This window comes from Aplidium turbinatum, chromosome 11, assembly GCF_918807975.1.
Source record: "Aplidium turbinatum chromosome 11, kaAplTurb1.1, whole genome shotgun sequence".
Lineage (NCBI taxonomy): Eukaryota > Metazoa > Chordata > Ascidiacea > Aplousobranchia > Polyclinidae > Aplidium > Aplidium turbinatum.
This window is the reverse complement of record NC_137482.1, coordinates 19,321,386-19,393,474: the sequence shown is the minus strand read 5'-3', so window position 1 is coordinate 19,393,474 and position 72,089 is coordinate 19,321,386. Positions and strand designations below refer to the sequence as shown.

The 72,089-nt window shown below is 38.5% G+C and overlaps 3 protein-coding genes and 1 non-coding gene across 6 annotated transcripts; all 4 read right to left on the bottom strand.

The window, feature by feature from the left end:
* Window positions 1-2,197: 2,197 nt before the first annotated feature.
* Window positions 2,198-6,991, bottom strand: LOC145780299 (uncharacterized). Its single transcript, XM_082592002.1, has 9 exons — window positions 6,816-6,991; window positions 6,056-6,156; window positions 5,800-5,976; window positions 4,716-4,880; window positions 4,079-4,295; window positions 3,889-3,906; window positions 3,551-3,570; window positions 2,937-3,141; window positions 2,198-2,522 (listed from the first exon to the last, which is right to left on the bottom strand). The coding sequence occupies exons 1-9, from the start codon at window positions 6,989-6,991 to the stop codon at window positions 2,198-2,200; spliced, it is 1,404 nt and encodes a 467-aa protein (XP_082448128.1).
* A 21,180-nt stretch (window positions 6,992-28,171) lies between these two features.
* Window positions 28,172-38,931, bottom strand: LOC145779826 (MFS-type transporter SLC18B1-like). Its single transcript, XM_082591477.1, has 11 exons — window positions 38,823-38,931; window positions 38,326-38,415; window positions 37,329-37,835; window positions 36,453-36,625; window positions 35,735-35,951; window positions 34,482-34,609; window positions 31,988-32,183; window positions 31,273-31,472; window positions 29,869-29,943; window positions 29,272-29,368; window positions 28,172-28,655 (listed from the first exon to the last, which is right to left on the bottom strand). The coding sequence occupies exons 1-11, from the start codon at window positions 38,868-38,870 to the stop codon at window positions 28,503-28,505; spliced, it is 1,884 nt and encodes a 627-aa protein (XP_082447603.1). The 5' UTR covers window positions 38,871-38,931; the 3' UTR covers window positions 28,172-28,502.
* A 7,566-nt stretch (window positions 38,932-46,497) lies between these two features.
* Window positions 46,498-46,599, bottom strand: LOC145780423 (U6 spliceosomal RNA). The gene has a single exon (XR_014290652.1). It is a non-coding gene; the product is annotated as a U6 spliceosomal RNA (small nuclear RNA).
* Window positions 46,600-52,269: 5,670 nt separating this feature from the next.
* Window positions 52,270-59,624, bottom strand: LOC145779897 (CCR4-NOT transcription complex subunit 3-like). 3 transcript variants are annotated; one of them, XM_082591570.1, is made up of 4 exons: window positions 59,503-59,624; window positions 57,950-57,998; window positions 57,089-57,217; window positions 52,270-55,406 (listed from the first exon to the last, which is right to left on the bottom strand). In XM_082591570.1, the coding sequence occupies exons 3-4, from the start codon at window positions 57,108-57,110 to the stop codon at window positions 53,293-53,295; spliced, it is 2,136 nt and encodes a 711-aa protein (XP_082447696.1). In that variant the 5' UTR covers window positions 57,111-57,217; window positions 57,950-57,998; window positions 59,503-59,624; the 3' UTR covers window positions 52,270-53,292. The 3 variants fall into 3 exon arrangements, with proteins under 3 accessions (XP_082447696.1, XP_082447697.1, XP_082447698.1); XM_082591571.1 differs by having other exon boundaries at window positions 57,089-57,176; XM_082591572.1 differs by lacking the exon at window positions 57,089-57,217.
* Window positions 59,625-72,089: the final 12,465 nt, after the last annotated feature.

Sequence of the window (72,089 nt, the reverse complement as noted above, 5' to 3'; positions counted from 1 at the left end):
ACCTTCAGACAAAGAATGGGAGAATCTTTGCTTTACAATGGTTCAGGATATGCTTGCCTTTGCATAATAATTAGTTAATAGGTCTTTTTACTCTCATTCAACGTCCACATACATTGAATCAATGTAAATATGTCCTGGTTTGCTGTCTGGAAGAGGGATTGCAGTAGCTACGATAATGGCCGCTGAGAAAACAGGCCAGGCCGGTACCAAACGTAACTCCGGTCCTTCTATGAAAAAATTAAGGCCTTTAAAAGTTTTTTTTACGAGGAAGGAAAAGTTAAGTGTTTGTTTTATAAGGAAGGACAACTTAACAATTAGAGAGCAAAAACGAAAATATTTACAAAAATATCTCGGGCTTTTCAACGTGTTTCTGAATACCTATTGTGTTGACCACGTTAATACTAGAGGCTACGATATTGCCTACAATCCCTACACCGAGCCTGGCTAAGTGGCTATGCTTTCACGCTCAACACAGCGAAATTGGTAATGAAACTTGCAAATGGAAACGTAAGCATGAAAAGTTATATTTTGACGTAGCCTACGCTGTATTAGTGTACCAGCAATCCAGCATTTTGTAAATTTTGACTATCAGTTAATTTTGAACTGCTACATACTACTTTAAAGTAATTTAACCAACAACAATTTGAGCTACAGAAACCAAAAAAACTCATAACTGTTATTGTTCACGTCATGCAGTGAAATGTTGAGCCAATGGGAAGGCAAAAATTAAATCTTGTCTAGGGTGACTTGCGCTGGCCGTAGCTATACTGGCTATACTGTTTGCGTGCATCAGTTCTGATGTCATAACTTTTTGAGCTCAACCTATTTTTACACGTTTGTGTGCCTTGTTGTCAACTTAACTGGACTTTTTTTACAAAAAAATTAGTAGAAATATTTTTGTTTTTAGTTTTTACGAAACATCTTGTTTTATATGAAGCAATATTATTTGCCTTGATTTCTTTTCGAAGTAATTTTGTTTGTGAAAAATTTTTGTGACTGCTCGAAAAACGCCTAGACATTTGACCCGATGAAATGTAGTCTAAAAGCAACTTCTCCTACGAAAGAAAAAGATTGGGTAAAACTTTTGACAAATTTAAAATGATTATTTTTGTACATTTTTGCAAACTCAAAAGTTTCTGTCTTTGAAACTACATAAACCACTTTCGAATTTTGAACTACTGTAGTATAATTTTCTGGAGCATCGCTTTGTTGAATAAGTTGGATTTCCTGCTTTTCACTTGTAAAGAAATTTCAGCAACAATTTAATCAAGTAATTCAAGCAATTTATTTGGTTTCAATTTTAAAACATGATAGCATAATATGTTAAGGTGCTATAAAATGACATCAAATAAACATTGTGTTGAACTGTGCTTGAACTTTTCCCGTTGTTACTTTCTGCAAAATAAAACATTTCATTATTGGTAATTGTTCATTGCAATGAAGTTAGATCTTTAATATGCTCATACGCTTGTTAGGCTCACTGCTTGATCACCTATCTTATAGTAAACTGAAGTTTGAATTCACGATCTCAAAGTAGCAGTTTAAAGCGGGTTGGCTAAAAAAATATGATAAACTAAATCAAGTATCATGTGGTTAAAATACGCTTGTGTTGTTTCTTGAGCATTCTAATTTTTGGCAAGCATAAAAACGAAACTGTTCCAAAAAGTAGACTTAAACGTTTTTTTTTTATTATTATTAATAAACTAAACACCAATTAGAGTAGCCTATACTTACTCATTAGTAGCAGTAAGTGAATTTGTAGCTGGAGACACAAGGAGCTTTGTAGACCCAACTGTAGAAGTTGCCACAATGATAAACTGGAGCGCATGTGGCTCTCACTTTGCAAGTGTAACCGCATGCGAAGTTTTGGACAAGCTTGGAAATAAGAACATTCCAGTGGTTGTCGAATTCACTCATGTAGCCGCTACACCGGCCGACGAGAAGATCGCTGTAGCAGTCAGACATCCATCCAGCCCAGCTATAGTCATACCAAGTTGTGCCGTATGGTAGCACTCAAGCATTTTCTTGAATTGGTCAAAATGACAATTCCTGGCCTAAAATAAATATATCATCATTGTTTTAATCTACAGCTTATTAACGTTCCAAATTATCTTATGAGCTTAATTGCATTCTAAGTTATGCCAGATTACTATCATTATTAGCCAACCGTAATTTATAATTAATTTAACCGAGCAAATCATAAACAAATACGTACAGCAATAATTTTCTCAAGAATGTAAGCTCGCTTTTTGGCAACAGAATCTTTGAGTTTTGTTTCGTAATTGGCAATGGCAGCCTTTCTCTTGGCGATGCAAGCATCAAACATGGCTTGGATCTTGGCGATGTAATCTTCGAATGCCTTCCTGTAAGCAGCTTGTGACTTTTCGTGCTTTGTAAAGCAGTCAACAAATCTTTGTGCGAGTTGTAGCCCATACTTGTTGCAAACGTCCACTCGAATTTGTTCAAGTTTTTTCTTTACTCTAGCGAGTTCAGCAATTTGACAATAAGTAAGAGTGGTGGAGCTGAAATAGATAAATATACAAATTAGACAAAGTAGAAACTTTTTAAAAACGTTATTATTACTTTAATGGCAACTATTTTTCGTATGATTTCTAAACGGTAGCATAAATTCCCTTTAGCATCAGTCATTCAATTATTTAAGTTTATTTTTTCATCTACTAGATGACCTACAGCGAAAGTACAAGCCATGAAATTAACAACTAACAGTTCTCACTGGTTAAAAAAGAGACTATTCACTTGGTGCCGCTAAATGGAGAGAAGTCATAAAATGCGTTGCTCATGCCCACACCCCGAGAGGCGAGCCAGCGCCGCGTGATCTTGAACCGAGCGCGTAACCACTGAGCTAACGGGGCGGACTTTGTTTTTGTTTCAATCTGTAGATTTAGAAGAAATATTTGATGCAATATTTCGCTTACCAATATAGGAATCTTTGCCTCAAGCATTCGAGGTAATGAGCATGTCTTTGTTGAACGCATTTGTCAAAAGCAGCCTTGTACATGATATGATAACCAGTCCATTTGGCCTTCCAGGTGTTAAATTGATTCTCTCGTTCCTTGAGAGCATCTTCCATCTTCTTTTTCAATTCAGCGATGAGCGAAACAATATTTCCAGAAACGGCATCTAACAAACAAATTATCTTTTATTTTACTTAATCGTTGTGTCGCACGAGCAGATACATCACAGCATGTGTCATGAAGTGTGTTGTCAAGATCTTTCTCATTAGCAAAAGTACTACCCATTACTCGAAATCGATCATTGCCTCTACCCAGTGATCGATTTCGAGTAATGGGTAGTACCAAATTTAAGTCATAAGTAAAGTAGACAACCGGAAACAGACATTGCCGTCGGCTGCAGCGTGGGTCAGGTGTACGTCGGAAAGCGTACACCGATGCATAGCGCTCAAGTCCGCTTTCTCGCAATGCAGGATAAAGATAAACAAACAAACAAACAAACAAACAAAGCATCATGTCGGATATTTCACACTACAAGCTGCGGTTTGTGACAAATCAATCTTATGCTTAGCATATACTGTAGGTGTGAACTACATGACTATTAAAACTAGTAAGTCTTAAGTTACTAATTTATGTTTCATAAAAATGTTTGTCATCTGCTCAGAATTGTGATAATATTGTTGGAATCATAAGAATGTTGCATCAATGTTTCAGGAGATTTTATTTTTTGCTTCCTTCCAAAGTTGGTAAATTCATGGTAACTTCCTTTTTGTTGTAGCCTGTTTGTATTAAAATTTCTTACTCTGACTTACCGACGTCGCAAGTTTTCAAGTTCTTGTATGCAACAAACTTCAATTTGTAAAGGAAGGGAGCAAGATAATATTGCTTTCAAGAGTAAGTTTTCTTGTAAGTGTACCAGCATCCGAGAGATTTGCTGGAAAACAAGGAAATGGAGTCATATAAAATTAAGTTCGCCGGTCATGTACTAACGCAAGCTTGGTGATTTGTATTTTAAACGTGTTTGAAGTTTGGCTTTCCAAATAGCTTTTCATGATAATATTTAGAAACGATGCCATCATCGGTTGACGTATAACAGGCCTGCTCACCAGCTACTGTAGTAAGACTTTTTGTAGAATGCAAGACAAGCGTTGGACATGTAACATCGGTACGCGCAGGTGTAGTAGTTGATGAGCTTGTTCTTGTATTCGTTAAGCTTGGTTCTGTATGCGCTAACAAGATCGTTGACTTTGTACTTTTCTTGTTGGTCGTAATCGGCAATAGCCGTTTCAGCCTTGTATCCAAGCCACCAATTTTCTTCAGAATCTATGCAATAATTACAAAACTTATAATAGGACAACCACATAACTGCAGAGGTAGATTGTAGAAATGAACTGTTCAGTTATTTTTCTTGTTCAACTGTCATTTCAAAGTCAGTAGATCGTACATCAAAAATAAGAGTAGATGGTTATTAAAACATATTTAAACTAAATCATGATTACCTGCTTGAAAGTAAACAAAGTTTGGATAAGTAATAAACATCATTGTGGTGTTCTATTTTTTAAGAAAGTATCTTTACTAATTTTAAAGCATACTTGGTTTTCATTTTATTGTTTATAGTATCTGCTTTTAAGCATTTTTCTGACCTCGACTAAAAAGTCATAGACCCATATAAATTTTCTATAGCAAAAGATTAATTCATTGTGACCAATTGATAATTTTCAAGAACATTGCAGTAAATCTTACTCATAAGGGAGCTGAGAAGACTTTTATATGCCATCTTGTTTTTGAGAACGATGGAATAAAGATAACTGTAGTATTTAGAGACGTAATCTTCTATCTTTTTCTCAAGTGTCTTGTATTCAGTAGTCTTGGCCAGCCGGGTGTTCAAACAAGCTTCAGCGCTGCAACCTGCAATATATTATCGTCATCACTATGCATTACTCATTAGTCGATGCTTTGACTTGTTTTACAGATTCTTGTAGTATTATATATATATTTTTTATTATTTTTTTAAAATGCGAGCTCTAAATATCACAATAGACTACTCAAGGATTGCAAAATTTTGTATCTTTTTTTCAAATTGAGGTTTTATTTCTGCACTATTCGATTCAAAATCACCTTTATTGTAAAATTAACGTCTCTTAATTTGTCGACTGCAAAAACTATGCAATTTGAAAATAGTGAAAACATTTTATTGTTGCAAATCAATCATGTAGCCTACTAATGTACTTGTTAATTATCATTTTTAAAACTGAACATGAAGAACAAAATTCAATCAGAACATATTTTGCACAATTCATGATGATTTGCTTCAATCCAAATCCACTTGTGGTATAACCTAATTGTCTTAAACACTCTTGAGAAATTATATCAGCTTGGAGAGATAATTTTTGTTTAAAATTAAGTTGTTTATTTGTGTCTATCCAATCAAATCTGTGAGTGAACTTAAGTTTAATGTGGCCCACATGAACTTATTCAAGAGCCAACTTGGCATGGGATTACATTGTGGATCGATTTATAATTAAAAGATAGATCGATTGTTAAGAGAGTCAAGTCTGCTGAAAATGAGCTTATTTTATTGCAAGAAAAACTGTGGATACTAACCCCTTAACTATCTTAGCGTGGTACTCTGAAAGAGTCTGGATCTTGGAAGCAATGAGACAGTTGTAACTGCCGAGAACTGCGTCTCGTTTTTCATCAACGATCTTGGCATCTCTGTCGTTGATGTAGATTAAACTACCACACCTGCAAAAACAATACAACCTATATAGTCTTATTTCATCTTGTTAACAATACGATAAATGATGTTATAGATTCATTAACTTACGTTCTGTAAGCATAGTAATGGTCAAGTACTTCTGGTAGTAAGCTTTGTATTGAGCATGGATAGCATCAATCTTGTGCATGAATTCGTCTCTCTTGGTGTACATAGCTCCACTCATCTTGATGAGGGAGGTTGCCAAATAGTTCCTGACTTCATTAGTGACGTCAGCAACGCTCTTTTCTGAAACGTCAGATGCAAAGGTTACAAACGTTTGTGACAAACAATATCATAATTTCAGAGAATACAACAATTCACTCACCGGACCATCCAGCCTTTCCGCAATCTTCACCGTGGTAAACCTTCAAGATGGGAGAGTAATAGCTTGCAGAGCACCAAGTGCTTGGGAAGTAAAAGGTGTATCTGTAGCATGATGTTGTAGGGAAACGTAGAAGTTGCGGCTACAGTAGAAACTGTAGCTGTAAAATGCGTTTGAGGCCTGAAAATATATCAAAAAATAAATTAGGTAGCTATTCAATTGAATTCATGAATCATTACATGAACAGTATAGCTTTGGTAGAGAGGTACTTTTTAAAAACCATAGACAGACAATCGATAACAACTTAATAACATTGAATTGCATAATTCAAAATTAATACACTAATACAGAAATGAAATAGATACATTATTTCAAACGTTTTCGGCAAAACTTTCTGCCCTCTTCAGGAAAATATCTTAAATCATCTAAACAAAACAATTATTCGTGAAATGTTAATAATAAATGACTGAAATTCAATAAAACTGCATTGACATTACATGAATAGTTTTGAAAACCACAGTTGGTTATTTGTTCTAATTAGCCTAAATGTTTGGCATTCCCCAAGATTGTACAGTATAGTCTACAATACTTGTACGTTTATTGCAAAGTTGCACTTAGCCTACCGCAATGCACGCCAAGAGAACCAACAAAACGTTCATGCTGAAGTTTGTAGGCTACTTGATTTCTTTGCTGTCGACTGAAAATCGATAATGCATTGGTAGGCGTGCACCTTTTTATAAGAAATCAGTTGATGCAGCTTCACTCACAAAGCTGTTCATCCAGGATGTGCATTCCACTCAAAACTCCATTAGCTCCAGGATGTATGTTTTGCTGAGTGCAAAAGCAACGTGAAGCATTATCGGCAGTTGAACGAGCTTGGCGTACCAGCGTTGATTTGCACAGGGATGTGACACAAGCATTCAAATGAATCACTTTCATTTCGCCACATATGCATCACTACTTTATGTCAAACTCTTAACGAAGACCTTTTTAATGTGTTCTGACAACCATACAAATACGATCAGTTTTTACGCGAGTTTACATGATATTTGCAAGGTCGAGTTTTTGACGAAGTTGTTCATTTTCAATGTTTTGCAAGTTTGATTTCGATGCTTTTCCATTAACTAACTAAAAGTTAAAGTTTGTTGCATCACCCTTAGCGATTCCATTCCGACTACTGAGTTGCACAAGAACCGGTGAATCTTCTACAAGTCAGCAATTGTGAACTGAGCAAGCGACAACTGAGCAAGTGACAACTGAGCTAGAAGCATTTTAGCCAGTGGCTGAAGTTGGTAAATGATGAAACTGAGCAAGTAACAACTAAGCAAGCCGAAACTTGGAATGTTACAAGTCAGCAAAATAAGTTTGACAAGCGATGACCAAGTAAGTCCGACGTGAGCACGTAAATCTCATTTGTTGACTTGGCAGTATAATTGAAATGTACTTGCTGAGTTGAAGCACATGCCGAATTTTTGCATGCCGAGTGGTCCGATGACCAGAACCGACAGTTGTAGTCTTGTAAACATCAGTATTTCGCTCATGGCTTGAGTTGCTGGGAAAAAAGTCCAAGCTCTTTGTGAATTTGATTTTTTGTCAATTAGAAAAGTAGTAGGCCTATTGATGCGAGCAAGACTATCTTTAAAGACCTATTGTATTTCCATATGCCATCAATCCGAGTAAACCTAATTTGGTGAAAAAAGACATTTTTTTCTTCCGGTATTGTCATTGATTTAAACTTTTTTTAATTTATTTTCACCTTTGTTTTGTATAAGCAATATGTTCATTTATTCAATTTTTTAACATGAAAATATAGTTTTGGAGTGAGTTGTTACACAACATAGCATTGTGACAATTGTGTATTTTGTTATTGAAGTTGCAATCTTTTTTAGATGATTCCATGATAAAGCAGCACGTTGTAACAAGCTGTATCTAGTATTTATATAATACTGGATTTTTAACGAAATAACAAACATTTAATTTGCATTATTTTCGATTATATTTTGATACTTTGAACAACGCATTGCAATTCAAATCAATACAACTCATGCACTTTGGAAAATGGAAAGAAACTGCAGAAAGTTTTCCATTGTTTTATGAATGGTGCCGGGAAGTCGCTTGTCAGGCATAATTAAGCACTTGAACAACTTCACAATTTCATCGCATTGACTTTTACTGCAATTAAAAATTCGTTGATGAACTTAACTTATTGCAATATGTTTTTAAGCAGCAATTCATATGTACTTGATGTTTCTGTTACTTGGTGCATTGCAATGAAATGTGATTTTCAATGATACTCTCTCTTGTATGATGCGTAATCAACAAAGTAGTTCCGGGATCCATTCAGATCACTTTCTTATGTAAATATTCTAACTACGGCATATGACATAGCTGCATACATGGTGCATGGTGCACGAATGGAAAATGGGCTCTTCCTCCTCCTGTGAATGTGGTGCCGAGGAACAGACCGCAGATCACATTATCAATGACTGTTCCATCTTCAAGCCGCCTAACGGAGTGGAAGCTCTGCGCATCATGGATGATGAAACCAAAACTAACTGCCCTCTAGTAGCCTTCCAGTGTAGTACGGGAATATGGTGAATCTGGGGTGGTAAAAGGATAGACCCTCGGCCCCAGAGGCTCACACGACGGCTACGACACAGCTTCTCAATGAGATGCACTTCGATAGCTACAAAACTACACAAGTGAAAAGAGCTTGGAAACTATGGGAAGGTTGAACAACTTTTTGGAGAAATTTTATGATCAAGTTTGATTTGACAGTTTTGTGAAAACTTTATTGGCAAATAATTTGTTGTTCAATTTGCTTGAGGTATTTAGTTACGCTTGGTATGATGACAGAGTAGTAAAATCAGAATAAAGTTTCACATTAAAAGAATTTTTAAATATCTTTGACAATATTACATGTGTTTATGAATTAGTTTGTAGGTTTACCTTCCGTTCAATCGATTTAATTCTTGTTTGCGTGCGCTTTAGCAACGCGTTTGAGGACTGCTTTTTATTCAGTGACACTTAGTGGATGGAATAATTACCCCACAACAACAATTTAACAACAATCGGAAACTTTACTCTGTCGATCTCTGTGACCGGGCTTGTATCAATGGTTCAAAGCCTCTACAAGCTCGGTATGCGAACTGCCAGGATGAAGCTCTTAAAAAAGCTTTTTCAATCCGAAGATAAAGGTCAATCAATCAATCATTATACTTCTATATAAAAATGAACCAGCAAATGCGTTGTAACAAGCAACAGAAATGAACTTAACCCTATCTTAATACGACACGGGGTCAAATGAGGACGCCCCACTCTAGTAGTGAAATATTTCACAGAAGGAAATGTGCTAGAAATGTGAAATTTCTTGACTTTTAGTTTTTTTTCTTTGCGAATTTTTTAAACCTAAACTGGTCTTTTTTCTACCTTCCTGCCCTTCACAATAAGCATTTTGTCCCAGGTGGCTAGACATTTTCATGAAACTGCCTACATTACAGCAGTTAATTGTCGTGGGAAGTTTTTCTCCCGCTGTGTGATCCAATTATCCAATATATCGTTTCAGGACATTCGTTCTAATCCTACCCCGAGGCATTGCTTTGCCGCAAAAGCGTAAAATAGGATTGTGGGGTTTTAATTACAATCTTGCGTGTGTTCGAACAATGCCCTTAGAATTGCGACTGCTTTCCACATTTCGCTGCTTTCCAGATAGAATAAACAAGTTTTATTCCGTTCAAGAATGTCTGTCCCTGATATTTCGTCAACGCATTTCTACGTTGAATCAACGTGAAATGCTTGATCATTATTGTAACAATATGTTGCTTACTTGGTTGTAGCCTATCGCACAAACTCCAAATCAAACATTACGATTTTTCTTTTTGTGTGCTCTACCCTTGTTCGACGACATTGCCGAAGTCATAAATACGCTTGTTTCTTAGAAGATGCTGAAGCCCAAATTTAATTATTTTTGATTTGATTCTTTTTGATGCATGTTGTATTCCCATAATCATAACAAAATTGCCCGATTATTGATTTCACAACGCCTTATCGTACCTTAGATTCTTGTAAGTATATTCACTTATACTTATCTCGTAGAGCGTCGATACAATATAATATAACACCTGTCATGCTACATACATAACGTGTTTTGTCAGCACCACGGTGTAATGAATTCTAGGTCATTGATTTTCGTTATGAGTTCATAGCGTCCCTACAATGAAAAATGAGAGGTACTTCAAGCGGTCCCATCATTGCTAAAAATCATTATACGTTTCACATATTTGTGTAATCGGTTGTAACCGTTAAATTATGCCAATTTACTGTCATTCAACCTATTTAGACAAATATAGATGAGTTTATATCGGACAGAAAACAAAGTATCCTGGCTCATTTTAATTTCTTTGCGCAAAACTTATAAACTTTACAGCTATTCTACGTCATTTTGATGTCTCATGGCACTTTGTTCTTTATGAAATGAAGAATACTTTGAATAAGACACAAAGCATTCCTCATTATTGCGGCAAACTCTTGAATTATGTAAAATCGTAATGATGAATTCCTCTAAAGGTGCGATATAGATTATCTGGCAGTATATTTAGCTCTGAGAGTGCTATGAGCAACTGTCCAAATAAAACGACATCTACGATATGTTAGTATGCTAAAGACCAACGTTGCGTACATGAGTAATGTAGAAATGCACATAATACCATGGCGATATAACAAGTCAGGTTACATCATTAGACTACATGAAAAAAAAATGTTTTATGGCCCAATTAATTTGATAGTGAAAAGGCCAGAAGTAAAGTAATAAACTTCGGAGCATAACCGTAGGATTTAGAGGAAATTCGGACTATGAATATCAAAGCTAACACATTAGCGAACATTTTATTCAAACGTTTCGAAAACTTCTGTTTTCATCGTCTGTCAAAAGTAAAAATGAAGCTATGTTTTTACAATGGCAAAATCGAGCGAAAAATGCGATACAGTAGTTGAGTCACCTCGGCTATCAAAATCAGTCACTCAACAACGATTCAACATCTGCCAACGTTGAATCAATGCAAATGGCTGACTCTGCCAGCAAGGGATAGTATAGCGTCTGAATAATAATTGTAACGAATGTGTGCTCTTTCCTCCAATTATTGTATTATTAAATTTAACTTCTTAATTGCTCAAAACACGAACAGTTGAAGAAAACAATCTTCTCACACCCTATGTTGGATTTATTTTTCTTGTAAAATGAAGCCATTTTGTTTCAGCAAGTGGCCCGTGTGTACCTTATACCACAGTTCAAAATTATGGTTGCGAATGTGTATTATGATGCAAGGCAAACGGCAGATTTATTAGCAACCGAAGATGAAAGAGATGCAAATTTTTCGGATAGTGATGTTGATTTGCCTTTATCTGATGGTAAAGGTGGTCCGCTAACATCTGACAAGAGTAACGAAGATGAGGTCGTGACCGTCAGACATAGGCAGTCCCAACGTCGAAGGAGCCATGCCGTCAATTCATTAGATAGCGCCTTGGATGAGGAAAATTACCATACATTGTCTGACCGGGAAGAGGAGCGAATGTCGGTGGTTGCTGATCAAAGAAGTAGAGTGAAAGTTGTTTGGAGTACCAAGCAACCATCAATAAGAGGAAGACAAAACTCTGCTAATGTGGTGCACAGTTTACCAGGAGTAAAGCGCGATTATCAATATGCAACGACGTCGTATGATGCATGGCGTTTCTTATTTACAGCAGAGATGATCTACATCATTGTTTCAAGCACCAGCACATGTATACGAGAGAGGCTATCGCGAATATCGGAGGCTCAACGAACTTCTTGGCATGCTTCACATTTTCAGCAAACTGATGCCACGGAACTAGAAACATTCATTGGATTGTGGTATATTAGAGGACTGCTCAAGCGAACGTTTCACCGAATTAACATTGCTTTTCCCATTTATATGGACATCCTTTAGTGCGACAATGTCGTTGAACCGATTCAAATTTCTGTCTGCAAATATTCGTTTTGATGATAAAAGCACAAGGGCCAATCGCTGGCAAAGTGACCGATTTACAGCGATCAGAGAACTTTTCCAATATTTTACTGGAAATTGTGAAAAGATTTTAATAGTACCAGAAGACTTCCTTTCACTGGATGAGACTTTGTTTCCATCCCGCGTTGGTGTGTCCTTCAGGCAATAAGCTTCAGGCAAAAAATAAGCCTGCTAAATATGATTTGCTACTAAGAAGCATAAATAGTGCGCGTATGTCATTCACCTATACCGCCATAGCTTATGCGGGTAAGCCAGTAGGTGTACCAGGACCACACTATCTGACTTCCACTATGGAATATGTGGAAACGTTGGTACACAATTTGGACAGAGTTTCTTCGCTTCAAGGACGAAACATATCCCTTGATCGATTTTACACTTCACTTGATTAGGCAGAATGGCTTTGGAACAAAAACATAACTTTAGTTGGAAAATGGCAAAGCAAGAGAAAAGGGGTTAGCGAGTTAAAATCTCTCACTGATTGGGAAGCCTTCAGTACCAAAATTTAATGGGAGCAGTCGAGAAACCACATTACCGTTACGTCGTACGCAGTCAAACCAAAATCTACCGGTAAACGCAATGTTCTGGTCTTATCAACTATACAGCCAATCCTTGGAGTAACCAAAGATGACGGAAAGAAAAAACCTGCAATAATCAAGCTCTACGATTTTACCAAGGGACTGATGTCGTCGACCAGAATATGCCATATTATAGCGTCAAGCCGAAGTCAGCAAAATGGACTGTGTCTGCATTTTCTTACATTTTAGACGTTGCGCGGGTCAATGCGATGACCATTAGTTACTTGAACCGCGAGTTGTCCTTTTCACAAGCCAATGGAGACGAAAGTTTTGTGGAGGGGTGGCAGCTAGCCATGTCATTAGTCAAACCACACATGTCTAGACGATTGGATGATGTACCTATTCTACGTGGGTCACTCCGCCATACAATGTCAATATTTTTGGGACGAAACCATAGATTAACAGCAAACTCAAATTTGCTATTACCAGTGGTTTTCATAATGAAATAGCGGGCTATCAGAAAATTTGTTCTTATCATGTTATCGTTGATTATGGGATTATATATTTTAATCACAGTATTTGGTCATCACCGTTTTATTCAAAAGCGGGGTATTTTTCTATCTATAAATTGATCGAAATATTACTTATAAAGCTGTGCGGTTCAATTTCATTACCATTATACTTGACGGTGCTAATTTACTACACTTGCAATACGGTCTGTTTTGTACAACATTTCGCACAAGTCATATTTTTTTTGTGACTGAAATTTCTTGTCTTCGAAGAATTTTGATACGCCAGTTTTTCTCAATGCAATGACGAGCTGCATGTCTTCATTTTCAATAAACAGTGCCTGGATGACATTATGTGTTTCCATTTTCGCTGATAGACATTGCTTTCACAGATCAAATGTTTGTACTGTTTCAACGTCTAACGACGGTGAACCGTTGTAAAGCGGCCGATATTTCCTGCGAAAGTTTTGCGTAACAAAAAAGCATTCATTCAAGAGGAATGCAATTTGAAACACACGCATGACTTTCTTAGGTTGTATCGCAACACCGCTGAACGTTGTATCGACATAAGCAAAGTATCTATAAGCTGTTAGCACTCACAATGCCACGATAGGACATATCAAGCTGTGCTCATTTCTCTACGATGAGAATTGGGTCAGGACAAGAGCGGTAAACCAGAGTTGACCTTTCGCTGCTTGATATTTGAGCAAACAAATTATATGGTAGATTATAAATATTAGTGCAATTGCTTTGTAATGTAAAAACGCCCAAAAATGCTTTATATTTATGAAAAAAAGTAAATTTTTGTTTAGTTTGGCATTACTCGATGTTGTAATTCAAAAATATGCGTTCGAACGGTCAATTTTGAAGCTATTTTCGGGAAATTAGAATAAAAACCGACTTTCTATCGTTTTTTCATCTCAAACACTTTATTTCAATAATTTTGTGGGGTAAAATTTTAATTTCTATACTCACAATACACATGGCTATTATCTTGCAAAATGTTGTGGCTCTGTGATTTTCATAGCTCCCGTTATTAGCGATTAATTAGCACGGGGCTAAAATAGCCCGTGTCGAACTTTCCGCGTACGAAAACAGCTCGTATTAAGATAGGGTTAAGTATCTGATATAAAATGAGAAAGTAGTTTGCATTCAAATTAAAATGATCTATTTACAACAAGGAATCAAACCTTTACCTTAAAGATCTTATAGACCTTGAAACAAAGAGCGAAGCGCATACTTTTCCTTTGTTTTAAGAAAGGTGCCACGCAGTCTCTAGTCAGTCGTGATTAAGCACTTGAACAACTTCACAGTTCTAACGCTTCAACTTTTACTGCAATTGCAAACCCGTTAATGAACTTGGCTGACTGCAACATGATTTTAGGCAGTGATTCAACCATCTTTGGTGTTCCTCTTCAATGGTGCTTCACTGTCAGACGAAATTTTCAATGCCAGAAAAGTGTATTCAAGTCGTTTGTTTGGGATCGATTACCTGCGTGAGAGTGCGTGAGTGTCCTTATGACAACACAAAGTAACGAAATGGCAGTGCTCTTTATTGTGCTGCAATATGAAAGGTATAGGGATATTCAAGTTTGCAAATGTTTGATATCCCAGCCTAGACAATCCTTAATTTGATTGGGGTGTTTGCATTTCGTGCAGTGTTTTTCCGCTAGATGTCACACCAGGTCTGTTAACTGAGCACATTATACATCATGGGATGCTAAACTTCTTGTTTGTCTAACAGTAAGTTTCACCAAATAAAATGAAATTGCACTTTTATCAAACTTATGAAGAAAAATGCAACAAAACGATCAAGATCAAAGTGTCATGCTGTCATTCCATCGCTTAAGCAGAGAAGTCATAAAAAACTCGATTAATTCATTAATTAAAAGATATGTGACAGTTGAGTTCAACTAATTCTAATCTATTTTATTTATAATTAAATTTATGAAAATTTGGATAGCTGTAATTCTAATCAAATTGTTAAAACTTGAATAGCTCTAACTGCAATTCTAATCTAATTAAAAAAAAAAGCTGAAAAGTTCTAGTTGTCCATGACTGCTTTTACAAATCAGAAAAAAAAGTTACCCTTCTGAGTGTGGTGGATAAAAAACCTCTGAAATAGTTTTGCTTTCATTACTCCAAAACCTCTAACGTTTACAAGAGTAAACGTCACTCTCGGTTGAATACGTAGGCTCTGTTTAGTCATGATGCAAGGCAATGCAACCGTTGAAACTGAGGCATTATCTGATATCAAGATCCTTTAAAAGTCCACAGATCAAGCAAGTAGAACGAAGATTCTACTAGAAATTTGATAAGGTTTAACAAATAGCATATCGTATCAAGACCAAGTTATTGAGAAGTGTAGCAGTGATCCATGAAAAAAAATGAGCCGAAAATGGTCTCATCTCGTTTTGAAAATTTTTGTATTTGCAACATTTCACAAAATATTCGGAGATGCATCAATATTTTCCAACCGCAGTTTCCTTCCAACACAGAGAAGGAAATAGAAGGTGCTCTTTTGCAATCGTACATATGGCGACGCAGCAGCAGTGTCTCGCACAATTTTTATATTTTAGATTGAACTTGTTCAAACCGACAGAAACTATGGAAGCAAAATTATTGGACGTTGCTTTGATTTAAGAAAGTGGCTCAAATTTGTAAAGATTAAAACACATATCTTTTTATCCTAGTCAAGATATTTGTATAAGTTGCAAATCTTACCAATTCAATAAATACAATTGAACTGGGTAAAACTTATTTTTAATCGATGTTAGGCATCTGTTATAAAACTTTCTTTTACAAACCTTGGAGATTTACTTGAATCTTGTTCTTGCTCGTTGCTACGTATCTAAATAGCTTGAATGAATTGTTGCATAGCTCTGACGGCATTACAAGTGCCACAACAGATCTGTTGCTTCGATGCGCCAAAATGAATGAACACTAAAATGACGTCACAAAGTGGGCGGAGTGTCTACGTGACAAAATAAGAATGCTTTTTTCCTTCTCGTCTATCGCCGGGCGTTGTGGCGTGCGCTTGTAATCCAGCTACTTTGGAGGCTTGAGTTGGTGGACGGCTTGAGACTAGGAGCTCTGCGGCGCCTCGACCTATGTCGATCGGGCGTCCGCGCTAAGCTCGGCGTCAATATGGGCATCTCTTGGAAGCATAAGATGTCCAGGTTGTCTAAGGAGGAACGTACTGGGCCAGGCCCGCAAGGGAGCAGCCAAAAGTTCCCACGTTGATCAGTAGCGGGATAGCGCCTGTGAATAGGCGGTGTATCGTAGCCTAGTCGATACAGCCGGACCCAATTCTTTTATCATATTTTTCGTTTAAGCAGAAGCCAAGGACATTTTTTAAACCGATACAGAGGCGTTGGCGACAATTAATTTAGAAACGCAAAATCGATTTATTGTGACGTCATAGATGCTTCCAGGTGAAATTCTGACCCCAAAATTCCAAATCCTCCTAAGGTATGCCAGGGGTGGGTAAACTTGTTCAATAAATGAGTCACTTGCCGAAAACTACAAACACGAAATAGGACTTGACGAAATAGGTAGACAATGCAAACTTTACGTAAAATGATTTTACAGAAATGATCCACAACAAACACAATATTGGGTTTTTTTTATTGGAGGCGTGTGTCTCCTGTCTGGAGACGTAACTGTAGAGCGCGTGATGTGGTTCCAGAGACCGGCAAGCCAGGGAGAGTGTAACAGTTCTGAAGCAACCTTTAAAGAAAAAATTGAAAATATGTGACAGAAGATTTGGGTACGACTGTGTCGACTATGTTACCGCACGCCGCCTATTCACAAGCGCTATCCCGCCATTGATCAACGTGGCAAGTTTTAGGAACTTGGGAACAATGTGAGAACTACAATGTTGGAAATTATCAACGTAGGAGCTTTTAGCTGCTACTTTGTGCCTAGGTTCATCCTTAAACAACATGAAAACCAGAGATGTCCATATTGACTCCCAGCTTAGCGCGGACGGCCGATCGACATAGGCCGAGAGGCCGCAAAGCTCTTAGTCTCAAGCCGTACACCAAATCAAGCATCCAAAGTAGCTAGATAACAAGCGCGCGCCACAACGCCCGGCGATTGAGGAAAAAACAAAAAGCATTCTTCTTATTGTATCTTTACTCCCCGCCCACTTTATGACGTCATATTATCGGATTTTATTATTTTGCGTATGTTTACAACTGTGGGCCTGCACCAAAGCCAGAAATCGTGGACGTTGCAAAAATGCCATCTGGACTTGAAGCCAAACGCCAGGCATATTGGCGGTTTTTACGCCAAATTTTAAAATAGACAAATAAAACCTAACAACCACACGGCATTTAACATAATAACATCAAAATAAACCAAAAATAAGAACGACTGGAAAAACGACAGTTTTCTACCTAAAATCAACAAATATTAAAAAAAAAATTACAAACTTGATTTCAAAGATCACATTATTTTGGTGTTCTGATCACTCTGAGCACATCATATGGGATCTTCTCTGGAATATGGACTTGAAAACTGCAACCTCGTTGAATTGCTCATTTGCCATTATCATCAGTGAATCAATTTGTTTTTACCAACTCCTTAACTCCATGGTACTTAAGCTTTGATCTTGTATTTCAGCTACTTTGGAGGCTTGAATTGGTGGTCGGCCTGAGAAAAGTAGTTCTGTGCGCCTCGATAGAGCGTCCGCGTTAAGCTCGGCGTGATGACGTGCAATATTGGGCCAGGCCCGCAAGTTTCCATGTTCCAATTTTTTTCCTAAGTTGTTGTTCCATCGTTGCTAATAGTTCTACGGGTAAGGCCCGCCAGGGAGCAAAACGTTCCCACGTTTAAAACCTTGATCTATTCCAGCAATGTCCCGATGTCTCATTGTTGTTCCAAAGTTTCTAAAGGTTCCCGCGTTGATCAGTGGCGAGATAGCGCCTGTGAATAGGCGCCGTTCACCTAGTCGACACAGCCGGACCCAATTCTTTTATCACATTTTTCAATCTATAAAGATAAAACGAGAGCTGTTCGAAACAAATTTTACTTTTTTTAATCAACGAAATCTTTTACAAACAAATTTAATTCGAAATGAAATCAAAAAGACGCAAAATTTTGTCTTGAAACGAAATATTTCGAAATTACGAAGCAAACTTTTCTTAAAAATAATTACGTGAACGCATAAAAAAAAATTGAATCGGTAAAAGCAATTGCTGACTGAAAAAATTGGAAAAATATTCAAAATTTGATATAATAAAAAGTTTTAAAAATAAAGCTACTGGATGCATCAACACATACATTAACTGTCATGCAACATGCAATACAATATCATTTAAACGTTGTAATATCGTAGTAATAAAACTCCGTTTTCTAAAGAGATATATCAAACTTTTGGAGGGAGCGATTGCTCCGCCATGCCATCTAGGTATCTGAGTTGAGCTAACAACAGAACAGATGTACGCAAGTGGTAAAGTTTAGCCAACGGTTTTCAAACTTTTGAAATCACAAATCCTTATTTAGACACAATATACTTGCGGATCCACAAACATGTCGTTTTATTCAGCCTTATTCAGTGCTTAACTATATCAAAGCTTCTAGTAGAGTAAAGGTAGCGTTTAGTTTATGTAACTTAAGTCCAGTGCCGAATTAACCATTAGGCAAAGTAGGCACGTGCCTACAGGCCAGTCAAAAATCCAGGCCACTTTAAAATCAGTAGAAATTTAGTCATGTTTTCAAAATAATTGTTTTCTAAACTAATAAGTATTTATAGGACCTGTCTCCCGACTTCCCATCAGAATTAATCAGTTTATGTGCTGGTGTAAAGACTATAAAGAGCAAAGACGCGATGAAACAACAGCAACAAGAAGTGCCCAGAAGATGTTTAAAATGCTGCACACTAGGCCTAGGCTACTGGTGTTTATAATGCATTTCCGAACACTGAAATAGCACTTAGAATGTACTTGTCTCTAATGGCTACGAATTGCTCCGGGGAACGCTCGTTTTCACAACTGAAACAAATTAAAGACGTTAAACGATCAACATTGTGTCAACAACGTGTTGGTACATTGGTACTTTTGTGCATTGAAAGCGATCTTCTCCGTAAAATTGACCCCCAAAAACTAAACGCGTTTGCAATCTCAAAAACGCGCAAAGGTGTTATTTAGTTAGGCATATGACCAAGGTTTTACACGGTACAATGTGTTATAGTTGCAACAACAATCTTTGTCACAATGATTTGGCAAATCTGATAATTTTAATTTTTTAGTTGGCAACCCTGATTTTCGGGCCACTTATAAAATGTGCCTACAGGCCAGCAGACCCTTAATCCGGCACTGTGTAAGTCCCACTACGGCGTACAACAATTTGGTCAGTGAGTGATTGAACTCATAAGGATTCCGAGGTACTGATAGATTGCTTAATGCTGAAAGCAATGTTTTTCCCTCAAATCGTCTTTTCCACTTTATTTTCTACTTGCTTGAAATGCAGTGCCGTGTCAAAGAAGCTCGGCTCCCGGACTCACCTTCTCAGGGAACCCAGACATAATACATGTTTACGAGACGTTTGCAAGTGTTTTTAGATAAAAAAAATTGTTTCGAACAGCTCTAGTTTTATCTTTGCATAGATTGAAATATATGATAAAAGAATTGGGTCCGGCTATATCAACTAGGCCAGCTACTGATCAACGTGGGAACTTTTAGCAACTTTGGAACAACGTGAGAACTACAAGGTTGAAACATATCAAGATAGGAACATTGCGCAACTTCGAACTGAACAAGGTTTGGAACGTGGGAACTTTCAGCTCCCTTGCGGGCCTTACCCGTTGAACCATTTAGCAACGATGGAACAATAACGTACGAACTGATCGTGGTCGGAACATGGAAACTTGTGGGCCTATTGCACATAATCACGCTGAGATCAGCGCGGACGCCCGATCGAGACGGCGCAGAACTCCTAGTCTCAAGCCGTCCACCAACTCAAGCCTCCAAAGTAGCTGGATTACAAGCGCACGCCACAACGCCCGGCGACAGACCATAGGAAAAAAGGATTCTTCTCATTTTATCTAAACGCTCCGCCCACTTTGTGACATCATTTTATCCAATTATGTTTTTCTGCATAAGTTTACAAATGTCAGTCTTCATACATCTCCTAACATTTAAGATAACCAAGTTTAAACTTGTATGGAAAGAAATGTGATTTACAAAAGCGAGAAAATTAAATGCTATCCTATGTTCGAACCAGTCAATGTGCAGTGACAATTCTTTGTTTTTAGAAACTCGTCAATTTCGTTTGTTTATCCAATCACTATATAGAAATAGTAGAATCTTCTTTTTTCGTGTAAGACAGGAATGTTCAGATTTCAAGGCAGTTGATGAAAAGCCATGTGAGTGTAGCTTTGTCCAGTGCTGCTATACCATGCATTTCATTTGGCACCTTGTAGATGGGGCATTCAAGAACGACATGCTCAGCAGTTTGTTTCTCTGCGCCGCACTCACAGGCCGATGAGAGAGCCAGACCCAACTTGTACATATTGGAACAGAAGCGGCCGACTCCTGCTCAAATTCTATTGCACTTGACCCAAGTCGGCCGGGGCAGGTACAATGGTACATACCAGGGGAGCACGCCACTGGGTAAGGTATAAAACCATGGAGTTTGGTATCGGGGCACACCGTGCTGTGTTCCAAGTGTCTTCCACATAATGTGCTGCACTGGTGGTATGATCACTAAATGGTTGTAATAATTCAAGGGCAGCTGGTTAAAAGGGGTGTCTTGACTTTAATTGCCAGGATGACTCTTGAGGCGGACGCTGAGTTTTCCGTGGAGCATTTGGCCAGGATGTTTTGCACGATGAGCCAGGTGTATAATGGCCCCTTTCGGCGAAGCTCAGCAGATCGGATGCCTGCAATGATTGGTATGTAGGTACTCTGTTAGAGTAGGGAGAAGGCATCGAGTTACAATAGATAATGCCTCATTGATTGGCCGGTCGATGAGGCGGTGTAGGCACTGCGGCACCAGGCATGGGATGCAGTATTCAGGGATGCAGTATTCTGCGGTGGAGTGGACCACGCCAGGTTTGCGTGGCCGAGTTTTCAAATAAAAAAAAACACCAAAAATATACCAAAATGAAAAATTCATAATAGCTTGCCAAACGCATTAAAAAGCGCTCAAAGTTTGGCGTTAAAACCGCCAATATGGCAATCTTGTTTGCCGAGCAAGATGAGACCTAGCGTTTGGCTTCCAGTCCAGATACTATTACATCGCAAATGAGCTATAAATAGTGCCGTAATTTGCGTATTAATATTGTTGAAGTTGAAATTATTAGATATGAGCAAATAAAAATTGGTGTTATTAAAAGTTGTGACTGAGAAGAGAGTTTAATGAGAATTGGTGTTATTAGAGATGTAAGGTAGATGATTGTATCGCAGAGTTGTAGCCGATACTATTGTAGTCAGAGCTGATGGAATAAGTGGAAAGGCTATTACTGTTCACAGTTATTTTGATTATATCTGTTGGAAACAAACAAATAAAACCTAACAACTACACGACATTTAACATAATAACATAAAAATAAACCAAAAATAAGAACGACAGGAAAAACGAAAGTTTTCTACCAAAAATGAACAAACATGTTTAAAAAAACACAAACTTGATTTTAAAGATCACATTATTTTGGTGTTCTGATCATTCTGAGCACATCATATGGGATATTCTCAGTAATATAGACTTGAAAACTGCAACCTCATTGAATTGCTCATTTGCCATGACCATCAGTAAATCAATTTGTTTTTACCAACTCCTTAACTCTCTCGTACTTAAGTTTTGATCTTGTAGTTCAGCTACTTTGGAGTCTTGAGTTGGTGGTTGGATTGAGAAAAGATCTGCGGCACCTCGATAGAGCGTCCGCGTTAAAGCTGTTCGGCGTGATCACGTGCAATATTGAGCCAGGCTCGCAAGTTTCCATGTTCCAACCTTTTTCATAAGTTGTTGTTCCATCGTTGCTAATAGTTCTACGGGTAATGCCCGCCAGAGAGCAAAACGTTCCCACGTTCAAAATCTTGATCTATTCCAGCAATGTTCCTATGTTTCATTGTTGTTCCAAAGTTTTTGCTGGCTGGAATGCGGTTGACAAGCATATCATCGCAAGTCTAGCAGTAAAATATAGTATCACTCATTTAGTAAACAATAAATGCTGTTCATACCAATATTATTTGTCTTGATTTCGTTTCGAATTAAATTTGTTGGTGAAAGATTTTGTTTCGACAAAAAACCTTGTTTTGAACAGGTTTTGTTGCACCTTCACAGATATTGTCCTCAACAGATTATTTTTCTTTCGTATGAGAAATTGTTGTTTTCAGACTATGTTCCATCGGGATTAGACGTCTGAGCATTCCTCGAGTAGCCACTTGGTGGTGCAAATGTTGAGTGATGCATTAACAGACCAACTGACCTAGGTGGAGTAAAAGTTGGGCAGTGGTAGAGTATATTGTCTGCGGTTTGCTCTTCTGCACCACATGCGCACCTGGCGGCCTTCAAGGCACACCGGTTAAAGAAGAGCTCCCTTAACATAATGCATTCGAACTCATTATTACAAAACTGTAGCAATTAACTATTATGATTTGACAATCACATTGTACGGTTTTGATTCACTTGTCCCTGCTACCCCTACGGGTTGTTTAGTTAAAAGTTTTTATAAACCGGTTCGTCTACTAATATCTACAACCATCTCTTATTACATCCAACATTGGCAGTCCTGAAGTGGGCACAAATACATAAACCGAATTCTACTGTTGGTGTTTTGTACCTGTAGATCTCCCTGGCCAGAAATGGTCGCTGCTCACATAGTCCAGTCGTTGAAGCGAAAAAAAGGGCCGAACCTTGACTTAATTGGTGTAAAGCTGAAACTTTGCACATAGTTTCTGTTGATTAAAACAATGAAAACTATTAATACTACAAAAAGTGCTCAATGCCAAGCAAAAAGGCAAAGCAGAGCGAATTAAATCAAATATAGTTATTACTATCTGAAGCCTTTACAAATTGTATCACCTAACGGATCATCAGAAGGTCTTATTCAAATAGAATTCAAAATTCAAATAGATTCTATTTGAATAAGACCTTCTGATGATCCGTTAGGTGAAACAATTTGTAAAGGCTTCAGATAGTAATAACTATATTTGATTTAGTTTCTATTGATTATGTACATTGACCAAAAAAAAATCCCGGTGAAAATCTTTTGGTGAAGAAAAGTTATCCGCTTTTTTTCGAAATCCGCCATTTTTTTTCAAATTGTTGGATAAATAAAATTTGAATATTTTTCCGAAGTATCGTCATACTACGGCTTCTTTAAAATATGATATCATTGTCACAATTAATAAGCAAGTAGGTACTCAATAACAACTATATTTGACTTTAAACGAAGTGACATTAACAAAATAATAATAATAGCCTAGGTATAGTTCCAAAACGATAATTTTGTTCACTTATAGTCAGGTCAATATATGATTTGACCCCAAAAAATTCCTACAAAAGGTTTTCCAACGGTTTTTTTTGGTATTGATCATCAAGAATAATATATTAAAAATCTAGGAGAATCAGAGCACCGAAAAGTTGTCATTTTCAAGATGGCCGCCAAAACAATATAATGACAATAATTCACTTAATATTCTATAGAGCTATAGAGCTGCTATAGAGCTCTATTTCTGGCGTCTATCCCTAGGTTTAAGGTGGTAAGGAATTCATTCAATTCAAAATGAAATTAACTAATTAGTTTAATGGAAAGACTTATTAAGTTATATGAAACAAAACCAATAGTGAAACACTGGCAGTACAAGAATCGCAGACCACTTATTAAGTTATTTACTTTCAGTTGCTTAATAAGTCCTGGTCATCATCTTCATCCAGTAACGACTGATTGTAGCCTACGTATTGTCACAGGCATCAAGTTGCACTGTCCACTTGCTGAGGTACAGAATAGATTATTCTGCCTGCAGCTACACCTGGCAGTGCTACAGGCAGTTGTGCAGTTGCAGTGGATAATCTATAAGAGGGAATCTGGGTCCGCATTCATGTCCGACTCTGTTGTCACAAACTGACTGCCTTCCAGTTTCCAACCTCACCCGCAAGTTTCCATATCACTCTCCTGTCCTAGCCAGACCATTATTTGGTAGTAAACCCTTAGACAGTGAAATTTTGTTGATGACTCAGTAGGTTGTAGGTGTTCAGGTGTCACAAATGATTAGGAAGAGACGACTTTTTTTCTTAGTACTCTGTAGTGCAATGACGAGAGGGAATCCGTCCGCGTGCCCCCAAAAATCACAGCCATCGCTTGACAATCTTTGTTCACAATGGATGCTTCTGTCTGCTTTGGAAGAAGTAAGTAATTGGCACAGTCTTTCAGAGTAGCATCACCCTTTACCAGCTTGTGAAAGACAGATTTTCTTACCCACACCAAACATTCTTGATGTTGTGTCACATCCAGTGTAGGCATGTAGAAAAATAAAAGGGAACATAATAACTGGGAACATAATAAAGTAACTGGGAACATAATTCTTCACCCATCACCATTTTCAGTTTGATTGATTGATTGAATTTTTATCCTCGGACTGGGAAAGCTTCTTGCAGAGCTTAATCCTGGCAGTTTCGCATACTTGTAGAGGCTTTGAATCACTGACGCAGGCCCGGTCAACAAGATTGACAGAGTAAAGTTTCCGATTGTTGAAGCCTTGTTGCCGGGGAACGATTCCATCCATTAGATGCCGCTGAATGGAGAGCAGTCCTTAACGTGCGTTGCTCAAGCGCAAACCCCGAGAGTCGAACCAGCGCCGCTTGATCTTGAAGCTTCTTCGTTCCAGAAGTGACGCGCTAATCAATTGAGCTAGCAGTTCGTTTATATGATGCACTTTGTCAGCATTTTCCTTGTCGGAACGAAAATATAGATCTTTGTTTGCTTGTTGCGCATAATGAAGAAGCAGGACCAACAGATCTGTGTCTTCTCCAATCAACGTTGTCGAGTGTTGCACTGCACTAACAACAGTAGCCTTCGCAATCGGAACATCAGCATCCCCTGGGGCATTGATCACTTCGCAGCCTTTAGGCTACCCCGAAGTGTTTTACTGATCGATTAGGTCGATCATTTTTTTTTTTGTTTATGTACATTAACGTTATCTTCGGCCACAACACCATTCACAATATTCCTCAGGGTTTGATCCTGAGAAAAAGGTACATAACCAGCCAGTGATGTCCTCTGCGCTTCATTGGCAAAGCGGAGTTGCATGATTTCAATCCTAGTCTTCTCTGTGATGTTGAGTTATGATATCTTGTGCCTTAGAATCATACGGTTTGCTTTCTGATCCGGTGTCAATGCAGCAATCATTCCCATCCCGTGGAAAGTCCCCTTCCCATCCAGGGTGATAATATTATGATCAACATTGTCAGCTGCAAATAACATTGTACTTTCGAGTAGGTCTATGTTCTCTAGAACAATGGATTCTAACGCTACACAATCAGCTGCATTCTTTTCAAACCTCAGGACTTCTGCGTAAGAAGAACAATATCCCGTATAGTGTAAACTGTAAAGTATCAACAAGAAATCTCGACCTGTACAAATGATGTGCTTGAACAGCAAAACCAATTTGCAATGGTGCAATCACCGCTCGTGGTCTGACGATCTGGTCGGTCGAGTGGTGAGAACGACAGCTTGGCCAATAAGTTACTTGCAACCTTTTGCTTTGTGTCTTTTCCTACAAATAAGGAGCGCAACAGTGTTAGCAAAGTTTCAGGCAAGTGGGCTACATTAGAGCAGGAACGAGATTGAGTGCCGGTTGCGTAGCCGAGTGGTGAGAACGTCTGCGCAACTTTTGAAAGGACGTGCGTTCAACACCGCTCCAAAGCACGCGGCTGTGTCTCGGCAAAGACACTTAATGGCAGGCCAAAATAAGGGGAGCAGTTGACTCGAAGACTATATGTCACTTCGCTGCTTCCTATCGTCTGTTGTATCGCATCTGTGATAGCAGTGTTACTGTATGTTATGTATCGCAATGGGCGCACATAAAACGCGATTAACTTACTATTAATTATTATTATTGAGTGCGTCTATGCTTGAATAGCAGATGGAACATCATTTTTGATGAGCCTTGCCGCAGTTTTAATTATTTCTCTCTTTTGTGACTCTTCATTCTCCTCATGCCTTGTTTTTAGGTAGCCTAATGAGATCGGAGGATTTCGGATGTCTTCTCTCCCATAGTGACAATGTCATGAAGGCCCTGACCTTCAGCCATATGAATAGATTCACCGTATACTGCTTCTATAATTGGGTCGTCAGATATTTTGATCCATAAGGAAGGCAATCATCATTTTCTAAAAACTCCTTCATTTTAAATCTGAGGTCTGATATCGTTAATTTTTCTTCGTCATTCTGTTCAAGATGGAAACACATCTTTAGAAATGCCTGGTCCTGTTCCTTATCCAATCACAGTGGACCAAAACTTTGCCAAATGAAATAATTGCAGTATGAAATTTACTTTTAAATGAGCACCAACACTAACACTAATTTCATAAAAATTGAATAATTCAGTATTTGTACATCCGCCATTTTGAAAAAAATGGCGGAATTTCGAAAATAGCGGATAACTTTTTTTCACCAAAAAATTTTCACGGGGATTTTTTTTGGTCATTGTACACAATGAACAGAACCAATGTGCAAAATTTCAGCTTTACACCAATTAAGTCAAGGTAAAACCCTTCAACGACTGGACTAACACGGCTGTGCTTGCAAACCGGTTGGATTTTATGGTGATCGAATTCCCTGGCTTGTCTTTACTATTTGGTAGTAACGATAAACGTGTCTACTGTAAGGGAACGTTCAAATATTACGTAACGCCTTCGAGGGGGAGGGGGGGGTTTATGCAAAGCGTTACGTTAGCGTCACATCGGGGGGGAGGGGGTTCAAGCAAAACGTTACGTAACGCTTTCGAGTACGAAATGGTAGTTTTTTGTGCTGAATTCGTAGTGAAAAAGCGTTACATGGGGGAGGGGAGGATTGAAAAAAGCGATACGTTGGCGTTACATGGGGGAGGGGGGGGTCAAAAATTCGGAAAAAAAGCGTTACGTAATATTTGAACGTTCCCTAAGCGGACTTTTAAAGCCTGAATTGGACTCAGTAGTCATTTAAAATCTGATCGTTAGCGTTTTATGAGAAGACAATCTTCCTCGAAGACGAGCGATAGCCATGAGCCATCATTAGTAAATAATGAAACTTTCGCTCTTGACGCTTCTCCGGTTACCACAACCGGGGCGTGCAAAAAAACTACCACGAAAGAAAACTCTCCAAATATAAAAACATTCTGTCTGTACGATAGTCTACTTGTTTATAGTGTATTTGTTTTCTTGCTTTCGAGATGCGGTACCTGAACTCGCTTTGCCAACTAATTACGTCATCATAATTATGACAAATCAGAATCATTTTTTTAAGCTGACAAAAACGTTTTTTTCCAGTTATGCCGATCGACTGTTGTCCAGCCATGCGTCCGAGTACAGAGATTACAAATCCGCTACCCACCAGCAAAAACTGCTACCCACGTGCTAACCATCTTCTCAGACGTCTCCATGGAGGAAATGTTTTAAGCAATTGAGCAAATCTTCCAATCATTGATTGATTGAATCTTTATGCATGAACTGAGAAAGCTTCTTTGAGAGCTCAATCTTGGCAGTTTCGCATACTTGTAGAATCTTTGAACCAATGACGCAGACACAGTCACCGAGTCGGACAGCGTGAAGTTTTCGATTGTTGAAGTGATGCTTTGAAAGTTTTTCTATCGACTAAAAGAGGTAAAGGTCAGTCCCACACTTGATCCAAGCATTGGGGGGTAAAATAAGGTTCTCATTATACTCAGCCGTCGGCACAAACGAGAGTAGGGTGGCCAGTTCCTTTCTCTCGGCCGTCTTTCCTTCAGCAACTACCCCCTCCCAATTTATTACACCCTAGGTAGAGGCGAACGGTGTTTTTTTAACAACCAGCTTGAGCTGAGAGTCGCACCGGGGGCGATTTAAAAGATACAAGTGACTGCATTGCAATTGAAAAAGTTTATTCATGTTTGCAAGAAATGATGCATTTGTTACATAATTTATAACGGGTAGCCTGTATCACACGAAAGTCCAATAAAGGAAAAACTGTTGTTCAAAGTATTTTTTTTCATTTATTAAATTCAGCTGATGTTGTCTATTTTGTTAATACCCCTCATTTAAGAAACTAATTAAAACTGCTAAGCAGCTCCGTTCAAACATGTATTCATCGTTGTAGGCTACTGTAGGGCGGGGTACTTGCGGTACCTGATACGAATCATTCTGGTTTGGCACATAAACTATCAATCTAAAAAAATAACAAAGATGGTTTTTATTCACTAAATTATATTTGTTGATGTAGTAACGGTGTGTTTTCGTTGTCTTCACCCGACTTGGATTCAGGTTGGGAAGACTCCTCAGACTCATTGGGTGAATCGGTATGAATAGTTTTACTTCTGTGCCAGTCAATTAAATAGAATATGTAAACGATGGCGACCTGAAACAATAATAGTTTTTCGTGTACGTGACAATGCTTTGAAAGTGAATGGATATAATTAGAGTGTTGATGCCACAACGAACGAAACAAGCTAAGCATAGTTGGCTGAATGATTGCAGAAATATTTTGGACAAACAAAACGCTAGAGGGAGTTTTAACGTCCAACCTCATGGATGACTATAAAACACTTTTCTGAAAGTAAGTTATGAAATTACACTCAGCGAAAGTTGCTTGACTTTTACAGGCAAACACTGCTGTTGAACGCTTGAACTTGCCAAATCTATTTTGTCATGAAACAAACGAGCGCAGTCATTGATGAAGAAACCTAATGTTTAAGTATAATTTAAGCACAGAACTCCATTGGTAGCCCTTGCGGTAAAATCTTTGACAATATGATTACAGATTTAACAAAGAAAAGCATGAGCTGCAAGAAAAACGAGAGTGTGGTTTACAAAAACGAAAGAATAAGAAGAAACTAAAGTGGTATTTCTATTCTTTCGTTTTCGTAGTTATTAATAGTTGTTTCCTTACCACTTATGTTTCTCTTTATTAAATCTATAATTTGTTAAAGCTTTTATCAAGAGTTGCGAGTTGTTGACACAAAAACATTTCTTACCACAAACAAAATCATTGCTGCAAATATGGAAGTAACAGTTGGGTAATCATGTGAGTGACTCATCAAAGCACCGCCAATAACTGGCCCTATGAATTCACTGTAAAAGTTAAAAAAAAAAAAGTTAATCAATTAGAACAAGATGACATCATTTGTAGGCTGCTGTATTGTAAAGTGATGGTTAACAAACCTACTAATTTTTTGGTTTTAAACGTTGGATCTACCTGACCAACGAGCAATACATACACAAATCTAATATCAGTTTGCATCATGTCATTTCAGTGATGAATTGCGACTTTCGTTTGACAATAAATCTTGTAGAAAACTAAGCGTTACCAAGCGCAAAAGAAATCGCAAATTTGTGTAGAATATTTTTCACTAGAACAACTTCCAAAACATTGTCAGCAGAAAAAGGACATTAAAGTGAGCAAAGAACAGAATTAAGTTTAATGAAGAAAGCATTTAAAAATGTAAAAAGTAAGCAAAGAGCTTCAAGGATTTTCTTTCTCATCAATTAAAATAAAACAAGCAATCTTTGAAAATATGGAAAACACCACTATAGCTTTAAAGAAATGAAATATCTAGGGCTACTGTTCTTACCCGAAGAAGACCATGCCGTTGAAAACTCCCCCAACTAATCCGTAAGTACTGATGTTATCTTTCATTCCTCCAGACCTGTAAATTTTAGAGCCATAACATTTGAAAACACACTTTGAAAAGTTTCGTTGTGCGGCATGGGTTTACTGTATAACTTCTTACTGTATTTACTGTAGGTTTACTGTATAACCAAAAAATTAAGAACACAAAATGTTGATACTAAACTCATTTTCAGCAAGCGTTTCGAAGACTAAATTGTTTTCATCTTTAGTGCCATTAAATGAAAACAGTTTGATTTTGAAACGTATGCTGAACACGAGTTTAGTAACTTAGGCTATAGTAACCTATCTTTTTTTTTTTTATTAGATTGATTAAGCGCTTCAACATTAAGCTTTTAAAATAGTCATGCAGTATTTCAATTCTAAATTTATTTTCAAATCTGTGAACAAACCAGGGAAACAATATTCATTGGTGGTTGACTTTATTTTATCTCACTTCCAGCTAACGAGTGGAGAAACTGCTGGTGGGGATCCTCGGGTCCTTTACAAAAATAAATTGGGATCCTTGGGTCCTTTACAATTTTCAGTTAATTGACTGCAAGAAACTATTTTAGTACTGAACTGCTGGTGGGGATCCTCGGGTCCTTTACAAAAATAAATTGGGATCCTTGGGTCCTTTACAATTTTCAGTTAATTGACTGCAAGAAACTATTTTTGTACTGAAGAACTGCTTTTGGAGAATTTCTTCAAAATGCGGCACATACTTGTGAAGACTTGGAACCACTGATTATGGTCCCATTACGGAGGTGAATAGAATGAAGTTTGTGCCTTCATGCTTGTTGTTGAAGTGTTGCCTCTTCCTTCAATTCATTCTATTTATTGAGTGCCGCAACTGTATGGTTCACTATCCTAGTGGAACCCGTCCCGTTATCTCAGTGGTTACGCGCCCGGCTCAAGATCACGCGGCGCAAGTTCGACTTTCGAGGTGTGCGCTAGAGCAACGCACGTTAAGGACCGCTCTTCTTTCAGCGGCACCTAGTGAATGGAATAATTCCCGGGCAACAACACTTCAACAATCGAAAAACTTCACTCTGCCAATCTCGGTAACCGGCTCTGCGTCAAGAGCCTCTACAAGTATGCGAAACTACCAAAAATAACCAATCAAGGCTTTATCAGTCCGATGAAAAAATTCAAAACCAACCAATCTTTAAAGTGCGTTGTTCAAGTGCATCTGCATACGTCGCAAGTTAAAACTATCTTTGCGATATAAGTTTTTCTCATTGAGGAATCATTAAAGAAATCAGTTTTGAAGTTGTAATCTCTTCAATGTTAAGAATCTTGTCACAATCGTGTATAACAAAATGTCTTTTAAATTGTTGTAAGGAATAAAAAAAAGTACAAAACTTACACTGCAGAACGATTCAAGTCACTAAACGTTGGTACCACAGAGGCGCTTATACCGATTCCAAGAACAATCATGGATATCGAAATACTGACGATAGTTGGCTTGTCAAAATGAAGAAAGAAAAAAATGGGAGAAGGTCCAATAAGAAGAAAACTGATTCCTACCAAAATTCCTCCGCAAATCATAAATGATCTTTCTGAAATCTAACAAAAAAAAAATGGAAATCGTTGATAAAATGCTAGTAATTTGGTGCTGGGCTGAAATCGTTTTTGTTGCTGTATAAATTCTGCTTTTTAAAACTCACAACTTTTTTTTTATTGCTTGTTAGCATGAAAGTATTGCTTATATCAACAACAGAAAATATTAACATTCATACATACGGTAAGCATTGAAAAAGTTCTTGCATTTTTCACTTCACTACAAGCTAAGTTGTTCGAAGATCGCAAAACATTTTACAATTGAATCCCTTGTGAACAATCCTATTCTGTATTTATACGATATCGCGCTTCCATTCGGACTATAACTGTAACTTACTCCGTGGTTTTCGAGTAAACTAGACATTTGAAAAAACCGCTACATATGATATGAACAATCAAGTCGTTTGAGACTGGACAAAAGCCTTCGCTTAAATTGTTTCTATCACCATTGTTTTATTTATCGTCATATGTTATTATTTACAACTCTGCAATAAACGTTCGTTTTCTTGCGATATTCTTACCCTGGTTTTTGCAACGAGTCCAACCACAGGAGCAAAAAGTGTGTAAGCAACTGCCATTATAAGAAACATGATGCCAACGAGAACTGGGGAATTATTTGGAATCTGTTGCATGTGCAGAGAAAGTAGCGGCATGTTGAAATCCATTGCTGCCCACATAAAGCAAGTGAAGATTGCAGTAAAGGTGATGTTTGGAATTCTAAAAGATATTACTTTTTTGATTTCTACATTCCTTGATCGGATTGTCTATTCTACTCTGTCAGTTCATCATTTAAGATTGATTGAGGGAATCTTTATTCTCGGACTGAGATAGATTCTTTAAGAGCTTAATCCTGGCAGTTTCGCATGCTTGTAGAGGCTTTGGACCACTGACGCAGGCCCGGTCACCGAGATTGACAAACTGAAGTTTTCGATTGTTGAAGTGTTGTTGTCTGTGAATTATTTCATCTACTAGGTGCCGTTGAATGGAGAACTGTCCTTGATATAGGTTGCTCACACCTGGAGAGTTGAGCCAGCGCAGTTTCTTCGTTCGTCACGTCAGGGCTAAACTAATATTGTGCTATCGGTGCATTTTCACACGAAACGTGCAATCTTATACACAAGAGTTCATATTATAGAGTTAAACTACGGTACCCTTAAAACTCTCAATGTCATATAAAAATATCATAATAAGATAGGTAGGGGGAAGGTAGGGCAAAACGAACCATGTGGCAAAACGGTCTTTCATTTTTTTTAAAGACAGTTATCTCTCCAGCCACTTTTTCTACTTGAACATACGTCACCATTACACTGTTATTACGTCACCATTACTTTGCTCTTTGCTCCAGTTTGCATGAATTTCAAGGAGTACAAAATAGGCTGTGCCATGTTAATTTGACCAGTTAAAATTTTGATTTTGCTTAATTATTTGTTGGTGTTGCTACAGGCTAAAGCTCTGTTATCCGAAATGATTGCTGAAACTTAATCAATCAAGGCGTAAAATCTTGCATAAGGCAATTGCCACGGTGAGAAAGTAAAAAACAAAAAGAAATCGCTCAATTTGGTCAACCGCAGATATGACAACTGCAATTGAAGATGTTTAAACGACTTTCAATAAACCAATCTTTCAATAAATTGATCTAGTCTCAAACGAAAGAAGAAGAAGAATAAACCAACCGCAAAAGCACAACACGTGTCAAAAACCGCTTTCATTTGTTGACTCATTTGTAATATTATTTCAGGCTACTGATTTTCTTGGAAGAAATATGGGAAGAATGCTTGTGCTATTGAAACTTCTTTAAAGTGCATTTGCTTGAACATGTGTCCGGCAATCTAATTCAGGTGTACTCCTCTGGTTTCCAGGTAAGACTTCTTTCCTTACCATGATGAGTAACATGATCCCACTTCATATCAGAAGAAAAGGAGTAACAGCAAAAACAATCAAAAGAGTTTATTTCTACCAAAAAACGCACTTATCTGAAACATAATTAATTGAACAAGCTTCAAAAACCAATCGACTAAAATCACGAAAACCCATCTACACTAAAATTACCAACTACAACAATTTCGATCAGAATCATGGATGTAACCAATACTGGCACGCAGACTTGCCAAAGGGAGGAGACGTCATCACCGACCCAACAACGGCTCAGTCAGGATTTCACACAACAAGCAGACAAGACAAGAATGGGTGACAGCTAATAGGATCATTAGCAAACACGTCCGCATTGCCCAAACACTACATAGATGGGACACTGTCACCAGCTCTGTATGTTCACACTGCAAATCCAGTATTCAGGATGTAGATCACCTCGTCAAGGATTGCCCAGCCAACAAAATCAGTGGTGGATATGGAACAGTGCACGCATGTGGTGACATTTATTAAAGAATGGTTGAAGCGCCAAAGACACTGCATATGAGATGGCACACCAAACGACTCTACTACCACTACCGTGAAAAATATTGGTTGCAAAGAAACTTTATTGGCGAGAAAATAAATTGATATGCGAGTTTTAAGGCTGTGGGGTAAAATGAACCAAAACGTTTTTTTTTCGATTTAGGAAAAAAACTTAAAAGGTGAGCCTGAATAATTTTTGGCAGGAAGGAACCAAAATTGAAAAGTTTTCATTGCCAAATTTCCATAAAATCGATTTATTTTCTTCTTGACCGTTTTGCTCAACCTTTCCCTATGTAGCCTATCGTTATTTAGATTCATAAGGACTGAAAATAAATTAGCAGCGAGAAAAGCTTTTGTGAAGCATTGCGTTACAAGTTTAATCCACTATTTCGTTTGTACTTTTAAAAGTTTTACAGCACCGAACACCATTCAAACAACAACAATTTAACGAAGAAAATCATAAAAACTACGTACACTGGAGATTGTTTATTTAAGGTTAGCCAGAGCCATTGCGCAACCCGAAAGCTGAACAGGCATCATTAAAATCAACTTATAATAAAAAAAGTTCCAAAGCTGTACAGTAGCCTAGTAATTGGGCCTACTCGACTGCATATCACTTACTTCAATAAAGTTATAAATTGTTCACTTGATGCCGAAGCTGCCACATCGGGTAATGCATAATAATTTATGATCACCCCAAAAAACATCATTGCTCCGATCACAATAAATGGAAATTGGAAACCTCCTTCCTGCGCAGAAATTCAACGACTCTGTTAAAGGTTTGTAATTTCAAATAAAATGTATTGTTAAACCACAAGTTCCTACTTTTTACAACACTACCTTTGGCGTAACGAAAGCCGCAGCAGTTATGGAATTGCAAATGGTTTTTGTATTTGAGACCTACATCGGACCTTAAACACAACTTACAAGTTTAAGTATTAAGCTTACAGTTATTTAAAACCGAGAGTGCCATAAGTCAGTGCCAGGGGCAGATCCAGTAAGTAGCCTTGGGGAGGGGGCAATTAAAACAAAACACAATGATGTGTAGATCTAAATTAATCCAACCGTGTTTTTGTCGTATCCAGGCTTAAGTGGACGGGAAGGCAAGGAAGCCAATCTTCGTGTCCACCTTCAAGCAAGCCTTAAAGTGTCCTGCCAAAGACACAGCCGCATGCTCTTAAGCGGTATCGAACCGCGCCCTTTCGAGTGCCGTTCCAGGGCTCTCACCACTCGCTATGCAGAGTGGTGAGAGTGGCCAGTATGCAGAGTGGCCAATCCAACCGTGCAAACTGCAAACACACTGTGGGTAAAGGTACTTTTGTGTATTCTAAAAAAGGGAGTGGGGCGATTTTCCTAATCACTCCTCCTCTCCCTTGGATCCGCCACTGGTCAGTGGTTCTCAAACTGTGGGAATCATTGGAGAGTTTGGGCAACACTGCAATAAGTAAATAACGCTGCTGGTTTGCATTTCCAAAGCATGCAACTTTTAAAAATTGTTAAACGGTGTAATGGCGTAATTACTGATAATGTGTGTGAAAGTAATGATTACAATTTCTACACTCACACGTAGTGTAATTGACTAATTGACCGAATTCTGCTTGAAGTAAGCTTGTAAATGTAAAGCAACAACTTAAACGTGATCAAGCTGTAATTTTGTACTTAGAAAAGAAGGATCATCCAAGATAGTCCATGACACTTGTTACACAAATTTAGGAATTTTAATTTTTGATCTCTTGGAACATGGACATGAGCAATCACTTCTTGTATCTTAGTGTAAACTCCCAAACTGTGTTTTTAAAAAAATCAACAAATGCTTTATTTCTTCATGCTGTTGCCCACAAAATGCCTGGCTAGTTTAGCAAACTTATTTTTACCATATACAGCCATCCTCCAAGCAAAGGCCCAGTGATCATTCCAATTCCGGTAAAGACTTCTCCCAATCCCATAGCAAATGTCATTTCCTCTTTCCACACGTCAGCAATAGTCACTGTTGCTCCGGTATAGTACGCTGCGCAGCCCATGGCCTGAACAGCTCTTATGGCAAAGCAACCAATCGCGAAAGAAACTGCAGATGGGCAGCGAAACAGCTGGCTGAAAAAATACCAATCTCACATCGTGGTTAATCTGTTTAGAATCACGGAGCTGGTAATGATGATCTTACTGATATTATTTTTTTGTTACTTTTTTCTTTCAGTATGCTGAGAAAAAAAATCAAGACAGGTTCGGTATTTTTTGTATCGTTTTTGCAAGCATTATGCAATTATGCGTTGAGTATAAGCTACTGTATTTTGGCGATACACTACTGGTTTGTCTGTTCCACTTTCAATATGTGCATTGCCAAACCTCATGGTTGCATTACACTAAAGTAGCCTACATCTAATTGTCTATCACGTCTGAATTTTAGTCCTACAGTGGATTCGCAGTTGAAACCATTTTGATTGTATCGTATTTAGGCTACTGGAATTTTTTAGTTTGTTATTAAACCTATTTTTTATTGTATCCTATGCATGTATTAAAAAAATCAATTAAACCAAGACAATACAATGTAAACCACAAGTTTAGCTATGAGTAGCCTAAAGTGAAATTTATTACCTGAAACCGAAGGAGCAAATGCTTGATACGACTAGTCCAGTCAATATCATATTCTTTGAGCCAGTTTTCGAAACTAACTTCCCGAATATTGGACAGAAGACAACATTGATAATTGCGTAACAACCGAAAATGAATCCAACGACAAATTCACTGACACCATGATGGTTAATTGCCTGCAATAAATAAAGATTTTTATTACAGTACGTACATACATATTGTATACCATGGCGCATATAAACTACGGACTATAATTATTACTCTTGGCTTATCACTTGTAGAACAGCAGTGGCGGATCCAGGGGGGTGATTGAGACAATGTTCACCCTAAAACACAGATAACCGAATTCATTCATCGTATATGTGCAAGGTCGGATAAATGTGGACATACACATCATTGTGTTTTGTTGAAATACTCCCTCCTCCCCTGCCAAACGCTATTTGCTGGATCCGCCCAGCTGCACAGATTCATTCTTACAAGTTAACACATCGGACCCTATTGTTGCTGACCAATTATTTTGAAGCCCAATTTTTTTTATTGATATTAGCAACATCCAAATCTCACAAGCATTGGTATTGGAACACCATTCAATAATGGAACTAAAAGTTTGGGTCGGGTAGGAGAGACAAGCGCAAGAGCCCTCTAGTCGCGTTTTTTATGTTAAAGGTGTATATAGGCCTACTGTAAGCATCACAGCAGGGAAACAACCTGTGAAACCTTATTCTGGTACTTGCAAAAGATGCCACTTTTATATTATTTTATCGTCTGGCTACGTTGAAACGATGTAAGAATGATAGCTTTGGCTATTAAGGGTAAACTGTTTGATTCCTGCGAGATATACCCGACTAAAAGATTAATGTTATATTATGCCAGACTTACTTCTTGAGAAAAGAACGAAGATAAAATGGATAAGCTTGCATTGGAAGCACAGTTAACATAACACACTCCCAATAGAGCAATCCATTGGGCTTTTGAAAACTTTCCAATCGCTCTTTTCCATTTCTTCCAAAAGGTCATGTCATAATCTAGATTACTCATTTCGGAATTAAAATCCTCCTCACTTTCCAGAGGACCACTAATTGGTGGCATGGTCGAAATTGATGACCCAGCTATCAGGCTATTTGGGGTACTGGCTTTAAAGCTATATAGATCTGAATCGTCGTCTTGAATTCTCTCTTGCGTATCTTTTATTTTAATATTCTTGTCTTTTCTCGGTGAGTTAGAAAAATCTTGAAACATCGATTGGCACTCATTTCTGTTGACGCACGCACAAGGGCCGGAACAAGAACAATTCAAAAAACAAACATCGTGAGCTTGCCAAGGAGGAGAGATTTCTTCATCTGTGATTCGACTCATGGACCCATAACCTTTCGATGTTTTACTCACCTGAATTATACATACGCCTGAATTATTCATCGTTTAACATCGCATTTACATATAGCATGATGCTATTATAACTATAGCGAAATCGATTCTTAATACATTACAATAAGAGGTTAGATTGTTTTGCAAATGCCAGCATTTGATGAATGCAACCGTGTTGATGACTGGACATTAAAAGAAAAAGAATTTTGATCTGCCCATACACAGTACAGTAAAAAATTAAAAAGTCTGCGAATTGAGTTATTTTATTTTACTAAGCCAACCAAGAACTTTTTAACAGTTACGAATTTGGAGGAGGCTATCTTTAAAAAAAATGCCACGCTCAAGCTTGGGATTCGCTCCAGCTCCAAGATACCAGTGATGATGTCCCATAAACATAGCATTTTGTTCCGGATGACAAGTGTGGTAGCTTATTTCATAGCGGCAATCGTGTGCAGTTATTTACCTGTTTGAAACAAATAAAAAGAGTAGGCCTATTTTTGTTTTCACTTACCTCAATATTGAGGAAAGTATCCCTGTTTCCATAACTAGACGGGAATTCTCGGCTAGATCTTGCATCAATGAATGAATGGTTGACAGAAAACTGTTAAGCAAAATAAGTATTTTTTTAAGTTTACAAGAACGATAAACTATGTAGTTCATTGTAGGCTAATACGCAAAATTTAAATTTTGTACCAGTGTAGTTTTTTTTAACCTAAATACAAGAAGTTGATTACCCTCATCAAATCGTAATAGTTTAATTTACTTGATTTTTTCGACAAGGTTTCACACAGATGTTTTGTGGTCTCAGTAGGCATAGCCTACATTCTTGCAAAAGTTTTTCAATACGAACAGAGCTGTTAAGAGAAATATTATTCGCTATTATTCTGGGAGTAATTCATGAATTTAAATCAACGTCATAAATCTTTACAAGAATCTGTAGCCTACTTTTCGTTTAAAATTACTCTCCCTCAGCCAAGAATACTGTAAAGTACCGTTAGTTCTACACACCTTGTCACTGCTAAAGGCATTCCAACGATTTTCCACCAAAGAAGTCATGATTAGAACAAAAAAAAATGATTAATTGAAAGTAAGGTGATGCAAACGTGATGAAATTTGCTGCACAAGAATGAAAATTAGCTTCTTGACACATCGGCTCTCGTTTCTAGCGTTAATATTGCAACTTTACTTTTGCAGTTATCAGATGCAGCCACTGCAACGTTGTAACGATGCAACCTTGCTACTACTGCTAGAAACGATAATATTTCTGATGAACATCCAAACTTTTCAGTATTCGCATACTCTCATAATCTTTTTAAACCGTTGCGGAGTTTTAGGCTACTTCTGTATGCTTAGGTTATCCCTCCCTCAAAGGGAACTTATTACTTTAAAAACCGTCCTCACTCAACTTTCTTGTAGCTTTATGACGTATCTACTGCTTGACAGCAGCAACATACAATCCTGGATTTTTCAACTACATTCCTTACAATGTCAGAGAAAAAAAAACATTTTACAAATAGCAATACCAACAACGGTACACACCTTTCACAAAACGTCTTGAAAAAACGCTTTGATTTTTAGGCTTTTGCTGTTTTGCCTGCAGCATTAAAAACTGTGTGGTTGCAAAGCTTTGGATTGAAGCATTGCGCTGATTTACCAAATTTTGTTAAGAAGTGCGGTATATTTGTTTCACAACACTTGTGCCAATGTTTTTTTCCAAATAGCACTTGGTTGGATTTCATTATCTCCCATGGTTTAGAAATAACGCGCAGTTTTTAAAGGAGAATTAAAACGTCTCATTGTTGAATTTGGCTCCACAATTGGAACAGAAATCCAACAATAGGATCTGTCCAAACGATATTTAGTTTGTTAAACTTGATATTTAGTTTGTTATTGATCATATTTATTGTTTTGTAAAGGTTGTTTTAAAGCAAGTTAGGCTAATCAAAGGGGACATATCATCTACAACTGCTTAATCACCACAGTTGATCTCTTTCAATAGGAATTTATTTTATTAAGTTAATGCATAATTATGTTACAAGGTACAATCAAAGAAGGGTTCTGAGTGGAAAAATTTGTCTCTTTGCACGCCCATTAATTTACCCAGAAGGTCTACTAAACTGCGCCATTAGATGCGTCGGTCACATTAAATAACGTGTCCAGTTGATGAAAATGACCTGTTGTCCCATTGTAAGATGCCGTCCTCAAATGCAAAAAATAAGCTAATTTTTTCAAGCTGCTTCACTGACTACGTTTTGTCCTAATAACTGCCAAACATCCATATTATTCTATCATGCTTTTTTAAGCCTGTTTCATCAAGCATGTGAAAAAATATCTTCAAGATAAGTGACCTAGCTTTTTTGACTGCCAAAAAACACACTTTCCTTCACAAATCAGCTTTGCGTGTGAATTGAATGATTCCATGTCTAGTATGAGCTATGAACCACATGGCCTGCAACACGTCATCTGCGTTGTCCTCGCTTGATCAACCAAGCGTGCAAGACTAAGTGCAAGACCAAGTTTAAGACCGAATGCAAAATGATTTTTCCTGGATTTTATCTGCAATGCATATAACATTGCAGAAAATTTTGTTTATTTAAAAAAAAAAAATTTGCAAATTAGTTGAAATTTGCTGACACTTTGGAAAAATAAGGTCATTTTCGGATTTAGCACCCCCCGAAAAAACATAAGAACATCAAAAAGAATTAGTTGCTCAATGCCCAGTGTTATCGTCATGCAGAAGCAGTTTCCGCTTTCTATTGCAATTCTTACAGCTGTATAAATAATGATAAGTCCTGTATTAATTGTTGTTTACTTTTTAGTATATGTGAAACTACAAAGTTACCGCTCCAGAAAATCTCTGTCATTTCGTTTTCTTTCGAACTGAATTTCTTTGTAAAGATTCCACTGCGTTTCGTGTAGCTCTGTGTGCTAGTGGCTAGCTACCAGCTCACTTCTCTGTGTTGTAAAATTCATGGAAGTACTGAAACAGCCAAAGCACCAAACCGTATTTGTTTTACGTCATTCAAATTAGTAGGCTAATAAATAAAAACTGATTTTATTGGAAAAAATAGGCTGACATTGTTTGTTTGTTTGTTTGGTTTATCTTTATCCTGCATTGCGGGAAAGCGGACTTGAGCGCTATGCATCGGTGTACGCCTTCCGACGTACACCTGACCCACGCTGCAGCCGACGGCAATGTCTGTTTCCGGTTGTCTACTCTACTTAGGCTATGACTTAAATTTGGTAGGCTACTACCCATTACTCGAAATCGATCACTGGGTAGAGGCAATTATCGTAAAGTTTCTTGCCCAAAGAAACAACAGCAAGTGCGGGTGTTAAAAGAAACATTCAGTGCAATCCAATAGGCGTACTATAATCAAAGCGTAGAAATCAATTAAACGTTTAGAAAAAAAGTGGTAACTGTTAACTTTGATTAGATGTTTACACACTAGGCCAGGGAACGGAACGCATGACTCGCGAGCAGGATTGTCAGATTAGTTGTAGCCTTCCCTTCCAGATTGCATGTCAGTTTGATTCTAAATTTATTCTAGACATTTCATTTTAAGTCTAAAACAAAATACCATTAAATACGCAGTGTATGTTGTAAATATGATATAACTTACAATAAGTAGTGGTGAGAATCTTTATGTTGAAATGAAAATATCCCTACGATAAGATGATGCCAACACATTTTTTATCAAGTTTTGTAGCCTTTGTTCACCCCAATTTTATATCTGTGCCTGCGTGCTTGTTGAAAAAGTTTGTCAAATGATTGGCAGTGTAAACGATGTATGCTAACAAATGAAAACAGCAAGTGAAAGAGCAACTGTTTTTTTTCTTTATATCATTAGAATTTTTGAAAAATGTACGTAGGGTTGCCTCCTGCTGAGAAGCCTTGCCCAGTTTTTGCCCGTTTGTGTAAGAGCTACCTTTTAAGTCAGGGGTGGGGAACCTGCGGCCCGCGGGCCGAATGCGGCCCGCGTAACTGTTCTATGTGGCCCGCGTCAAAATTTCGTAAAAAATTTTTTTTTTTTTTTTGCAAAAGTGAAATCATTTGAAGCTAAATTACCTGTGGAAAGTACAACTTGAAAACAATAACACCGCACATTTTCCTACCTTGCAAGAGCAAAAGCTTTCTACAACAGCCAAATATAGGCTACCCATTGCCTATGTATGTGTCAATCTTATGGAGACATTTAATGCAAGATTTTTGGACATAAAGAGTAAAGAAATGGAGTTAGATATTTTTGCCTCTCCTTTCAATGTGGTTGCAACTGATGTTCCTAGTAACTTCCAACATGAAATAGTAGAGCTCCAGAGTGACGGTACGCTGAAAGCGATGTACCAAAACATTCCAATGCTCAACTTTTATCAACGCTACATAAATGCTGATGATTTTCCAGTCATGCGGAAACATGCTTTGAAATATGTGTCTCTGTTTGGAAGCACCTACCGTTGCGAGCAGTTTTTTTTCCAAATTGAATCTAACAAAAAGTCGGCTTCGCTCCAGACTGACTGATAAAAACGTGGAGATGTAGTTAAGAGTTGCAACATCTTCCGTGTCAGCAGACATCACACGACTCACCAAAAATAAAAACTTTCAGCCATCCCACTAGCTGTGAAAGTGAAATAAATCATTGTCTACTTCGCTGCATTTTTTTATCTGTAAATAAAATTTCGAAATTTTAGTGGCCCGCCTGTGTTATTTCTCATTTTATGTGGCCCGCAATACTAAAAAGGTTCCCCACCCCTGTTTTAAGTTAATCGCTGTATATCTGCTAAAAAATTTCATACCGTAGGCTACATACAAATATTAGCCTACCCTAAAAGTGTTTCCAGAAAGCACTATAATTCATTATTTGAGTGTAATTTTGCAAACATTTTCCAGGGGGCATGCCTTCGGACCCCCTAGAATACGCGTGCCTTCGAAACGTTCTTACCCCCCACGAGTTTTATTGCTTCCCTTCAATCCCTTGCTCAACCCACCAGGATACGCCACTGCGTAGAGCCATATTCTTCCTAGAATAAACTTCACATACGCTTGGATTTTTGAACTTCTTGTCTAACTTCTTCGATGCAACAAAATATGAAAATCAATAAATACCGTACCGGTACTTAACAATAACTACGGTACTGTATTCTGTAACAACCTAAAAACATAACAGATTAAAAGTAAACTTAACATACATGGTAATATAACCCAGTGTTAAGTGTGCGGAAAGTCCTGTCAGCTAACAAAGTTGCGTCACACTTCTCACAGACAGGCTTTCGCACCAAAGAGCGTGCAATTCAGCAACAAAGTTTCAAACAAAGAGACGGAACTAGTGCAGAAAGTTACGCGCACGCGTTGCAGCCACTAAATGCAATAAAAAAAAGACAATTATCGAAACAATCTAGACTTGTCTAAACAATCCCAATTTGCTTCTAAAAATTATTCCAGATTCCAGACATTTTTTTCCCTACTAGACAGTTCGTTTTGATTCCGGATCTGGAATCAATTATTCCAATCTGACAGCCCTGCTCGCGAGCTATAATATGGCTCATTTGATGACGGCACCTGGCTCGCAAATAAATTCAACTTTGTATAGTTCAAAACGCAAAAATTTTAGATTAAATTTTCATCACAATTTAGAGCTGAAAATAGGCTCAGAATGCACCAAATTAAATTTAATTTTTCAAATTTTTTTATAGAGGCCCCCCAAGCCCCCCGCTGTTTTTACCGTCTTCAGCCAAGACGCAGCCACACGTTATGTAGCTCTCACTGAAATACATTTCAAAAATATGCAGCTTTTATGGCTCTCTCACTTTAAAACGTTTCCGACTCTTGCATTAGGCCAGGCGCGGATCTAGGAGTTTTTTTTGGGGGGGGCCAGAAAATTTGAAAATGAATTAAAAAGTAATAAAGATAAAACAGATATGAACAATCAGTGGCGTAGCCAGGAATTTGGGGGCCTCCCCCAGAAAATTTTGAAAAATTACTTTGAATTTGGTGCATTCTGAGAGCATTTTCAACAAAAATATGGGTATAAATATTCCTGTAAAATGGTGCTGTCCGGTGGCATAGCAAAAGGATAAGATCATGTTTTCTTCGGCATTTTTTCGGTAATAAAGCTAAGTCTCTATGTTTTCTTGTTGCTAATTCCTGGCTGAGATGTTTGGTATTGGCAAAACTTGCGCTTTCAATGCAGTTTCGCTTAAAATTAGGCAAACTTTGTTTTAGAGACATAGAGACTGAAAGCATCATTCTCAATATCGTGACGTCACACGCGTGCCAAAGGGGGGGTTGTAAGTCCGCTGTGGGACTAATATCAGCTGTTTAGAAGCATATCAAACCATTCAACAATTTCTCACAAAATTTCGGGGGGGGCCCGGGCCCCTTGGGCCCCCCCCATAAATCCGCGCCTGCATTAGGCTATGCCTTTTTATCACTACACTGCCGCTTCGTTCTAAAGAGCAAAACAAATGTCCTTGTTTCAAAACAATTTCCTTTCTGTGTTGTATGGATATAAACAATATCATTAGTTAGCTTTACGAGTTGGTTTAAGGTTATTCCAACTTCCCATGCAAGTAACCAAACAGGAGAATCCGTTACTTTACATTGATTCAGCGTGCGACGTTGAATCTATGTAAAAATGACAGATTTTGCTGTCCCAGGTAACTTGACAAACATCATTATTCACTTCACTGCACGCCTCGAGTTGAACCACAAAATTCTGTCTGTGGTTTCATAAAACTTGCTCGCGCGAGCGTGATCATGATTTTAGTCTGCGTGATTTGTTTCAGCGAATTTCGCTTCGTGTCTTTGCAAATTTGGTGAAGCCGGTTAGAAACTTTTTACCACACAGCATTCAAATTTATCTTTATGGCAGAAGTTCTCAAACTGTGCGTCACGACGCCCTGGTGCGCCGTTTTAATTTTCCAAAGGCATTACACTAGGATTCCGATTGGTATCCAAACTCAATTGTGAATTGTGATAATAAAATGCTTACACGTTACAGATATTATTATTCCTTGACATGTGCGTTCGAGATCATTGTTATAAAAGTGTAGGAATGACAAGAGCTGTAGCCCACCAGAAAATGCCAATTTTCACACTCAGCCATGTCATTCTTGTAAGCAAAGGTGGGCAGTAGCTATTTACTTTTTGAGTAACTTGTAACGATAACTGCGTTACTATTTTCCAAAAGTAACGAAACGCGGTAACACGCTTTTGTACTGAAAGTTCAGTTTCTAATTGCCGTCCATTTCTCTGCACGTGTTTGTGGCATGCTTTATGCGTGTTTGCTGCGAGTTGCGCAATAATACATTCTTCTCGCAGCTGTAGCGGCGTAGCACTGCTCATGCGCGGTGCTGCTTTTATTTTGTGGTCTTGCGGAAAAAAGTTGCCGTATTGGCGAATTCAACGCCAAAATCCAGAAATCTGGCGATTTTTGAAGACGTTTAGCTTCATATTTATGGTTTGGCGATTTGATTTTTTTTGGGCGATTTTTGAGAACTGATTTGGCTAAATTAATTGTTTTTAGCGATTATAAAATATTTTTAATATACAAATATTTACGCTGTAGGCTACTTGGCGCAATTGTTATTTTTGTGTACTTTGGTGGTTTTATTTTTCAAACAGTATTTTTTTCATTTAAATTGGACGTGCATGCAAAGCTGGCCAGGTGCAGAATTTTATGTTTAGATTTGTGAGTAACTGAAAGTAACTAGTAGGCCTAACTGTAACTAGTAACTTTTTAAAAATCGATAATGGCAACTCAGTTACTATTTTAGCCAGGTAGGCCTAACTGTAACTCAGTTACTATTGAAAGTAACTTTGCCCATCTTTGCTTGTAAGGAGATTTCTCTTGTGGAAACTTCTGTTTTGCTTAGGCTATACCTTGCTCGTCTTTTGAGCTACGTGTTCCACATTGACCATCAACACTCTTGAAAACAGGTCACAAGACAGCATAGTCATAGCAGATGTATTGTTAAACCTGCTTGATAGTAAGCTAATCTTATGTTGTAGGCCAGTGATTCTCAACGTGGTCCAGGTGGACCACTAGTGGTCAACCTGGACTTTTTATTGGTCCCCAGAGAGTTCTACAAATCCTTAATAAAACGTAGCCTACTTCAAAATTGTATCATTCACTACAGTAAATTATGTAAGGCAGGGGTCACCAAATGGCGGCCCGCCACGCTGTATCGCTTCGGCCCGCGGAAGGTATCAGCGTACAAGTATAACCAAAAATACTTTTCTTGAGGGAGTTAAAGAGCACGAAGGCAAAAAATACTTTCCTGGAAGCATATTTTCGCATTGCATACGATTCCACCGACCGACCAATCAGATTATAGTTCTAGGTGGGGGTTGCTTAAAGTTATTCCAATGCGATGTCCAGCCACACTGTCCCAGGGGTTGATTAAAACGTCTGTTTTCGAATTTTGAAATTGTCTGTGAGCATAGGGTTGCTTATTTTAAGTTTGCAATTGTCATGTAAACACTAGTGCGAGTTTCACTGTTATTGTGTTTCACGAGCAGTGTTCTCTTTATGCAAGTTTTTGTTGGCAAAATGGGTCGGTGTGCCAACTCAATTTATAATAAATTGGCAATATATTACATTTAAATTTAGAGACTTTTTCTGATTGTATTATGAAAATATTTAGCTTAGTAGGCTACGCCTAGTGCAAAACGTTTTTTTTTTTAAGAAATATGGAACGCTTCACGATTTTGCGTGTCATCCTTGCGCAGGAGCCATGCTAATCTGTATCGTTCCAATTATAGTATATGTACTGCCGGAGCAAGTACTGCAAAATGTTGTTAATCAACAAATTCTTGCCACGCTGATGAGCACCGCAAGTGACAGTTGTCTATAATAAAAGAAAGACGGTTTTATAGATTCTCACAAAAAAGGATGAAAAACCAACTCATTGCTTTTTTCGAGGGAAGACTGTTTATAAATTACGATTTTTCGGTGGTTTTCACAAGCGTTTGTTTCATGGTACCTGGTGTGATGATGTCTAGTTTAGCGTTGGTGGTGCCTTCAACATTTAGTTGCAGAATGGTCACTCCTTGACCTACAACAGCTGGTGCTGTTCGCCCTGACAAGGGCGCTGTGCTTGGTCTGGGGGTGCCATTCTGATGATTGTTCTTCCGCATAACTTTATAGCGACAGTTGTAGCAAGTTTAGTTTCCCAAAGTCGGTACTTGCGGGGGCGGCCACGTGGAGGTACTTGCTTTCGTCGGCAGAGAGTGCTGCTTGTGAGTGTGGTGAAATGCAGACGGCAGCACACATTATCAAGGATTGCCGGCTGTACAGACCTCCTCATGGTATGGAAGGCCTAGTTTTCATCGATGACGACACCAGGCAGTGGTTAACCAACGGATGCCCTGACATATAGCGACAACACGAGAGAAGATGGTAGGCCTACCTGGTTTCTTCTTCCCTGTTATTGGAGCCTATTTTTCGCTGATATGTTTGCAGGTCACTATTGTTGCCTGTATTGCGATGCGTCAAACATTTCCTTGTTTACTGAAACTGTTAATTGCAAGATATCTTTTGCGAAGCGAAGTAACAACACCACTCTTGCTTGGCGATGAATATTCTGATGAAACCGCTCGTCTCGCTATAAGTGCACAAAACAAGTGGCCTCTATTTATTAGGCATTGTTAAAAAAGTCAAAAGTGTTGTAAAAGGAGCTTGGCCTGGCAGTAGCGTTGTTCGATTAATTTTGTTGCTACGGTATTCTAACATAAATATGAACAACATGTAACGCTGGATACTGGGTACGAAATGCGTTCTTTTCTAGCATAAGAGTCAACCTACTTAACATTTTATTAGTGCGGCCCGCCACAGCTCTCCTTAGTGCCAAAGTGGCCCGCATGCAAAAAAGGTTGGTGACCCCTGATGTAAGGACTGCAAACCGGTATAAGCAATTTATGTGGCGTGAAGACATCAACAGAAGACTAACTATCTGATTAAAACTGAATGATTTTGTCAAAATATGTTAGATTTTGGCTACTTGTGCAAAAATACCAAAGCCAAGTTAGTCGCTATAACTGCGAACTGTTCTATTGAAACTATAGGCTATGTGCATAATGTTTTGTTAGAATAAAATTTGAAATTCAAACAGTTAAGGTTAAGTGTGCAAATCAAGAGGGTTTGGTTATTTTGGTTAATTAGTCAATTACGTATTATTTTATTACGGTAAGGACTAAGATCGAACACGCCCTTGAGTTTTCTGACCTATGTGCAATACACTTTTCGACTACTGGCGTTCATAAGGTGTCAACATAGGAAAGTGGTCCATCGGATATTTCTTTATAAAATATGGTCCATAGGCCAAAAAAGGTTGAGAATCACTGTTGTAGGCTACACGTAGCCTACAGTAATTTACAGCAATTAAGTTATCAATTCTTTTTCGTTATTCTTTTATTTTCCGACATTCATTTTCAAAAAATATTTTCTACAGCAATCTAAATACCCCACTACACAAGCTGATTGTTCTACATAGCTTCCATCTTACTACGTCGAAATAATGTAAAAAGAACAACCTGTCTTTGCTGGGCCAGCATCTGCAATCTTATCCTTACTTTGCAGTGCGCTGCAAAAATAGTACAGTTAGACTCCAGTGACATTGACACCCATCAATTACAATCGCTTTCGATTACTTGCCTTGAAAACTCTGCTTTCAAAGCGCACCAATATTTGATCTGTAAAGTAAAGTTTTCAACTGGCAGCTACACTACAGTGTAATTTTAACTTAAACAAAATACAAAAAGCTATTTTGTTGATACTTCAGTAGATCTAGAAGTTTTGTTAATTGCATCGCAGAATGATGTGATTTGTAAACCACCACCCATACTAGATACTACCACTTCCACGTAACTGCCCAGACAGCAAATCCGTCACTTTTGCATTGATTTAACGTCTTCGAAAGTTAAAGAAATGACAAACTTTGCACTCTGGGATGGCTGCGCCAGTGTAGTGTCAAATTAGATAAGAAGACCTAAAGTTTACAATACATTCTCTGCTTCTGCTCTATTAGTAGTCTGAATCGAACCAGGGTCGTATCACAATTTACGACAATAACTTAAAACTGGTGGCTGTGGTAGCGTTTTTTTTTTTTTTTTTCTTCAGAAATAGTGCAAACAGCCGAAGCTAAAAAAGAACAGAGATTCAGAGAATTTATGAATCCCTGAAAAAGAAAAGTGATTGCTTTATATTTTGTGAATTTACCTTTGAGGTACGACAAATCGAACTGAAGTAGGTTACAAATACTTAATACGGAATAAGTCAAACAGCTTAAAACAAGCGTATGGTTTTCAAGTCTGCACGGCTCTTTCGTTGCAGCAGTCTCAAGACTGAGAAAAAAATGTGGTAATCCTGAAATAAAGCCATTGCTCACTCAGCTACATTGCTGTATTCCATTTTTAATAAAAATATAGCTAAGGTATAAAGTACGCCTTGTATTTGTATGGGGAAGGTAGGAAAACCTCTCACAAAATTTTGAATTTTCATTGTTACGTAAAAAATACTACATGCGCAAAGTTTTTGTTCATTGTATTACAACAGCTGCTTTGTTGTTGGCGTTCTTCATTTGTTACAATGTGTGCGTATTTTGGCGTCGTTTTTGACACAGGAGGGGACCGAACGCTTACTACCAGTTTTAAATGTTCTCCCACATAAGGGGGGTCTGGGCGGCAAAGCCCCTCAGAAGCTGACAACACTACGGTACCTTCAGCCCCTCCCCCCTAGAGAAAAATAGTTCCCGCGCCACTGGATAGCCTAAATGTGAAATTTTATACCACATTGAAAGAGTTTGCCGCATTAAACGCTTTCTGGTCCTATTTTTAAGAGCAATCACTAAACATAGGGGCTTACGAATGGACTTCGAGGAGGCCCGAGACGGTGCTCTTACGGCCCTGCCATTGACAATAAGTATGACCACCAACGATACCGTAAAAGTTAAACTGAGTTGACTACTCATGTGCCATGGCTAGGATAGGCTATTAGTTTGAAGATCTGCGGAATATGGGGCCAGGCAACGGGCATTGGAAATAACTAAGTTATCTTTGATTAGGCTGTTTGAATCTTTATCCTCGGACCGGGATAGCTTTTTTTGTGAGTTTAATCCTGGTAGTTTTGCCTACTTATAAAGACTTTGAAGCACTGTCGCAGGTCCGGTCACAGAGTGAAGTTTCTGATAGTTGAAGTGTTGTTAAAGGGAAATTATTACATCCATTAGATGTCGCTGAATGGAGAGCACTCCTTATAGGCCTAATGCGTTGCTCAAGCACACACCTCGAGTTCGTTTGGACACGAGTTTTCTTGTCTTGCTTTTTTTGAAATTATTTTGTAGCCTACCTCTATTTAAAAGGATGTCCCAGCAATAAATCCTTTTTGGAGCTAAATAGTTGGAACGCCGATTCAATCTAATCAAAAAATACAGATAGGCCTAAGGTAGAATTAAAGAAGAAAATAGGTTAGCTGTCGAAGCATTTGCTGAACATGACTTTAGTACCGTATCTACGTTTTGGATTCTTTATGTATTTAATATCCTCTTTTGCTCTTGAATTTGCACTTTTTTTTTAAATGTTAACACGCATTTTCAGGGTAGGCTAAACTAGGCCTACACACAGCAACCTACAAAAGCATGGCCAATCAATGTAAGTTAGCTTAACTTGCGTAGGTAGCTTCTCACAAGAGTAGGCCTACCCCGGACAGGTAAACCCGTTGATTCCGAAATTGATTCTGACGTTAAATCCATGTAAAAATGACGGACTTTGCTGTCTTTTAGGCTAATCTAATGGACTGTGTAAGTTTCGTGAAAATAACGCAAGATGGTGGTTCTGGGTTTCTCTCGAGTCGGCGAAGGCTTGTGATGTTGATCCGTCCCGATAGCTCAGTTGGTTATGCGCCGACTACCAGTAAAATCTTGATGAAGAAACTTGCAAAATCAAGCAGTGCTGGTTCGACTCTGGGGTTACGCTTATGCAACGCATCTGAGAATTGCTTTCTATTTAGCGGCACCAAGTAGATGGGAAGTTTTATATACACCTCTTCAACAAGCGGAAACTTTATTCTGTCAATCTCGGTGTCCGGGTGTGTGTCAGTTATTCAAAGCCTCCTACAAGCAGGGATGTGGCCACGGAGGGTAATTGCCTTCCAAAAGTTTTATCTTGCCCCTCAAAAAATATGTTTAAATATATTAAATAGGTTATGTGACGTTTTAATACAATTATAATTTATGACGTTTGCCCCCCTAAGCTAAAGTTTTCTTTCTAGTTAGGCAACGTCACTGCCTAACTATGCGAAAACTACAAGAAGCTTTCTCAGTCCGAAGATAAAGATTCCGACAATCAATTGAACAGCCTCTGCTACAAAAAGATAGTTAAATTACAACTAAGCTACCTTTGTAGAGAAGCAAAACTGACAAAGGATAAGAGTGAATGAAATGACCTTGATTGACAGTGGGAATCTTTATCATTGGGCTAAGATAGCTTCTGAGAGCTTGATTCTGGCAGTTTTGTATGGGCCTACTTGTGAAGAAATTGAACCAAAGACGTAGGCCCGTCAGCGGTCACCGAGTTATGACAGAGCGAAATTTCCGATTGTTGTTGTCTGTGAATTATTCCATCTACTAGGTGCCGCTAAATGGAGAGCTGTCCTTGATATGAGTTGCTCAAACGCACACCTGGAGAGTCGAACCAGAGTTGCTTAATTGTAAAGCTTATCAGTTGATGAAGTCAGGCGCTTAACCAACTAATTTACCGGGGCGGACTGAGTGTCAGCAGTAGGTCTGAAGTGGAAAGGAGCGTTCTTCCTGGCTATCAGCATAAGGCTGCGCAGGCTAGGCTACTTACTAGCAGTATTTGATAGTTCAGAAAAACGCAAAATATTTCCTTGTATTAACCTAGCTTGTCCGCTCCAATAGGCATAGCTAAGCGGATAAATACTCAAGTCTGCAATCTAAGGAATGGAAAGCCAAGGAACGGTAGTCTGGTACTCTAGTTCAACAAGACAGGTGGAGTGGAGCAACGTACTGTACTAAAAAAAATTAACGTTTAGTGTCACCAAATGAATAACATAACGCCATTTTTATATGTTTCTCGGCAGGCGATTGCAGTAAGAATTGACAGCGATAGACACCGTAATTCGCCCATGAGGCTGGGCAACATCGCACCACTAATTGATACCACAAGTGCTCAGCCTTGAGCTGATAGCCAGGAAGAACGCTCCCTGCATCACAATTACGCCTTTGTTTTGCTGTTTTAGATAAAGTCACAGCTTATGACTTCAATTGGCTCGTACACTCAATTGCATGACATTTGAACAACCCCTAAGGATCCGACTGTGCACAACTGCTAGATAGTAGGCCTACTCCAAAGGGCGTAAAATAAAACATGATTACTCCCTTACTTCATGTTCACCGGATAATAACCTCATTCAACAACTTATTGACCAAAATCTGGAAGATGTCAATATTTATTGCTCACTAGCATCATCTTACGGCAATAAAAAAATGTGGGTTAACAGACCACCGCACAATATTTCATGCTTCCCTATTGGCTGGAACCATCAATGAAAAATTTAAATTTGAGCCAAACTGAAAGGCTGTTTTTAAGTCACTTATGTAGGCTACACATGCACATTGCACAACAGGATATGCTCTATATTATTATCAATGATCAAAGAGGTTCATAATGACAATTCATAAAGACAAAAGACAATTTATTTAGAACAGCCTATGCTGCAGTGACTAAAATTTTTCTTAAAGGACCACACCGAGTAATTTCGTTAATCGTGTGCATTTATGAACTTCTATTTTTCATCGAAGTAAGTGCTCGCACGGAGACAGTTTACCAAATATTTGTATACGCAATATGCACGTAACTACTGGCAACAACAAGCAGCAACTGAGAGAAGCATTGAATTTAAAATTTAAGCCGGTTCTAGTTCTCTGACATACGATTATGATTTTACAGCAAGAACAGCAGCCCAACAGTTTAACAAGTGATGGAACCGGATCAAAAGCACAAACTCTTAAGCAATATCAAGTTAAGTCAAGATGCAATTTCATAAAATCACAAACCAACAAAGGATCATTTGAATTAACCTGAGCACACCGTTTAAACACAGCTTCAATAACGCCGTGCTTTGAAAAACATCACTTGAAACCTGATAGTTTTCGTGTAATTAACGTTTCAACAGGTTCAAGCGACGTACAACCAGAAAAGTTAGCGACTGGCAACAGTTAAGACAAAGTGCATTATACTTTGGTGTGAGAAAAAATTTAAATCGAGAAAATACGAATTAATGTTTTTATACAATTGCGCATACAGCAGCCAACCACAATGGCATGCTCAAGCCATCTTGAACATCGTTTAACACAGAATCATCAAAAAGCATTGAAAAATGATATCGATTAAGTCACAGTAAGGTCACTTGTGTAAATGCTGAAACATTGCACAAGAGATACGTGAAATACGTGCTACCATCTACTGCAATTCTCGGTCTTCCAAAAACCGATATTCAAACGTAAATCCATCTTTTTTGCGTTGCCCCCATTTTTCATAATCAAAGTATATGTAGGAGCCCATCTCGTATTCATCAGTAATTGTTTTCGGTTCGTCGTGCCTTTGAAACCACATCATGTACTTCGTGTGAAAACGCCACGACTGCTTCTTCAGCGCCTTCGCCGCCATGTACTGTGCCTTCGTTGCTTCCATATAGTAAAAAATAAAAAACAAAGCTTCAGTCGACAGCTTGAGATAGAACTCCATTGAGTCCTGTTGGGATAAAGGGCTTTGGTGGTAATAGGACGGCGTCTGGCAAGGGTTACGATGGAGATAATGACGTACACGTTCCGAATCTGAGGGCTGTGGCATGTGCCTCCAGCAAGCTTCAAGCATGTTTTGTTTATAACGTTGAGCTTTATCCAGCAATACAGGGCCAAGCGGAGCAACACCTAACAAAGGTTGAATTCGGGCTTCACCTGTCGCTTTTGAAGTTGGTTGAGCTGAACTTCCATGCTGAGACACTAATGTGGTTAAACCTGGTCGTGTCTGAGCAGGCAAGACCGACAAACTCTCCTTCGTACTTTGTAAACACGTGGAAAAGATTGCTGTTGACTCTTCTAAACTGGAAGTAGCAACAGTTTTTTCCGATAGTGTTTTCAGCAACGTCACGTTATCACTTGGCGGCTTTGGTCCGTTTGAAGGAAGCGGAGATTTGCTTTGTTTCGAAGTCTTGTCAGTCGATAAAGCTGCTGGCGTTGTTGAAGGCGTCAAAACTTCAGCAATGTCTTCTGACGACGCTTTGTGACCAGTTTCAAAGGATGGGGTTGCATCATGATTGATAGTAATGGAAAGAGAAGCCACACTAGACACAATGCTATTAACAGCATTCTGAATTTCCATCGTGTTATTGGAGTCTGACTGGGATACCGAATCGGTTGTTACCCAGGAAGAAGATCTATTTCGAATTGACATAGCACTGCTTGTCAATAATAACGACTCAGTGGCTCTTTGTATTCCAGGAAATCCACCTCCAGTCTGGCTGTGCTCTAGAGTCACCGCAGGATTGACTTGGTTTTGTGAAGAGAAGGCCACCTTTGAGTTTTGTCTTGATATTGTAGGTGGAGTGGTGGCAGAGGATGAAGGAAAGGGTTTAGTTGTTGGGATCTGATGAGCATTGTTGATGCTGTTTTTTCGAGATATTTCGTCGGATTTTTTCCGTTTCTTAACTTCTTCCTCCTTGACATGGGAAGATGCGGAAGACACAGCCGTCGAAAAAACTATTTGATCAAACACTTTTGTGTCATCATCACTCTTCTTAAAACTATTAAACTGTTTTTCTTCAGGAGAAGTTGGGATTGACGTGATGCTGCTACACGAAGTGTCATCCAATCCTAGATCTTCGTATATAAACTCGTTGTCCTCATAATCTGGCTCCTGGCAGGCTTCAACGTAATATTCAATATCGTCGCGAATAATGTTGATTTTATCTGGAGCTATGGTTTGATTGTCCAAACTTCTCATGAGACTTTCCAAACGAGTTAAATGGAAGCAATGCTTATCGAGGCGCGACTTCACTTTGTCAATCCTTTCTTGCTTATCCCGGTCGATTTTCTTTTTTCTCGAATTGGAACTGAACGATTCAATTTCGCTTTCAAAGGTATCAACCTGCCGATCGAGGGTATCAATCGTGAGTTGCAACCAGTGCCGGGTTTCGTCTTTGACTTTCTGAGCTGGATCCACTTTTGCAACTGACCCAAGCCCTTCTTTGGAATAAGCTTTGGTCTTAGTTTCTCGTTCCACCATTTTAAAGCGTTCCATATCTCTTTCAATGCGTTTCCGATTTTCCAATAAAACTTTCTTATCTTTGACATCGTTCGAACCGACCCAAGTCTTGATCTGATCACGCAAGCGCTGCAACTTCTTTATCTCCTTCTTCAGATCGTTTTCGTGTTTGTCTTTTTGATTGCTATTGTTCGCACTGTGTAGCTTTTGCCACGTATCCTCAAATGCTTCACACCCTTCCTGGACTTTCTTGAGACAGCGATCTATCTCTGCTTGCAATTTTCTTTTGTCCGCCATCTCGATGATTGAATCTGCTCGCACAAATAAAAGTATTTCTCAGAAAAGTCAACAATAACTAAACTATACAGAAAAACAATTGGCTGATTATTTTGTTTCCATAAAGAGAAAAAACATGCCTTTGCTACTAGTGTACTGGTGGTTGACATCGCGTGAGTAAAATCAGTGCGTTAACGCCCACCTGGCTAAAACAGTTATGTAATGCTGAATAGTTATCACAGGGGCCAGCAGTTACAGTGCGTACGGCATGAATCGCTGTTGGTGTACTAAACTGGTGTCATTACCCGTCAAGTATAAAAACAGCTACTGTACTACCAAATATTGCTATTGTATGTCCCAATGTTATTACAGTGCATTACAAAAGCCAATTGAATACAGTAGAATTCAATACTCAATGAGTTTGAAGGTACGTACATCACAAGTACAAATTTATAAAATATGTATCTGTTGTACTGTGTAGAACCGACTGCCAAAGTGTCTTTTTTCACATGAAATGATCAGTTTTCATGTAGCAAAATGGTTACCGTACTGCATTGTTATTGAAGAGAATCGAACCTTATTGTTATGGCAATCAAATTCAACCAATCAAAAGTGGTTGAATTGCTCTTGAACTTGGTTGTTATTTTTATCGCTTGATTTATAAATAATAAGACTAAGCAATGAGTTTAAGCACTTTAGAGTTATATACTCTGTTAACAGACCTAACTTTAAACAATAAAAGACGAGCTATGACATTTCTTGTTGGTTAAACAGGAGGACATCCATTCTTCATCTCCAGCCTGCTGCTTTAAAGCTGCCATTTCTATATGATCTTTGTTCTACTGTTGTTTCGTCTGTAGCAAGTCATAAAACTTTGTCATAATTACCAGTTTTTAAATTTCAGGTGCTGCTTGAATGAGAAAATCATGCCTGTAGCTAAAGCACAACTATTCCTACCAAACTATTACCACCTGAACCTGAAATATATTGCTACTGTTTAGAACTTCTAGTTGGAATGACAGTTTGTCGGCATCCGCATATATGTAATGCAAGCTGGTGAAGGTATTTGTAGCTCTTGTCAGATGGTTGATAATAAAAGGGTAGTTGAAAATAAAACCGCATTTTTTTTAAACTGTTTCTTGCGGGCCATATACCTACATTTTTTTTACTAAATTAAAGTGCACTGAGATGTTAATATATAATTATATCTCATTCATTGATATAATTTAAGATACCTTAACTGCCCCTACAGTAATCTTAAATTACATTATGTACCGTCAGTTCCAGTGCGCATTGCAACAAGCTGGGATCTAAGAAAATAGCCTACTTGGCGGTGCACTTTCCTTGGAGATATAACATATTAATAGGCTTAAACCTGATAGATATGAAAATCACAATCATTCGAAATTGCTTCCAAACGTCTAGCCAGAAAATGAACAACTAAACTAAAAAGTTTTTGTCACTCCCATGCTGAACTGTCTTTAGAAGTATGGTATTGGAAAGAAATATATAAAACAAAGCAGGTACCGTACAGACCCAAAACTAACAGGTAGATGTTTAATAGTTCCAGGCATTGAGCCAGATGCTATACCTAATTACCTATATATACTATCTTAAACTAAATTCCAGTTCTGCTAAATATAAAAGCTGGTGAAACAAACTCACAGATGAACTAAGAAGACGGTAGCGAAAATTCTAAACACTTTCTTATCCTTACCGTTGAGTATAAGTTCTCTCATTTACCGTGAACTAGATGTCGCATTTTAGGCATGCAAAACATTGCCAATCTAACGAGACTGCCTGATCTACAACCAAAAGTTTCAACTGGCATGAACAATTGATCATCCTTCAAACATAAACTCATTAAACTGGTAAACTGTCCAACTGGGAGAAACCTTTTCATATCCGAATAGGCTACTCAATGCAAAGATTGTATATACATGTTGTCACATTTTATCTGTTGTTGAATTACAGTTGTAATGCTCAAAACATTTCATAAGGTAAAATTTGCTTTGATGAAATAATTTGTACAAACACATTTCTTCAAGATAAAAACGTTGAGTTGAAAAAAAAAAATATATAATACCTTTTAATGTAAAATTGCATTTTTATCACGTACATACAGTTGAGCATCAACATCATGCCTTTTCAATCCATGATAACTTCCTTGGCTATTTTTAGAAACCTTTTCAATATTCCATCATTACACAAAAGATGTAAAAATAGCAAGATATGAACAAACAACATTAATAGTAATAAAGCTTTAATGAAAATGCATGCATTAAAAAGTTGAAATCTATGATACAATCACTTGAGAGCCACTTATAAAACTATGCACAGGCTTAAGAACTGTTTTTGGTGCTGGACAGTGGAAAAGTGCACAATGCACATACACGTACACAATTAAGTAAAATTACACAAAATTTGAGAAATTGGGTCATTTTATCCATTTCTTAGCAATTTTGAATGAGAAGTGACCGTCAATGTTTTTGTTTTTCTACTGCTATGAAAAGTTGAACATCAATAGATATCAGCAAAATGATAATTTAAAATAAATTGCAAAGTTAAATGTACTTACTGAGAAAGATATTTTATTCCAGCCAGTTTTAAGTATATATATATCGTATCTGAAAAAAAATAAGTAATTATATATATATATATATACATTATAAGTAAGACTTCAGTCTTCAACAAGACAAAGTCAAGAATAATAAAAGTGCTGACATGCGATAAGGTGAAAACATGTTGACAAACCAACGACTAATATTCAAGGCCATCTCAGGTATGTGTCAGACAAAGTTTGTTTTACAGAGACAAAGATATGTGCTATAGCAGCATAGTAGGCCACACAAGCTGTGTGCACCGAATTGGCAGACTGCAATAAGTTGATAAGAGCAATTACAAATTCGACCTGTTGAACACTGCATTTTGGTATGACTGGCGAGATTGATGGGAGTCCTTGCCATTTTAACTGACAAAATTTATTATTTTGGGAGGCAGCTGACTTCACCAACAGTTTGGTCAAAGCTGCTATGTTGAACCAACTATACTTGAAAGAAGTTACAATTAAGCTGTGTTTTAACAATGGGGTGCAACCTAGTTCGTACCCTGAACAGTTTGTACCCTCAGTTTGTACCCTGAAAATATCGAGAGAAAAAATTTAAAAAAGCCTGTCGCTGATCGCAGTTTAATAGCACAAAGCCGAAGTTGCTGATTGGAGTTTCTGCAAACAACTTGAGGGTTAGGGTTAGCGGAAACTGCGGATAGCGGAAACTGCAGAAAAATATTTGCAGAAACTGCGATCAGCGAGGGTTAGGGTTAGAGAGCATAGATTACTCCATGGTTAGAGTTAGGGTAAAGGTTAGCGGAAACCGCGGAAAAATGTTTGCGGAAACTGCAATCAGCGAGGGTTAGAGCAGATTATTCTAAGGTTAGGGTAAGGGTTAACGGAAACTGCACTTAGCGGAAACTACAGAAAATAGTTTGCAAAAACTGCGATCAGCGAGGGTTAGAGCATAGATTAGTCTATGGTTAGAGTTAGGGTTAACGAAATATGCAGAAAAATGTTTGCGGAAACTGCAATCAGCGAGGGTTAGCGTTAGGGTGAGGGTTACGGTTAGCGGAAACTGCGATCAGCGACTTCGACTTTTTTAATTTTTTCTCTTGATCTTTTCAGGGTACGAACTAGGTTGCATCCTTAACAATGTAGGTCTACCTATGAAAGTAAAATCATTTAAACTGCAATGTGAGCAGTCATGGCAGGGTAGAAACTTGTGTCCACGTGAATTTGCATTAGGCCTATAAATAATAATTACACCTCCTTTTGCAAACATTTAATGATCAAGCAATTTACGGTACGCAGGTTTATAGCTGTCGATAATTCATAGCAGCCTACTGTAAAAAGCAAATGTTCTCTTCTACACAAATTTAACATTTTGCAGTATTGCGCTATGGCTGCAACATTCAAATCACCCATCTTTCGAGGCATAATTGTGACCCTCCTATTGCACACTAGGGTGCCACGGCACAGTTAGGGAAGCACTGCTCTACAGGACTGGCATCTACCTTTTATCATGGTTTTTGTATTTATAAGCATAAACAAATAATTTTTTAAATGTCTAGATAACTCACATTTTGGCTTCACTCCCAACAAGGCATTGAACTCATCAACACAAATGAACAGTTTTGAGTTTCGACTTTCGAATGTGTTCCTAATCTTCAGCTTTTTATTTACAAACTTCCAACAACTATAAATCAGTGTAAGTGTTGCCAGGCGCCGACGGATTAATTTTACAAATGCTGTCGCTCAAATCCCTCCACCGCGTTTCTACTTCATTTAGGCCTACATATCAGGGATGCTACATACAGTAGCGTAGCCAGGAATTTTGAAAGGGGGGGGTTTGACCACCCAGCGGCGGGGGTCTGGGGGGCCTCCCCCAGAAAATTTTGAAAAATTACTTTGAATTTGGTGCATTCTGAGAGCATTTTCAACAAAAATGTGAGTACGAATATTCCTGTAAAATGGTGCTGTCCGGTGGCATAGCAAAAGGATAAGATCATGTTTTCTTCGGCATTTTTCGGAAATAAAGCTAAGTCTCTATGTTTTCTTGTTGCTAATTCTTGGCTGAGATGTTTGGTATTGGCAAAACTCACTCTTTTAATGCAATTTTGTTTAAAATTAGGCAATTTTTTTTAGACTGAAAGCATCATCTCAATATCGTGACGTGACACGCGTGCCAAAGGGGGGGTTGTAACCCCCAAAACCCCCCCCCCTTGGCTACGCCACTGGCTGCATATATATACTACATAAACTTATTTTAAAAAGTTAAGATAGAAAAACAACTGATTTCTTATTTTGTGGCCTTCCCTGTTGGAATTTTCAGTTTATTGTCATGTTTTGATTGAGTGATCTGCGTTGTTAAATTTATGGTTAAATTTTATGTTTTGGTTAAATTTATGCTAATCTCCGTAGTTAATGATTCGTATGTAAGTTTTTACATGTATTTTGAACAATAACACACTCGAACAACTAACAAAAACTTCTGTTTCTCTTGAAAATCAATACAAAAATTCAAATGTCTAATGCATGTACCTACCAAATCAGCTACTTAGTAGTTAAGATCTCAGCACTGGCTGACCTAGTGACCTACCGCAAGTGTTTATAATATTCAGAGACTGGATTGTGTGTTGCGAAATAATGTGTCAAGATGATGCCACAATGCAAATTAACATCAAACAGCAAGCGCTATTACTAGGCTACAAAAAATAATGAAAATGTTGCTTCCAATGCTTCGTGAAACTCAGCGTGAGAACTCTCATTGCCTCCCTTCCACAAATCAATTTTAAAGTAAAAATAAAAAGTCATGTTTTATGATCTAAAACAAAAAATATGACTTTATAACGACTGACAAGCTTCCATGACTTCAACCACTCTTTGGCCATTCGTTTGTCTCTTTTCTGAGAGGTTTCTCTTAAGTTTCACGATAAACCGTGACGCCGCAAAGCAACTAGATAAATTATATATGTCACCACCACTAAACTCTCGCTACCGTCGCCCACTTTGGCCGTCGCCCACTTGGTCCGTCGCCCACTTGGCTCGTCGCCCACTTGACTCGTCGCCCACTTGGTCCGTCGCCAACTTGGCTCGTCGCCCACCTGGTCTCGCCCAAGTGGGTATCGCCCACTTTGTCTTGCCCAGTTGTCGTGTACCGAAACTAATGGGGGGGGGGGCGAAAAATAGGGGATTTCCCGTAACTCGGTAACGGAACATGGTAGAGGGGAAAAAAGAAAACCAGCAGTCATGAAGAAGAATGGCTAAGCAAGTTATTCGATATTTGCAAATGCAGTCATTAGCAGGAATTGACATTCCACAAAGGCAAAGTTCTGTGCACATGTGCATTGAAGATCGTACTCCAGCGATAGAGGTTGAATTTTTGTTAGATCAGAGAAGTGATAGAAAGATGATGATAGGATGGAGTCTGGATAATAAATTTTCAAAACGAGCGATGGAAAAAGCTAAAAGAATGAGGAAAGAAGTGGATACTGATTCACCCTCTAGTTCTGCTTCCGCCAGTAGAGCTGTTGCTGCAAATTTACCATGCATTAGTTGCATTACTGCTACAAAGCTAAAAAAAACGAAAAATAATGGAAGTTGAGAGTGAGACCCATTTGGCTAACTTGGAAAGTTCCGACGAAGACGAAACTGATTCAACTTTTTTGCTAAAACCGATCACAGGTGGGAGCCAGTACGCAAAACTCAAGACTCTGAAAGTGAGTAATGAAAGTTGCATTCTCGCAGACCGCCCAATGACAAGCATCATCAGCAATCCGATCAAATCTTGTGCTGTGGAGGTGCTGAAATCGCTGCTTCACCATCGACGATATTCCGTCAACGTGAAAAAGTTCGCGTGATGGCATTGCAGAAAGTTGAAGTGCAGCTATGTGCATGCAAATCTTTGCAACTTTGCTGCGATGGTCGTGTGGTTAACCGATCGGATCGATATGTTTTTCTTAGCCAGTTTATCGATGAGAAGCGTAGCAAGGCAGAAGCATTGATCGCAGTTAAATCTTTTTCCTCCGGTACATCTGTCACAACAGTGAAATTTTGTACAATACCATCACACAAGATGCTTGCGAAAGTATTTTGCCTAATATTTATTCAGTGATGGCAGATACTACGGGGGTCAATACTGGTAAAAAGTAGGGCGTTAACAAACGTTTGAAAGATTTCTTTGATGAAAACATGGAACACTCCATGCACACTTTAGAATGCTTGTTTCATGTAAATGAAATTTACATCACCCATGTGATATCATTGATTGAAGGAAGGACGAAAGGTCCGGCAATGATGCAAGACGGTGCCTTGCTCAACAAAATCAGAAGTAGGCTATTGAAAAGCCAACACTCAGCGATATCCTTTCACATCATATGCTGCCAACAGTTCCTATTACGAATATCGCTGCAGTGCATCTCAAAGGTAAAATCGAATGGTTTGCTGAACAGAAGGAAGTTACCAAAGCACAAAACGATGATTTTAGGAGCGATAAAATGTGCAAGCTGGTGTTGGCTTGTTCTACATTTATGGATGTAGGGGAGACCGGGGCAAGTTGAGCAGGTTTTTTTTAAATCTAATTTTTTTTATTTTACTAACTTTTTCGAAGACTCAAGTATTGCATTTCAAAAACATGCTAATAAGCAGTGGCGGCTCGTCTATAGAAACTGCAGAACTGCAGCACCCCCTGCACATTTCAGAATTTATTTTTTTTATTAATTTTACGTTTTTTTTTATTTTCTCTATAGATCCTACGGACTAGAAGTTTCATAATTTCTGAATTTCAAAAATTATTATGATTTTTTAAGTTTTATATTTGGAAGCTCTGAACTGCAAGCTCTGCAGTTGCGATCTTATAAAAGAAGAACTAACAGGAATGGTGACGTCATAATTTGGCTGAGGTTGCTTTAAAACTGCACAATTCCGAACTGCAAATTTTGCAGTTGCCTGTCAGGCTAGCTATTGTTGCAAGTACACTTCATCGTTTTCAAGCACAATGTTAGGTGGCTGCGATTGATGCTGTTACATTGTTAGACTAATGTGCTTTGCTTTCTTTACTAAAAGATAAAGCTTAGACTAGGTTATCATTATCGTTTTTACTTAATTAAATTTAAGCTAGGTTCATTGTTTATTTGTGATAATAAGTTAAGGTCAAAAATCTAGGGGTGTAACTGTAAGAACAACGCAACTTCTTAATTGGCTAGATTTTTTATCAGCATTTTGCTGAGCAGGGTCTGCCATATTTACATTAATTCCACATCGCATTGTTATTTTCAGGTTGTGTGTTGATGGTTTATAAGTGCTAGTCTACTTGTGCAGCAAGTTGTAGACTGGTAGAAGGATAGGTTATGACATGGGAGGCTGCAACGTGGTGCTGTCAATGTGAACTTTCATATAAGAACAGTTAATAAAGTTCATGAACATTTGGAACCCTTAAAATTCTGCCTTGATGAAATATATACAGTCTACATCAACCACTGATCATACCATTTCAGAAGCAACAGGTATTTTGCATTAACTTACCAACGAAAAATTGCTCTGTTGGTTGCAGCTGTTTCATCAAATCTGCCTCATGTTGAAGCGATTTTCAACCAAATGCAATCTCGAGATATTGGTGTGTTGAAAGTACATGAATATATAAGCAATTTCAAAAGTGCAATTTCTGTGATAAGAAACTCAAAAGTACTGTGAGAATTCTTCAAAAACACTTATGGCTGAAGCGAAGGAGGTGTGTGACTGCATATGCGTTGACATAATGGCTAGATATTCCTTCACCAAACAATTAGTAGCTGCAAAATTGTTCAACAAGAGAAGCTTCAATAGCTTTAAGAATAAACTGCCCATACATGAGGTGGCAGTAACTGTTGAAGCATATCCCATCATCATCATAGAAAAAGAAAAGTTTGAAACTGAACTTGCAGTATTGTGCAGCAGGTCGGACATGCATGAATATTCCGCGTTATTTGAATTGTTGACATTTATTCAGAAAAGTAATTTAAATGATGCTCTCAGTGAAATTTCCAAACTGGTAAAATTCCCCCTGACCATTCCTATGACCACAGCAGAGCCTGAACGCTGCTTTTCAACATTAAAAAGAATCAAAACTTTTCTGAGGAGTACCATCAATCAAGAAAGGCTCTAATCGCTAAATGCTCTTGCCGTCATTTCAACGGAGGAAAATGTTTTCATCTCCCAGACATTAACGACAAAGTCATTTACCTTTTTGCTCAAAAGAAAACAAGAAGAATGGATTTTGTCTATAAATAAGCTTGGTTCCAGTTGATATGGAGCAGTTTATTTGTAAGTAACTTATGTTTTGTAGTTTATCACACTGTTTACCTAAGTTGTATCCACCCTAGTAGTAGTTATAGCGCATGTGCAGCATCCACTGTAGGAACTTTTTGTCTTTTGTTTATTTGTTATTCATAGTGATGAATGTTCCAGACGGTTGTTCGCCTGGTCAAACGTCATGTAGAAACCGTTCGGGTCTACTGAATATTACGTCATGGAAATTCCTAAAACATGAGCCAAAATTGCACCATCGTCCGTAAGACCTGTCAAACCGGTTTAAACCGGTTTAAACATGAAATGTTGCGTCGCGCTACTGCTGGCGTGTCTTTGAGTCAGGGTTGTCAGATTGGAATAATTGATTCCAGATCTGGAATCAAAACGAACTGTCTAGTAGAGAAAAAAAATGTCTGGAATCTGGAATAATTTTTAGAAGCAAATTGGGATTGTTTAGACAAGTCTAGATTGTTTCGGTAATTGTCTTTTTTTCATTGCATTTAGTAGCTGCAACGCGTGCGCGTAACTTTCTGTCCTAGTTCCGTCTCTTTCTTTGAAACTTTGTTGCTGAATTGCACGCTCTCTGGCGCGAAAGCCTGTCTGTGAGAAGTGTGCGCAACCTAGTTAGCTGACAGGACTTTCCGCACACTTAACACTGGGTTATATTTCCATGTATGTTAAGTTTACTTTTAATCTGTTATGTTTTTAGGTTGTTACAGAATACAGTACCGGTACCGTAGTTATTGTTAAGTAGCCTACCGGTACGGTATTTATTGATTTTCATATTTTGTTGCATCGAAGAAGTTAGATAAGAAGTTCAAAAATCCAAGCGTATGTGAAGTTTATTGTAGGAAGAATATGGCTCTACGGAGTGGCGTATCCTGGTGGGTTGAGCAAGGGATTGAAGGGAAGCAATAAAACTCATGGGGAGTAAGAACATTTCGAAGACACGCGTATTCTAGGGGGTCCGAGGGCATGCCCCCTGGAAAATTTTTGCAAAATTACACTCAAATAATGGATTATAGTGCTTTCTGGAAACACTTTTAGGGTAGGCTAATATTTGTATGTACGGTATGATATTTTTAGCAGATGTACAGCAATTAACTTATTAAAGGTAGCTCTTACACAAACAGGCAAAACTGGGCAAGGCTTAACAGCAGGAGGCAACCCTACGTACATTTTTCACGAATTCTAATGATATAAAGAAAAAAACAGTTGCTCTTTCACTTGCTGTGTTCATTTGTTAGCATACATCGTTTACACTGCCAACCATTTGACAAACTTTTTCAACAAGCACGCAGGCACAGACATAAAATTGGGGTGAACAAAGGCTACAAACTTGATAAAAAATTTGCTGGCATCATCTTATCGTAGGGATATTTTCATTTCAACATGAAGATTCTCACCACTACTTATTGTAAGTTATATCATATTTACAACATTCACTGCATATTTAATGGTATTTTGTTTTAGACTTAAAATGAAATGTCTAGAATAAATTTAGAATAATTTAGAATCAAACTGACATGCAATCTGGAAGGGAAGGCTACAACTAATCTGGCAACCCTGCTTTGAGTTATCACAAATTTTTCTGATTCATTCTCGAAGTTGTTTGTTGGAAGTCGGTCGCACATTTAACTGGTTTATTTGGTGCTTGCTAGCTGGACAAATTCTCCGTCTTTTATCCAAATCATCTGTATCGTAGTGACAGTTTTTTAGAGGTGTAAGGCGTTGCACCAGTCATTTCGATAGCCGCGGGCTAATTTTACAGAAATACACTGTTTGAAAAGAAGTTCAAGTGTGTGTTTCTTCGGTCATTTTATACAGACGAACGGATTCGGGAACTTTATGTTAAAATTTTCCCACGAAGAGATTATGGTTTACCGCTGTGACCATAAAAAAATAAAAGACGAGTTCTTGTTAGCTGGTGGGCCAAGAAGCACTAGAAGCACATAAAAAATAAAAGACGAGTTCTTGTCAGTTGGTAGGTCAAGAAGAAATTAAAGCAAGAAAAATAAACGACGATTTTTGTTAGCTGGTAGGCCAAGAAGCACTTGAAGGCATAAAAATAAACGACGTGTTTGTTGTCAGCTAGTGCAGAAGAACTAATTAGAAGTACAAGAAATAATAAAAGAAGATTTGTTGGTTGGTAGTCTACACTCTTACAGAAGCAAAGAAAAGTAAAGACATTTCTTCTCAGTTTGGTACTGAAGAAAAATAACTTTGACATTCATTGACAAGAAAGAAGATTAAAAGACAATTCATCTGTGCTTGTAGATTCAAGTGGAAGAATCCAAGCAAGTTTTGTGGACTTTATGACTTCATACTCGTACAGCTACGGTATCGTGCATTTAAATTCTTTTTTGTATTTTTACGGTCTTTGCAGTTAAGTTTTTTATAACTACTGTAGCCTAATAATTTTGTGTGTTTGTGTAACTTAATTTTTTTTAATTGTTAAATTTAGCCCCAACATTTAATATGTCTACACTCGGTGGCGACAAGGACTCAACCGCCGTAGACTCGACTGAGTTTAAGCCTGATGATGTTCTTTGCGGTCGGGCAGGCCATTCTGGGGAGGGACCCAATAACGATGAGGCTAAGTCAGTTCGAGAGGCCCGGCATCTTAGACGGGATATTTTGACTCAAATTGGGAAACTTTCTGTAGCCCTAGATTCTTTGAGTGATAAGCAGGAACTGTTAATTTTTAGATCTAAGTTATCTACTTTAGAAGAGGAATTACGGCATTTCCATGCTCTTTTGACTAAAATCTTTAACTCTGCGATCTTGGCAGAACTTCGTGATAGGGTAGACCCCGAATTTAACTCGTTAAAAAATAACTTTGAACAAAAAGAAAGTGAGTTCTCAGATATGTTGGATGCTGACATACACCCTGAGGATAGCGCCTCAAATGTAAGCACTAGGATGTCTATGACTTCGTCTCGGATAGTGGCACAAATTAACCTGCAGCTAAGACGAGAGGAGCTCCAGATACAAGCTGAGGCCGAAGCGAGAGCTGCTGAGGCTGCCGCGAGAGCTGAGGCCATTCGAGCTGAGGCTGCCGCGAGAGCTGAGGCCGAAGCGAGAGCAGCTGAGGCCGCCGCGAGAGCCGAAGCGAGAGCTGCTGAGTTCGCACTCAAAGACGCTCAGTTGAGGGCTGAACAACGTAAAGAGGTAGTTTTAGCTGAATATCGATCAGAGGTGGGCTCTCGGCGTAGCTCTAAGAAGGGCTCTTCTAGGCATTCCAGAAATGAACATCAATCGCAGTTTAATTTACATAACCTTTTCCAAACGCCCGTTCAACCTGTGAGTGGACCAGGGCAATCCACACGTTTTCCAGCTGTTTCAGGAGGTCTCGGGGCCGCGGCTAAGGGTCTTCCGAATGCTGTAGAGCCAAGGTCTGCGAATTACAACCGAACTCCTCCCCCAGAGCGTACAGGTCACGGGGCCGCCATTAGTAGTAATGCTTTGCCCCCTTCACAGTTCTCTGCGCCGCTAGGTTTTGATCGCCCAGCTACACGTAATTTGGGTGGTTGTGAGAGGCGTATCGCGTCTGATCGGGCTGTGCATGTGACTGAGCCCACTCAGCCCCTTAAGGGATATAGCTTGTCTTCTCCCGCTAAATCGAGTTCTCAACAGCAGGATTGCTTTTTTGAATACCAAAATAGTAGGACGTTTTTCGATAAGGCGGCCTTGATTGGTTACGATGGTAATAATATGCCATTTATCTTCTTTAAAAGTCGTGTTACGGCCTTAATGGCAGCTTCGCCCTTTAAGGGGACTTGTTTGACTTTGTTACAAGCAGCTTGTGTTAGAACAGCTGCGCAAACGATTGCTAATTTGGTTTCTGACACCCCTGGCTTGTCAGAGGAAGACAGGATAGAAATGTCGTTAGCTCGCTTGTCCCAGCGTTTTGGGGTTCGTGGAGGTCTTTTTGCAGAACCGGAAATTAGAAAGTATCGCTATGGTAGCAAATTGACTTCGACCTCTTCCAGTGATCTGAAAGAGTTTAAAGATGAATTATCGCAGTGTTTGCTTTACGCGCAAGCTTATGGTCAGCGTGACAAATTGGAAGGACGTTTTGTTTTGGATTTGGCTAAGCGACTCCCGTTTGACGCTAAGCAGCGTTATCTTGACTTTTTAGGTGATCAGTATGGTGGCACTAATGAGCCTACTTTTCAGAGTTTGTTTGAATTTGTAGTACGGGAGGAAACGCGTAAGTCGACTGATTTTAGCATTATGCTAATGGGCGATTCTGGTGAGTCGCAGCAATTTAAAAAGTTTGGCAAAGGAAAATTGCCTTCATGTCCGGTTAGGCAGACGTCCGTAAAACCCCATGATGATGTGATGTCAGGGAGTTCGCAGTACTCGACTGTTGTTGGCGCACCGCGCGGTGGTGAAGCTAGACGTAAAAACCTACCGGCATGCATTTGTTGTTCGTCACGTGGTCAAGTTGAATATCATTTTTTGTCTAATTGTAAAGAATTTTTGCGCTTGACACCTAAAGATCGGAGAGATGTCATTGTGAAAGCTGGCAAATGCTTGAATTGTTTGCGCCAGCATATGGTTAGGGATTGCGTTCATGCAAATAACTGTCGTAAGTGTGGGCCTAACAACGATAGGAAACACTATTTTCTTCTGCATGATTTTTATGTGACGTCACATGATTCTCTGGATTCTGTTGGGAAAGATGATGCTCGTGCCAGAGTTCCTGTGCGTAATGTTAAGATTGGAAATGTTAAAGCAGCCTTTAACCGCGTTACTGCTGCTCGTGTTTTGAATCCAATGACTGGCAAATCGAAGTTGGTGTATTGTCAGCATGATCCTGGTTCGCAGTTGACGTTTGTTTCGAGTGACTTGGTGTGTGAACTTGATCTTAAACCGTACGATAAAGCGTCGTTTAAAATGGATACCCTGGCTGGTCAGAAAGCTACTTGTGCTGACCTTGTCAAACTCAACATCCAGTCGTTAGAGACAGATGAACTGTTTTGTGATATAACTTCGGTGGTTAACCCAGCTTGGGCTGACGATGTTAAAACTTTACCGCATAAACAAGATTTAAATGGTTTCCGTCATTTTCATGACGTGAATATGTTTCATTTGAATGATTGTAGTACTGTAGATATACTGATTGGCAACGACAACGCTTATTTGATGTGGGCAAAAGAAGAACGTGTTGGTGAAAATCGTAGTGAACCGCATGCTTTACTCACTCCTCTCGGGTGGTTGGCTTGTGGTGGTAAGTCACCCTTAGAGGAAAGCGTTGCTAAAGTGTGCAGAGTGCAGACGTCTTCAGAGTCGGATGTCATCTCTGGCTTTCAGCGTAAAATTGAGTCTCGTGATATGGAAATAGCAGACCTGAATAAAGTCATTCAGGATTTGACTTTGCAAAATGAAGCCTGTGAATTGTCTCGCAATGATATTTTGGCTAGAGAACTTGTCGAACCGAATATTGAGTTGAAAGATGGTCGATTTGAGATACCTGTTCCGTTGAAGGAAGATATTGATCTACCTAACAATTTTGTGTTGGCGTCAGATAGAGCTGCTGCTTTAAGAAAGAAAGCTTTAAAACAACCTGAACTTCGTGATTTCCTTACTGACACCATGAAAGATCTTAAATCAAATGGCTATATTGAGCGTGCTGGTGAAGCAGGAAATGTCAAGGGATTTGAATGGTATTTACCATACTTTGTTACGTCACAATTAAAAAAGCGCATTGTTTACGATGGCAAGTCTGAATTTCGAGGAACTTGTGTTAATGATGTAATGTTTTCGGGTCCTGACTTGTTAAACCCTCTGGTAGATGTCTTGGCTAGATTTCGGCTTGGTAGATTTGGTCTCATGGCTGATGTGACTAAATGCTTCTTTCAAATAAAGTTACCCGAGTTGATAGAATCAGCTGAATTTTACAACGCCCTGAGACAGAGAGAGATAAACTGGGAATTTATACCTCCGTATGCTCCGGCGCAAGGTGGTGCCTGGGAGGCAATGGTTAAACAATTTAAAATTGCATTTTTTCACATTTTGGACTCTTCAAGTCGTAAGCCCAATTTTATTGAACTGCTTACGTACACAGGCAGTGCCGTTCGGATCGTGAACGAACGCCCTTTGGTACCTTTGAGTGACGACCCTAGGGATTTTACTGTCATCACCCCTGCCTCACTTTTGACCCCATACTTAGACCCATACTGTGCTGTTGGGCAACCACATGATCGTGACCAATTAAGAAGGGATTATCGGTTCAATTTGTCACTTTCTCAGCAGTTTTGGAGTAAATGGATCGATTTTTACTTGCCAGGTCTTCAGGGCCGGAAAAAATGGCTAAAAATGGCCGAGAATTTGGAGCCTGGTCAACTTGTAGTGGTAGGTTCTCTCCAAGACATTGGTAAACGTGGGAAGTATCAACTTGGGAGGGTGCATGAGGTAGTTCCACAAATTAGGAAAGGGAAGCCTGTGGTTCGTAGAGCTAAAGTTGCCGTCTGCAACTATGATGAGAGTACGGGGAAAGTGAAAGTAGACTATGTGTTGAGGGATATTTCGTGCCTCGCCCCCGTAAAGAACACCTAAGTGTTAGGGTTTGAGCCTGGTTTTGTCTGCGGTGGCCGACACTTGTCTGAGCCCAGAACAGTCGGTTATTATCGCAACCATTGCTGTATATAGCGTCATTTTTTGCGTGTACCTACTACCTATGGTACCAATTTCATGTATCGTCGTGTTTATTCTTATTGCTGTTCATTCTTTGCATGCCTTTTGTATTTGCGTATTAACTTAAACGTGAGTGATTCAAACAATTTGTGTATCATGTGTTTTTATTCATTGGCTCACAATTGTCGTCAATTCTTTTTTAGTTATGCCATGTCAGACTGTCATAACTAGGGGCCGCTATGTTCCAGACGGTTGTTCGCCTGGTCAAACGTCATGTAGAAACCGTTCGGGTCTACTGAATATTACGTCATGGAAATTCCTAAAACATGAGCCAAAATTGCACCATCGTCCGTAAGACCTGTCAAACCGGTTTAAACCTGTTTCAGTTTGAAACCTGTTTGGACATGAAATATTGCGTCACACGAACTGCTCTCGTGCCTTTGAGTTATCACAAATTTTTCTGATTCATTCTCGAAGTTGTTTGTTGGAAGTCGGTCGCACATTTAACTGGTTTATTTGGTGCTTGCTAGCTGGACAAATTCTCCGTCTTTTATCCAAGTAATCTGTATCGTAGTGACAGTTTTTTAGAGGTGTAAGGCGTTGCACCAGTCATTTCGATAGCCGCGGGCTAATTTTACAGAAATACACTGTTTGAAAAGAAGTTCAAGTGTGTGTTTCTTCGGTCATTTTATACAGACGAACGGATTCGGGAACTTTATGTTAAAATTTTCCCACGAAGAGATTATGGTTTACCGCTGTGACCAATGAAATAACCCATCATAATAAAATTTGTCAGACAATCCACAAGAAATATTGTATTTCAGCAAAAGAAAAACTTTGCTGGATCATCCATGGCCTTGACTGAGTAACTCACTACTTAGCGCAGAGTTCAACTCGTCAATGATGCAAAACACCAATTTGGGAAAAGAAATGTCTGGACAATCAATGGCAACAGTTTTGTATTTATTTATTCACAGACACACATAATCAAATCTTCAGAAGACATCCTAAAGTTAAGTATGTATATACTGATTAATTAATCTTTTAATGTTTCGGGTTAGGCCTATTAATAGCCTATCTAATTTGTTAAAACTGGTAACTATTTACAAAACAGTGCTTATATATGATACTGCAAATAATTTTAACCAATGTATATTGTATAGGCTATATTGTCACTCTCATGTTGGACATTTCCTTGTTACTTGTAAATTAGGAGAAAAAGTCTGCTTTGAATTCATCG

What these genes read in the sequence shown, in the direction of transcription:
- LOC145780299 (XM_082592002.1), bottom strand. Translation starts at nt 6,991, where the DNA reads ATGAAAGTGATTCATTTGAATGCTTGTGTCACATCCCTGTGCAAATCA. An exon ending in CTGGATGAACAGCTTTGTGA is followed by an intron (nt 6,157 to 6,815) that starts GTGAAGCTGCAT and finishes ATCATGCTACAG; the next exon opens with ATACACCTTTTACTTCCCAA. An exon ending in CATTACTATGCTTACAGAAC is followed by an intron (nt 4,881 to 5,799) that starts GTAAGTTAATGA and finishes AATATATTGCAG; the next exon opens with GTTGCAGCGCTGAAGCTTGT.
- LOC145779826 (XM_082591477.1), bottom strand. Translation starts at nt 38,870, where the DNA reads ATGACTTCTTTGGTGGAAAATCGTTGGAATGCCTTTAGCAGTGACAAG. An exon ending in ATGCCTTTAGCAGTGACAAG is followed by an intron (nt 38,416 to 38,822) that starts GTGTGTAGAACT and finishes TTTGCTTAACAG; the next exon opens with TTTTCTGTCAACCATTCATT. An exon ending in GACTCGTTGCAAAAACCAGG is followed by an intron (nt 31,473 to 31,987) that starts GTAAGAATATCG and finishes TTTTTTTGTTAG; the next exon opens with ATTTCAGAAAGATCATTTAT.
- LOC145779897 (XM_082591570.1), bottom strand. Translation starts at nt 57,110, where the DNA reads ATGAGAGAACTTATACTCAACG. An exon ending in GAGAGAACTTATACTCAACG is followed by an intron (nt 55,407 to 57,088) that starts GTAAGGATAAGA and finishes TTGTGCGAGCAG; the next exon opens with ATTCAATCATCGAGATGGCG.